At 48.3% G+C, this 72089-nt stretch overlaps 3 protein-coding genes across 3 annotated transcripts; all 3 read left to right on the forward strand.

Moving 5' to 3' along the window:
- Window positions 1-24074: 24074 nt before the first annotated feature.
- LOC109775802 (protein SEEDLING PLASTID DEVELOPMENT 1) lies at window positions 24075-30320 on the forward strand. The gene is made up of 10 exons (XM_020334504.3): window positions 24075-24554; window positions 24637-24851; window positions 25018-25168; window positions 25393-25584; window positions 25873-26035; window positions 26165-26403; window positions 29127-29303; window positions 29391-29513; window positions 29587-29917; window positions 30026-30320. Exons 1-9 carry the CDS (start codon window positions 24150-24152, stop codon window positions 29887-29889), a joined length of 1968 nt encoding a protein of 655 aa, XP_020190093.1. The 5' UTR covers window positions 24075-24149; the 3' UTR covers window positions 29890-29917; window positions 30026-30320.
- Window positions 30321-32355: 2035 nt separating this feature from the next.
- LOC109775795 (uncharacterized) lies at window positions 32356-32945 on the forward strand. Its single transcript, XM_020334492.3, has one exon. The coding sequence runs from the start codon at window positions 32439-32441 to the stop codon at window positions 32730-32732; it is 294 nt and encodes a 97-aa protein (XP_020190081.1). The 5' UTR covers window positions 32356-32438; the 3' UTR covers window positions 32733-32945.
- A 31224-nt stretch (window positions 32946-64169) lies between these two features.
- On the forward strand, window positions 64170-64631 carry LOC109755027 (uncharacterized). The gene has a single exon (XM_020313910.3). The coding sequence runs from the start codon at window positions 64190-64192 to the stop codon at window positions 64475-64477; it is 288 nt and encodes a 95-aa protein (XP_020169499.1). The 5' UTR covers window positions 64170-64189; the 3' UTR covers window positions 64478-64631.
- The last annotated feature ends 7458 nt before the right edge of the window (window positions 64632-72089 follow it).

The following is a 72089-nucleotide window of genomic DNA, read 5'->3' on the forward strand; positions in this document are numbered from 1 at the left end:
CTAGTGACACTCTGTTTGTCTATGTATTCACACATGTATCAAGTTTCCAGTTAATACAATTCTAGCATGAATAATAAACATTTATCATGATACAAGGAAATAAATAATAACTTTATTATTGCCTCTAGGGCATATTTCTTCAGTCTCCCACTTGCACTAGAGTCAATAATCTAGTTCACATCGCCATGTGATTTAACATCAATAGTTCACATCACCATGTGATTAACACCCATAGTTCAAATCGTCATGTGACCAACACCCAGAGGTTTTACTAGAGTCAGTAATCTAGTTCACATCGCTATGTGATTAACACCCAAAGAGTACTAAGGTGTGATCATGTTTTGCTTGTGAGATAATTTCAGTCAACGGGTCTGTCACATTCAGATCCGTAAGTATTTTGCAAATTTCTATGTCTACAATGCTCTGCACGGAGCTACTCTAGCTAATTGCTCCCACTTTCAATATGTATCTAGACCGATACTTAGAGTCATCTAGATTAGTGTCAAAACTTGCATCGACGTAACCCTTTACGACGAACCTTTTGTCACTTCCATAATCGAGAAACATATCCTTATTCCACTAAGGATAATTTTGACCGCTGTCCAGTGATCTACTCCTAGATCACTATTGTACTCCCTTTCCAAACTCAGTGGTAGGGTATACAATAGATCTGGTACACAGCATGGCATACTTTGTAGAACCTATGGCTGAGGCACAGGGAATGACTTTCATTCTCTTTCTATCTTCTGCCGTGGTCGGGTTTTGAGTCTTACTCAATTTCACACCTTGTAACACAGGCAAGAACTCTTTCTTTGACTGTTCCATTTTGAACTACTTCAAAAAATTGTCAAGGTATGTACTCATTGAAAAAACTTATCAAGCGTTTTGATCTATCTCTATAGATCTCGATGCTCAATATGTAAGCAGCTTTCACCGAGGTCTTTCTTTGAAAAAACTCCTTTCAAATACTCCTTTATGCTTTGCAGAATAATTCTACATTATTTCCGATCAACAATATGTCAATCACATATACTTATCAGAAATGTTGTAGTGCTCCCACTCACTTTCTTGTAAATACAGGCTTCACCGCAAGTCTGTATAAAACTATATCCTTTGATCAACTTATCAAAGCGTATATTCCAACTCCGAGATGCTTGCTCCAGTCCATAGATGGATCGCTGGAGCTTGCATATTTTGTTAGCACCATTAGGATTGACAAAACCTTCTGGTTGCATCATATACAACTCTTCTTTAATAAATCCATTAAGGAATGCAGTTTTGTTTATCCATTTGCCAGATTTCATAAAATGCGGCAATTGCTAACATGATTCGGACAGACTTAAGCATAGATACGAGTGAGAAACTCTCATCGTAGTCAACACCTTGAACTTGTCGAAAACCTTTTGCGACAATTCTAGCTTTGTAGACAGTAACATTACCGTCAGTGTCAGTCTTCTTCTTGAAGATCCATTTATTTTCAATGGCTTGCCGATCATCGGGCAAGTCAACCAAAGTCCATACTTTGTTCTCATACATGGATCCCATCTCGGATTTCATGGCCTCAAGCCATTTTGCGGAATCTGGGCTCACCATCGCTTCCTCATAGTTCGTAGGTTCGTCATGGTCAAGTAACATGACCTCCAGAACAGGATTACCATACCACTCTGGTGCGGATCTCACTCTGGTTGACCTACGAGGTTCGGTAGTAACTTGATCCGAAGCTTCATGATCATCATCATTAACTTCCTCACTAATTGGTGTAGGTGTCGCAGAAACTGATTTCTGTGATGATCTACTTTCCAATAAGGGAGCAGGTACAGTTACCTCATCAAGTTCTACTTTCCTCCCACTCACTTCTTTCGAGAGAAACTCCTTCTCTAGAAAGGATCCATTCTTAGCAACGAATATCTTGCCTTCGGATCTGTGATAGAAGGTGTACCCAATTGTCTCCTTTGGGTATCCCATGAAGACATATTTCTCCGATTTGGGTTTGAGCTTATCATGATGAAACTTTTTCTTATAAGCATCGCAACCCCAAACTTTAAGAAATGACAACTTTGGTTTCTTGCCAAACCACAGTTCATAAGATGTCGTCTCAACGGATTTAGATGGTACCCTATTTAACGTGAATGCAGCTGTCTCTAATGCATAACCCCAAAACTATAGTGGTAAATCGGTAAGAAACAACATAGATTGCACTATATCCAATAAAGTACGGTTACGACGTTCGGACACACCATTATACTGTGGTGTTCCAGGTGGCACGAATTTGTGAAACTATTCCACATTGTTTTAATTGAAGACCAAACTCGTAACTCAAATATTTGTCTCCGCGATCAGATCGTAGAAACCTTATTTTCTTGTCACGATGATTTTCCACTTCACTCTAAAATTCTTTGAACTTTTCAAATGCTTCAGACTTATGTTTCATCAAGTAGATATACCCATATCTGCTCAAATCATCTGTGAAGGTCAGAAAATAATGATACCTGCTACGAGCCTCAATATTCATTGGGCCACATACATCTGTATGTATGATTTCCAACAAATCTATTGCTCTCTCCATAGTTCTGGAGAACGGCGTTTTAGTCATCTTGCCCATGAGGCACGGTTCGCAAGCATCAAGTGATTCATAATCAAGTGATTCCAAAATCCCATCGGTATGGAGTTTCTTCATGCGCTTTACACCAATATGACCTAAACGGCAGTGCCACGAATAAGTTGCACTATCATTATTAACTTTGCATCTTTTGGCTTCATTATTATGAATATGTGTATCACTACGATCGAGATCCAACAAACTATTTTATTGGGTGTATGACCATAGAAGGTTTTATTCATGTAAATAGAACAACAATTATTCTCTAATTTAAATGAATAACCGTATTGCAACAAACATGATCAAATCATATTCATGCTCAACGCAAACACCAAATAACACTTATTTAGTTTCAACACTAATCCTGAAAGTATAGGGAGTGTGCGATGATGATCATATCAATCTTGGAACTACTTCCAACACACATCGTCACCTCGCCTTTTACTAGTCTCTGTTTATTCTGCAACACCCGTTTCGAGTTACTACTCTTAGCAACTGAACCAGTATCAAATACCGAGGGGTTGCTATAAACACTAGTAAAGTACACATCAATAACATGTATATCCAATATACCTTTGTTCACTTTGCCATCCTTCTTATCCACCAAATAGTTGGGGTAGTTCCGCTTCCAGTGATCAGTCCCTTTGCAGTAGAAGCACTTAGTCTCAGGCTTAGGACAGACTTAGGCTTCTTCACTTGAGCAGCAACTTGCTTGCCGTTCTTCTTGAAGTTCCCCTTCTTCCCTTTGCCCTTTTCTTGAAACTAGTGGTCTCGTCAACCATCAACACTTGATGTTTTTCTTGATTTCTACCTTCGTCGATTTCAGCATCACGAAGAGCTTGGGAATTACTTTCGTCATCCCTTGCATACTACAGTTCATCACGAAGTTCTACTAACTTGGTGATGGTGACTAGAGAATTCTGTCAATCACTATTTTATCTGGAAGATTAACTCCCACTTGATTCAAGCGATTGTAGTACCCAGACAATCTGAGCACATGCTCACTGCTTGAGCTATTCTCCTCCATCTTTTAGCTATAGAACTTGTTGGAGACTTCATATCTCTCAACTCGGGCATTTGCTTGAAATATTAACTTCAACTCCTGGAACATCTCATATGCTCCATGACGTTCAAAACGTCTTTGAAGTCCCGATTCTAAGCCGTTAAGCATGGTGCACTAAACTATCAAGTAGTCATCATACCAAGCTTTTGTCAAACGTTCATAACGTCTGCATCTGCTCCTGCAATAGGTCTGTCACCTAGCAGTGCATCAAGGACATAATTCTTCTGTGCAGCAATGAGGATAATCCTCAGATCACGGATCCAATCCGCATCATTGCTACTAACATCTTTCAACTTAGTTTTTCTCTAGGAACATATAAAAAATAAACACAGGGAAGCAACAACGCGAGCTATTGATCTACAACATAATTTGCATAATACTATCAGGACTAAGTTCATGATAAATTTAAGTTCAATTAATCATATTACTTAAGAACTCCCACTTAGATAGACATCCCTCTAATCCTCTAAGTGATTACGTGATCCAAATCAACTAAACCATGTCCGATCATCACGTGAGATGGAGTAGTTTCAATGGTGAACATCACTATGTTGATCATATCTACTATATGATTCACGCTCGACCTTTCGGTCTCCGTGTTCCGAGGCCATATCTGCATATGCTAGGCTCGTCAAGTTTAACCTGAGTATTCTGCGTGTGCAACTGTTTTGCACCCGTTGTATTTGAACGTAGAGCCTATCACACCCGATCATCACGTGGTGTCTCAGCACGAAGAACTTTCGCAACGGTGCATACTCAGGGAGAACACTTTTATCTTGAAATTTTAGTGAGAGATCATCTTATAATGCTACCGTCAATCAAAGCAAGATAAGATGCATAAAAGATTAACATCACATGCAATCAATATAAGTGATATGATATGGCCATCATCATCTTGTGCTTGTGATCTCCATCTCCGAAGCACCGTCATGATCACCATCGTCAGCGGCTCGGCACCTTGATCTCCATCGTAGCATCGTTGTCATCTCGCCAACTATTGCTTTTTACGACTATCGCTACCGCTTAGTGATAAAGTAAAACAATTACATGGCGATTGCATTTCATACAATAAAGCGACAACCATATGGCTCCTGCCAGTTGCCGATAACTCGGTTACAAAACATGATCATCTCATACAATAAAATATAGCATCATGTCTTGACCATATCACATCACAACATGCCCTGCAAAAACAAGTTAGACGTCCTCTACTTTGTTGTTGCAAGTTTTACGTGGCTACTACGGGCTTAGCAAGAACCGTTCTTACCTACGCATCAAAACCACAACGATAGTTTGTCAAGTTGGTGTTGTTTTAACCTTCGCAAGGACCGGGCGTAGCCACACTCGGTTCAACTAAAGTGAGAGAGACAGACACCCGCCAGTCACCTTTAAGCAACGAGTGCTCATAACGGTGAAACCAGTCTCGCGTAAGCGTACGCGTAATGTCGGTCCAGGCCGCTTCATCTCACAATACCGCTGAACCAAAGTATGACATGTTGGTAAGCAGTATGACTTATATCGCCCACAACTCACTTGTGTTCTACTCGTGCATAGCATCAACGCATAAAACCAGGCTCGGATGCCACTGTTGGGGAACATAGTAATTTCAAAAAAATTCCTACGCACACGCAAGATCATGGTGATGCATAGCAACGAGAGGGGAGAGTGTTGTCCACGTACCCTCGTAGACCGAAAGCGGAAGCGTTAACACAACGCGGTTGATGTAGTCGTACGTCTTCACGATCCGACCGATCAAGTACCGAACGCACGGCACCTCCGAGTTCAGCACACGTTCAGCTCGATGACGTCTCTCGAACTCCGATCCAGCCGAGTGTTGAGGGAGAGTTTCGTCAGCACGACGGCGTGGTGACGATGATGATGTTCTACCGACGCAGGGCTTAGCCTAAGCTCCGCAACGATATTATCGAGGTGTAATATGGTGGAGGGGGGCACCGCACACGACTAAAATATCGTATATCAATTGTGTGTCTTTGGGGTGCCCCCTTGCCCCCGTATATAAAGGATGGAGGAGGGGAGGCCGGCCAGCCCTTAGGGCGCGCCAGATGAGTGGAGTCCTACTAGGACTCCCTAGTCCAAGTAGGATTCCTTCCTCCCACATGGAATAGGAAAAAGGGAAGGGAAAAGGAGAAGGAAAGAAGGGGGCGCCCCCCTTCCCTAGTCCAATTCGGACCAGACCATGGGGAGGGGTGCGGCCACCTTTTGAGGCCTTTCTCTCCTTTCCAGTATGGCCCATTAAGGCCCAATACGAATTCCCGTAACTCTCCGGTACTCCGAAAAATACCCGAATCACTCGGGACCTTTCCGAAGTCTGAATATAGTCGTCCAATATATCGATCTTTACGTCTCGGCCATTTCGAGACTCCTCGTCATGTCCCCGATCTCATCCGGGACTCCGAACTCCTTCGGTACATCAAAACACATAAACTCATAATATAACCGTCATCGTAACGTTAAGCGTGCGGACCCTACGGGTTCGAGAACTATGTAGACATGACCGAGACACCCCTCCGGTCAATAACCAATAGCGGAACCTCGATGCTCATATTGGTTCCCACATATTCTACGAAGATCTTTATCGGTCAGACCGCATAACAACATACGTTGTTCCCTTTGGCATCGGTATGTTACTTGCCCGAGATTCGATCGTCGGTATCTCGATACCTAGTTCAATCTCGTTACCGGCAAGTCTCTTTACTCGTTCCGTAATACATCATCCCGCAACTAACTCATTAGTTACAATGCTTGCAAGGCTTATAGTGATGTGCATTACTGAGTGGGCCCAGAGATACCTCTCCGACAATCGGAGTGACAAATCCTAATCTCGAAATACGCCAACCCAACAAGTACCTTTGGAGACACCTGTAGAGCACCTTTATAATCACCCAGTTACGTTGTGACGTTTGGTAGCACACAAAGTGTTCCTCCGGTAAACGCGAGTTGCATGATCTCATAGTCATAGGAACATGTATAAGTCATGAAGAAAGGAATAGCAACATACTAAACGATCGAGTGCTAAGCTAACGGAATGGGTCAAGTTAATCACGTCATTCTCCTAATGAGGTGATCCCGTTAATCAAATGACAACTCATGTCTATGGCTAGGAAACATAACCATCTTTGATCAACGAGCTAGTCAAGTAGAGGCATACTAGTGACACTCTGTTTGTCTATGTATTCACACATGTATCAAGTTTCCGGTTAATACAATTCTAGCATGAATAATAAACATTTATCATGATATAAGGAAATAAATAATAACTTTATTATTGCCTCTAGGGCATATTTCCTTCAAGAAGTCGGCAAATGTGGCTTGGAGCGGAACTTCTGGCACCCTTTACACTTCTGTACCAAGTCTTTGGCATCTTCTAGAGCAGTCAGCTAGAAAAAACCATGGCGGAGATCTTTGGCAACGAGTGACCTTGACGCCGCGTGGTGACCACACTCGCCTTGGTGGATATCTTTGAGGATTGCTTGGCCTTGCTCCGGCTCCACGCAGCGCTGGTACACACCAGTGACACTGCGCCTCACAAGTTCTCTGTTGACAATGGTGTATGCTGTCGCCCTACGTTGCACTTGTCGGGCCGAGATCTCATCAGTCGGCAGCTCTTTATTCACCAGAAAGTTGAGGATGGGCTGCGCCCATGAAGGTGCTGCTATTTCTTCGACTGCCAAAACTGCAACTTGCACGAGGGCGGTTGGGCTAGGAGGCGGCGGGTTGGAGTTGACTGCCGCTTGCTGTGCCGATGAAGTCCCCGGGCCGACTGCTGCAGTCCCCGAGCCGGGCTCTGAAGTCCCCGGGCCAGGTGCGACTGCTGCAGTCCCCGAGCCGCCTGCTGGGATCCTCAAGTCGGATCCTACTGCTTTGGGAGGAGCCGGAACAAAGATGGAGTCTGATTCTGGTGACGGCTTGACAGACGGCTTAAGGAGGCGTTGCAGGGCGACGCCGGCGGGTATTGCTTGCCGGGTGGAGCCAATCCGTGCCAAGGCATCCGCTTGCTCGTTGTCATTTCTTGGCACATGGAGGAACTCACATCCCTCAAAGTATCCACTGAGTTGCTGGACGAGGAAGCAGTAGCTTGCCATATTTGCATCTTTGGCGTCCCAGTCACCTGATGACTGCTGGACCACCAAGTCGGAGTCTCCATAGCACAGGATCCGGCGAATGCCGAGTTCTTTGGCAAGCCGGAGCCCGTGTATGAGTGCTTCGTATTCGGCTACGTTGTTGGAGGCAGCAAAGTGAATTTGCAACACATATCTGAGCTTGTCGCCTTTGGGAGAGGTGAGGACGATGCCGGCTCCCAAACTGGTGCGCATCTTGGAACCATCAAAGTGCATCCGCCAATGGGTGGAGTCCGGCACTTGCGGCAGGTACTGGGTCTCGGCCCAGTCGACGAGGAAGTCGGCCAGTGCTTGTGACTTCATGGCGCTGCGAGGCTGGTAGTGGATGGTGTAGGGGGCCAAATCTATGGCCCATTTGGCCACTCGGCCTGAGGCATCTCGGCTCCCAATGATCTCGGCAAGTGGGAGCAGTGCAGACAACAGTGATTGGGTGCTCTTGAAAGTACGGCTTCAGCTTCTTGGCGGCAAAATGCATGCCGTAGCACATCTTCTGATAATGGGGGTAGTTCTGCTTGGAGGCGGACAACACTTCACTCAGGTAGTACACCGGCCTCTGGACTGGTAGTGCCTTGCTGTCTTCCTTGCGCTCCACAACTATGACTGTGCTGACCACCCAGCTGGTGGCGGTGATGTAAAGAAGCATGGGCTCTTTATCAGCCGGAGCCGCCAGGACAGGTGGAGTGGTCAACATCTTCTTGAGCTGGAGAAAAGCTTCATCCACCTTGTGTTCCACTCGAAAAAAGTGGTCTTCTTCATAAGCTGGTACAGGGGAAGAGCCTTCTCGCCTAGCCGACTGATGAAACGCCTAATGGATGCCAAGCAGCCGGTGAATTTTTGCACGTCCAGCAGTCGGGTGGGCACCTCCATCCTCTCGATGGCCTTGATCTTTACAGGGTTGCACTCTATGCTGCGCTCTGAGACCAGGAAGCCAAGAAGCTGGCCGACTGGTACTCCAAAGACACATTTCTCCGGGTTGAGCTTAATCTGAAAGCGGCACAAATTTTCAAAGGTTTCCTTGAGGTCTTCTAGCAGCGTGCCATGCTTCTCCGTCTTCACCACAACATCGTCCACATAGACGTGGGCGTTTCTGCCGAGTTGCTTGAGGAGACACTTCTGCATGCAACGCTGAAACGTGGCGCCGACATTCCTCAAGCCGAACGTCATGGTCAGGTAGCAGAAGGCTCCGAATGGCGTGATGAAGGCGGTATTCAGCCTATCGGCCGGGTTCAGCTTGATCTGATGATACCCTGAGTATGCATCCAAAAAACTCAACAGCTCGCATCCGGCTGTGGAGTCTATCACTTGGTCAATTCTTGGCAAGGCAAAGGGGTCCTTGGGGCAAGCTTTGTTGAGGCTGGTATAATCAATACACATGCACCACTGCTTATTCTTCTTCAACACAAGGACTGGGTTGGCTAACCATTCTGGGAAGAACACTTCCATAATGAAGCCGGCTGCCAGAAGCCGGGCTATCTCTTCTCCAACGAATCTTCTCTTTTCTTCTGACAGGCGGCGCAAGGGCTGCCTGACCGGCTTGGCATCAGGTCGGACATGTAGCATGTGCTCGGCGAAATCCGTCGGAACACCCGGCATGTCCTTAGGAGACCATGCAAAGATGTCCCGATTCTCACAAAGGAAGTTGACGAGCTCGCTTTCCTATTTGCTATCAAGGTTTGCGCCTATGGCAGCGTACCTCTCCGGATGCTCCGGGTCCAAGGGTATCTTCTTTGTTTCCTTTGCCAGTTTGAACGAGCCCTCAACTTCCGACTCCTTGGGGTTCGGCGACATTTCCGGCTGCTTGCCTGCCATTGCCACAACCCGGTCAAGGAGCCGCTTCTCTGCTGCAATCACGAGGGACTCGGCTAGCCAGCTGTTGTCTGCCGCACAAGCGGTCGATTTCTTGTATTCCCCGACTATGGTCAGGATTCCCTTGGTGCTTGGCATCTTCATCTTGAGGTAAGCGTAGTGGGGGACCGCCATGAACTTGGCTAGAGCAGGCCGACCAAGTAGCGCATGATAGGGGCTTTCAAGGTCCACCACCTCAAACCAGACTGGCTCTCAGCAGAAGTGATCTTTGTCTCCAAAGAGGACGTCAATCTGTGTCTTTCCGATTGGTGAGCAAGAAAGGCCAGGAACTATGCCATGGAATACAGTCCGACTAGGCTGAAGATGTCTCTGCTTGATTCCCAACTTCTCCATAGTATCTCAGTACAGGATGTTGATGCTGCTGCCGCCATCTATCAGAACTCGGGAGAAGCGAGCAGCCCGCCTCTCCGTGGCGAAGGTGGCATCCAAAACCAGAGCATAAGAACCGGGAGAAGGCATCACCTCCGGGTGGTCAGCTCTTCTCCAGTTGATGGCTTTTCAGACCAATGCATGAACTCGGGGGTCTCTGATGCTACTGCGTTTACTTCTTGTTGCCGCTGCCGTCTGCTGTGCTTATCGTTGGCCACGCTGGTGAACACGACATAAGCTCCATGCTCTTCAGGATAGTCATCTTGTATTGCGCCGACTGGCCGAACCGTGCTACCTCTTGAGCACTGCGTTGGTTTTCCCTTGAAGAGGAAAGGGTGATGCAGTAAAGTAGCGTAAGTATTTCCCTCAGTTTTTGAGAACCAAGGTATCAATCCAGTAGGAGACCACACTCGAGTCCCACGCACCTACACAAACAAATAAGAACCTCGCAACCAACGCGATAAAGGGGTTGTCAATCCCTTCATGGTCACTTACGAGAGTGAGATATGATAGATATGATAAGATAATATTTTTGGTATTTTTATGATAAAGAGAAATAAAGATGGAAAGTAAAATAAATGGCAATAGAAATAGCTAAGTGTTGGAAGATTAATATGATGGAAAATAGACCCGGGGGCCATAGGTTTCACTAGTGGCTTCTCTCAAGAGCATAAGTATTACGGTGGGTAAACGAATTACTGTCGAGCAATTGATAGAATTGAGCATAGTTATGAGAATATCTAGGTATGATCATGTATATAGGCATCACGTCCGTGAAAAGTAGACCGAAATGATTCTACATCTACTACTATTACTCCACACATCGACCGCTATCCAGCATGCATCTAGAGTATTAAGTTCATAAGAACAGAGTAATGCTTTAAGCAAGATGGCATGATGTAGAGGGATAAACTCATGCAATATGATACAAACCCCATCTTTTTATCCTCGATGGCAACAATACAATACGTGCCTTGCTGCCCCTGCTGTCACTGGGAAAGGACACCGCAAGATTGAACCCAAAGCTAAGCACTTCTCCCATTGCAAGAAAGATCAATCTAGTAGGCCAAACCAAACTGATAATTCGAAGAGACTTGCAAAGATAACCAATCATACATAAAAGAATTCAGTGGAGATTCAAATATTGTTCATAGATAATCTGGATCATAAACCCACAATTCATCGGATCTCAACAAACACACCGCAAAAGAAGAGTTACATCAAATAGATCTCCAAGAGAATCGAGGAGAACTTTGTATTGAGATCCAAAGAGAGAGAAGAAGCCATCTAGCTAATAACTATGGACCCGAAGGTCTGAGGTAAACTACTCACACATCATCGGAGAGGCTATGGTGTTGATGTAGAAGCCCTCCGTGATCAATGCCCCCTCCGGCGGAGCGCCGGAAAAGGCCCCAAGATGGGATCTCACGGTACAGAAGGTTGCGGCGGTGGTAATAGGGTTTTGGCTCCGTATATGATGTTTCCAGGGTATATGGGTATATATAGGAGGAAGAAGTACGTCGGTGGAGCAACGAGGGGCCCACGAGGGTGGAGGGCGCGCCTAGGGAGGTGGGCGTGCCCCCCTACCTCGTGGCTTCCTCGTCTGTTGCTTGACGTCCACTCCAAGTCCTCTGGATCACGTTTGTTCCAAAAGTCACGTTCCCGAAGGTTTCATTCCGTTTGGAATCCGTTTGATATTCTTTTTCTGCGAAACACTGAAATAGGCCAAAAAACAGCAATTTGGGCTGGGCCTCCGGTTAATAGGTTAGTCCCAAAAATAATATAAAAGTGTATAAATAAAGCCCATTAAACATCCAAAACAGAATATAATATAGCATGGAACAATAAAAAATTACAGATACGTTGGAGACGTATCAGACCGCCGGCTGCTGGGGAGGAGGAGGCGGCGGGCCAGCATGTGGAGGAGGCTGGAGTTCGTCGCCCTTGGCGATCCTGGTGAGCCAGTGGCATTTCCGAGTGGTGTGGTTGGACGGCTTCGCGCCGCTGTGGAACTTGCAGGGTGCATCTAGAGTCTGTTCGTACGAGAAGGCGGGCAACCAGTTGGGCTTTCCGCCCTTCTGGCGTTTGGGAGGAGGCTGCCCTCCCGGCTGCTGGTCTTCAACTGTCGCCACTTGCCGGCTTGTGGAAGCCGGCTGCGTGGCCTTGCGCTTATGGTCATTTTGTTGCTGACGCCGACTAGTGTCACCAACCGGGGTCCGAGGAGCTTGAGGAGCCACCTTGCCAGATGCGTCAACTTGGATCTCTGTCTTCATGGAGGAGTCGGCCGTGGCGTGTTTTTTCGCTATGATCAGTAGTTCGTCGAGGGTCGCCGACTCGTCGCAAAGAAGCCGGTGCTTGAGGAGGGTGCCTTCTCGGCACCCGGCGGTGAAATACTCGATGGCCTGCACCTCGTGCACGCCCTCGCAAGAGTTGCGCAGCTCGGCCCAACGCGTGAGGTAGTCGTGAGTTGATTCATTGGGGCCTTGGACGCACAAGGAGAGCTGGCGAGGCTTGGGCAGCCGCTTGTATGTGTTGGTGAAGTTGCGGATGAAGGCTTCGGTGAAATCAACCCAGTTGTTGATGCTGTGGGGCTTCAGGCTGTTCAGCCATGTCCGCGCTGTGCCCTGGAGCATGAGCGGAACGTACTTCACGGCAACTCGCTTGTTGCTGTTTGCTATGCTGACGGCCGTGGAGTAGTCGACCAGCCAGTCCTCCGGCTTCACGGAGCCGGTGTATTTGGGCGTGTCTCTGGGGAGCGTGAACCCTTTGGGGAAGGGCTCATCTCGGATGCGGGGACCAAAACAAGGCGGACCAATGCGCCTTCTTCTTCTAGCGCCAAGGATCGGTTGAGGCAATCGATCCGGTGGCGGGCGTAGTTCTCTCCAACTCCTTCTCGGCGGCCAAGGCGGTCGCGGAGTGTCGGGTGGTCAACAGGCGGCGGGGAAATGCGCCTCTCCCTGCGGGGAGGTGGAGGCGGGCAGTCATCCCGTCGTTCCACTGTTCTTGGGTGGCCGTCTTGGTCGCGCTCGATAGTGATGCGAGTACGACTGCGGCTGGCAGCCGACTCCTTGTCTCTTCTATCGCGGATGCCACCAGTCGGCGTCCGGGATGTCGCGTCTTGATCTCGGCGAGGAGGCGGATCGTCGTTTCGCCGGTTGGGCGTCTCAATGCGGCAGCCAGCTTCTTGCTGCTCGGCAGCCGCGTCAAGGAGCCGCTGGACGCGCTCCGTCATGTGGCGACGCTCGTCGCCCTCTAGCATGTCTAGCTCATCTGCAGCCGCCTGGGCTGCTCGTATGTTTTCTGCGGGCGTGGCGTAGACGGGGCGATCTGCCCCGAACATGCTGGCAATGGTCGCGCTGCGTTGCCGGATCATGCCAATGCGGCTAGGCCCACCAGGAGCCGGCGTACCACCGACAGCGCGGTCCATCTCATGCTGGTAGGCCTCCGAAAGGTGTCTCATGCTGGCCAGCCTGTTGGCGCTTTCGATAAGCTGGATGCGGCGCGCCTCCAGCGTCTCGGCGTCGGCGTCTTCGGGTATGGGGGCAGCCAAGTTTCGCAACGCCGCCTCGAGCGGATCTCAAGCGCCTCCGCCAGAGTGCTCGCCATGGCTGATGACAAGCACCTCCTTGACGGTGCTTCCGCCACTGTCCGCACGAGGAAGCGGCTCATCGTAGACCACCACGTTGGTGGGGAACGCGTCAAGCGACGCCGTGTCGGAGTCGACAAGCATCGGGTCGGTGGAGCCAACCGACTCCAAGTCCGCAGCAGGCTCGCCGGCGACGTGGAGCTGATCGAGGAGGCTGACGAGGCGGCTCTCTGGGCCTTCTGTGCCCGCATCAGATGCGGGCTCGTCGGAGAGGCAGATCTCGCCAACAAGATCGGTGAGGCAGCTCGCTGCACAGACGACCTCCGCGCCATGCAGAGCGTCGGCGCAGACGCCGTCCGGCGTGCCGGGCTGGCTGCGCTCGCTTGGAAGGAACAAGGTTCCCGTCCAGAGCAGGTCTCCGGACGACGGTGCACCTCGCCCCATGGTGGGCGCCAAATGTCGGGGGTTGGGTGCGACATATGCCAAAGTGTGGCTTATCATGGTGGGAGCGAGTAGAACGTCGCCGGTGCCCGGAAGCAGTATGAGGCGTAGACACGAACGCCGGCGTACTTTACCCAGGTTCGGGGCTCTCCTAGGAGATAACACCCCTAGTCCTGCTATGCAGGGTCTCCGCATGATCATTAAGGCACTAGTGGGTACAATGGTGCTCCTCGAGCTGTATGCTAGAGGTGGAAGAAGGCTGGCTTGCTCTCTCCCTCCTCTAGGTATGAGTCTAGGTCTAACAGGTTGGGAACCCTTTGCATGGGTGCCCTGGGGGGTTTATATAGGCCTACCTCCTAGGGGTACAATGGTAATTTGGTCGGGTGTAGGACCCGACTGTCAGTGTCTCTGGTCGCCGGCTTCTTCGCCGGCTGCTGGGGCCCGCCGCCTGGTGGGCCCTGCCGACTGGTCTGGTACGGAGCCGACAGGCCGCTCCTGCCGCTCGCGGGTCTTGCCGGCTGCTTATTACTATAGCCGTGATGCTAATGACGTGTACTTGGTCAGGGGAGCGTGGCTACAGTCCCGCCGCCTGGTGGGAGATCACTGTAGCCACACCGTGTCTCATCTAGTTAATGGCGCATGGACCCCGAGGGAGGAGGGGGCCGCCTGCTAGAGGCCAGCCTCCCTTGGGTCCGACTGGTCAGGCTTCTGCCGTCTTTCGGGCTCTCGCTGCCTGGTGGGGCTCGCCGCCTGCAGGCCGTACCGATAGGCCGTCGTGGGAACAGGGCTCCGCCTGTCAGGAGTGACGTCAAGGGTGGAGTGGCAACAGTGCCGCGTCGCGCGGAGATCTCCGCCTGTACGGGGCACTGTGGCCGCGCCATGCCCTGGATATGGGGGAGATGGGCCACACTGTAGCCACATCCTGTCTTGTCTTCTTAATTAGGGCGCAGACTCCAAGGGCGCCGTGGGCCGCCTGCTAGGAGCCGGCCTCTCTGGAGGCCGCCTGCTAGAAGTCGGCCTGTCTTGGTGCCGCCTTCTGGAGCCTGGCCGCCTTCTGGCAGCCGGCCACTTGAGCAAGCCAGCCACCAGAAGATGGCGCTTCATTCTGGATGTTTTTGGGGCGCAGCCGGCCCATTGTCTTCAAAGTCTTAGGGACTCGGGTTGGGCTACCCGTGGCCCATTACTCCGACACCCCGTGCACACGGCCTCCTGCAACTCGTGCGCACGAGCTAAACAGAGCCGCGACATCAACCCCAAGACTACGGCTTCTTCAACACCTTTGGCATCTTCGCCAAGTGACTTTAAGGCATCTTCGCCTTTGGATGTACGTCATCTTCGCCTACTCCACGAGCTCAAGTCCACTACTCCCTCGAGCTACCACGACTTCGACATCACCGAGGAGATTCCATTCTTTGGGACTAATGACCCCAATGAATACCTCGAGTGGGAGTGCAAGATGGACGACTACCTCAAGCTACATTAAGTACCCTCCAAAGTTCAAGTGAAGTGCACCACAAGTACCTTCCATGACTACGCGTTGATTTGGTGGCTTCACACACACCTTCAAGGAGCTTCGACATGACTTGTTCCAAGACGAAGAAAGCGATGCGACGAGAGTTCGTGCCTCCAACATACACGGAACATCTTCAACACCAATTGGAGAACACCATACAAGGATTCAAGTCCCTCGACGAGTACTTCAAGAGCATGAAGGAAGCCTTGCGACGAGCCGGTGTGGACGACCCCATTTGGATGAAGTTCTACTTCATGATGGGATTGAACAACGACATCTCCAAGACTATCTTCAAAAACAACTACGAGCCCCTCGGCGGCCTATACATTGGTGCTCTCAAGGTGGAGCAAGAACTCATGAAGGCCAAGTCTACTCAACACCGAGCTCACTTCCCAATGACCATGCTACAAGACGGCGAGAGTGATGTTGTGCCATCTTCGGCCTTCATCCACGGCGATGACTATGAGATGGTTGAGCATGGGATTTTCCTTTTGACCACGGCGACGTATGATGACTTGAGTGACTTTAGCCACCATATTGAGAGAGTGAGTGACTTCACCACTAGCCCCATATATGATGTGTTGCCCCAATTCCCATGTAAGGAAAGCCACCACCACTGCTTGAGTGATTTGAGTGACTCCACCATATGCGACATTGAGTGCACCTACCTTGAGGGAGTGAGTGAGCCACCGCCACATAGAGAGAGTGAGGTAGTTGATGAGGCATATGAGGCCATTTAGATTTCTAACAACTTAACCTCTACCTCTATTGTGTCTTCTCATTTGGTGCTAGGTCCCATATATGATGATGCGCCGATCCTCGACGACCCCGTCCTTCCTTTGGACAAGTCGATGGCCATAGTGGACTATGATGCACCCCCACATGGTTCCATCATGATGACGATGACCACACTTTGGTTCCTACCACCTCACCTACACCACATGAGTGGAATGACATAGGTAACATAGGTGAAGGTGATGCTCTTTTCCCACTAGTGGACATTCTAGACATTGATTGCTTGCATGATGTTGATCCACCTATTACCATGCTTCATGCTAGTATGATTTCCCCATGCGATGATTTACCCATTTATGATGAGTTTGATGATTTTCATGTGGAATCTATTAGTTGTGATGCCATGTTACATAGGATTTCTTGTGATAATTCTCTTGGTCACATCATGTTTGATAATCCGCTTGACTTATCATATGTTATGCATGAGATCAATCATATGTCTTATTTGCAATCTCATCGTAGTGACTATGCATATGCCATTAAAATAAACCCAATTTGCACATATGGCATAGATGACAAGCCCATGGTGATAGGCATTTGTTTTTCTTGTGATGATATTGATATGCTTCCTTTGCATCATTTATCTCATATGCCATGCCATGACCACCTAGCTTCGGAAATACATTGTTTGCCATGTTGTCAATATTCTCCATGTTATGCTTCCGCTATTGCTCATGAAGACCCCCATGGTTTCCTCATACCCATTAGGATATTTTGATCCATTCTACGATTTGCATGATTCCCATGATTGTGTGCACCATATGCTCCCCATGAATAAACATGCTATTGATGTGCCATATACTTGTTTGCTCAATTTGTGTCCCCATCATGTTATACACAATAACTATTCTTTCATGATCGATGACATGTTTCTCTACCACGCCTCAAATTTCTTTGAGCAATGCTTATCTTGTGCTAACGCTCACATGCACATACACATCATAATGGATGATGTGTACATTTACCACACACACTTTCTTTGGTTTGTGTCTCTTTTGTGTAGGTACACATGAACACTCGTCAACCTCACAATCCCATGAGTTGACAAAACGAGCTCTAGAGAGCAATGATGATTTGGGATTCCGTGGATTGTCCTACCGCCACTCCCTTCGAGCAAAGACTTCGCGCATCTCTTCTACATGGCCCTCACATGGTTATGGGTTATATACCACTTCTCACTTTATGCCCATATTTCCATGTTCACTATGCTTGATATGATCATTCATATGCCTTTGTCATGCATTTGTGACCCATGCTTTGCATTACACATGTGTCTTGATTCTCGTACTTGTATGTGTATTTACAAGTTTGGTGGAGATATCTCTTGTTATTGCCATGTTTAATTTGTGACCCATTCCTATGATGATACTTTGATCTCGCTTTGTGTTCGTGCTTGCCATATGTCATGTGCATTGCTTATGCCTATTACTTGCTCACATGACATGATTGCCATGATATCCTCTAGTGTGTTGCATCTTCGCTCCACTAGTTTGCACGACATGATTGATATGCTTGCTTATGTTGCATCATCGATGATTCATACTTGCTCGTTTCTTGCGGTTGATGGCACCCGTTTCCATGCTTTGCACATGATTGCTATTACATGTTCTCATATGTCTCCATATGTTGCCTCTCTCATGCTAGATGATTTTCCATGTATTGAGTGCAATAATGATTTTAGTCTTGCTAATGAGATTGCCCCCATAGCATTCTCACATATATTTGGAGATTTTGACATATTTCTTGTGAAGCATGCTTATCTTCCCTCTTTGCACCATATGCCTAGTGACATGAATATGCACATTGTCGCATCATATTATTCATGCACTTTTGCTACTAATGGTTATGTGCAAGAGAAGAGAATCATCATGATGGATGATGTGTTTATCTACCATGCACATGCGTTGTTTGCTTTCTTTTGTGCATGTGTAGGATACTTGGACTTCGTGTCGACTTCCACTTCACGTGAGTTGACCATTCGAGCTCTTGAGAGCGAGCCTCATACATTCGACCACGACTCGCTTCTACACCACATTTCCTACCACTTCGGCATTGTGAAGGACGCACAAGGACATGCTTTCGAGGTGATATCCTTCTCTTTCGAGAACACCCATACCATGAGCATGCACATTGTGGATCATACTTCATGTGTTGCTTGCACCATGAGACTTATTGGTCATCTTGGACTACTTGATTGCACACATGTTAGAGATAGTGCTTTCATTCATGATTTCCACATTGCTATGCCTCATGACATATATGCCTTGTGTGTTGCATCCAACTTGTTCATTATTTGCTCCTATCATATGCTTGGTTGCACCAATGTCATTTCTTCACATATGCCATGTCCCATTAATTGCTGCATGATTAACTTGATTGGCTCACACATGATTAACAATTGCTCTTTCTATTGTGTTGAGTGCCACTCGATTTTCACTACACCATATGCCCATTATGCTTGGATTGTCTTGCCCCATGTGTTTAGACACTTCATTTTATTCGGTGTTGTGAATGATTCCTATGCATACCATAGACCATTTGTTGAGCGTTTTATGCATTCTTGCTATGATCTTGAGGTAGATGCTTGTTCACTTGGCACACATATTTGCATCTCGACCTCCCATTTGCATGCTTGTTTCCATGATATCCTTGATTGTGCTCAACTTATATTCTTACATGCCATGTCACACTTCTTTGTCAAACCATATATTATGCTTGATGACAACACTTGTTGGGTGAATCACCTTTTGAATGCTTGCTTTTGCTTTAATGCCAACCACATTTGTTTTTCCAAGTGCTTGTTATCTTCGCTCCTTTTGAAGGAATTACAAGACGGTGAGACGTTGGAGCGTGCCCATTTGGAACTACAAGATGATGAATGCTTGGTGATCGTCCACTTCTACACGGCGACATCTGATAATCCCCAAGTGCAGGGAATCATCGTAGCAATTCCCAAAGGTGGAAGTGATATGTATGGAGTGTCGAACCCACAAGGAGCTAAAGGTAAGATCAATATTCTCTCAAGTCCTATCTGCCACTGATACGACTCTACGTATACCAAACTTTTGCTTCCAACTAGAAACGAGAAATAAAACTACATTGTGGGTATGAAGAGGATAACTTTGCATGATATTGGAGAGCTAAAATATAAAAGTAGGTGATGTTATCATAAAGTTAGAATATATTACTAAATATTATAAATAGAGAGTGTGGAATAATGATGGATCGGTGTGCGGAATTGTCCTAGGCAATTGTTAACAAGATCGGTAATCACTATTGCAATTTCATATGAGGGAGAGGCATAAGCTAACATACTTTCTCGTCTTGGATCATGTGCACTTATGATTGGAACTCTAGCAAGCATCCGCAACTACTAAAGATCATTAAGGTAAAACCCAACCATAGCATTAAAGCATCAAGTCCCCTATATCCCATACGCAACAATCCCCTTACTCGGGTTTATGCTTCTGTCACTCAAGCAACCCACTATAAGCGAATCATGAACGTATTGCAACACCCTACAGCGGGAATCCCTCACGCTTGCGCGACACGGAGGGCACCATAGGACAACACCAAAATAAAACATACAACTCATACCAATCTAGATCATCAATCAACGCAAAGACAAAGGATATCTACTCAAAACATCATAGGATGGCAACACATCATTGGATAATAATATGTGGCATAAAGCACCATGTTCAAGTAGGGATTACAGCGGGGTGCGGGAGAGTGGACCGCGTAGAAGATATGAGGATGGTGATGATGATGGTGATGTTCATGAAGACGATCACCGCGGTGATGATTCCCTCCCGATGGCACTCCGGCGTCACTGAGAGATAGGAGGAGAGGTTCTCCCCCTTGTGCTTCCTCCTCCATGGCCTCCCCCCTAGATGGGGAGAGGTTCTCCCTCTGGATCTTGGCCTTCATGGCGATGATGGCCCCTCCGGGATCCTCCTCCATGGCCTCCGGTGATGATGGCCCCCTCCGGCAAGGTGCCAGAGAGGGTCTAGATTGATTTCTCATGGCTATAGAGGCTTGCGGTGGCAGAACTTCCGATCTAGGTTAATTTTTGGAGGTTTGGGTATTTATAGGAGAGGTTGGCGTCGAGAACAAGTCAGTGGTCCCCACGGGTAGTCCACGAGGCACAGGGGCGCGCCCCCCACCCTCGTGGGGCCCACGAGACTCCCCTCTGGTAGATTTTTGTTCCAGTATTTTTTATATTTTCCAGAAAAATTCTCCGTTGATTTTCAGCGCATTCCGGGAACTTTTATTTCTGCACAAAAACAACACCACGGTAGTTCTGCTGAAAACAGCGTCAGTTGCGGTTAGTTCTAATCAAATCATACCAAGATCATATAAAACAATAGTAAACATGGCATGAATACTTCATAAATTATCGATACGTTGGAGACTTATCAACATCATCTCTTTCCCATGGTGATTTGGATTTCGATCCGAGGTCGGATCTTTCCCAAGGGGGAGGGGATGATGTGGAGCATCCTATGGACATCACCATGTCAAGAGTCCATTTGGCAAGTGACACGTGCGACATCTACTTCATACATACAAAGGTGAATCATCTCCTTTACACGTGTCCACTTGTACCTCTCGAGGATGGTATACTACTTGACCCCTCTCTCGTGTGCCTACATAGGTGTGAGCGGAGCTACAAATTTATCGAGGAGGAGTCCAAGAAGAAGAGAACATCTACGCCATCCAAGAAGGAAGCCTGGAATCGAAGAAGGAAGCGCCAAGAAGAAGGCAGCAGCTCCCAGGCGACCCCGTGCGCACGGGCGTGTACCGTGCCCACGGGACCCCCGTGTCCACGGGCCTCACGGACCCCGTGCGCATGGGCTCATGCGTCAGGTCTCTAGATACCCCGTGCGCACGGGCTCCACTTACCCCGTGCACATGGGGCCCCCTGAGTGTTGTTGCGGGCTTTGCCCATGTAATCCCCATTTCGCCCCTGCTTACCCCTTCATCCCTTGGACCTATATATACTCCTCTTCCTCCTCCAATTAGACTCAGCTAAGAATTGATCTAAACATTAGAGCTTAGCTCATGTATCTCTCCTTGTGGGATTCCTCTTGAGAGAGAGACACTCCATTGGAGTTCAAGACCTCCATTGGAGAAGATCCATAGTGGATAAAGCCCCCATCTAGGGAAGGATCTATCTAGATCATCAAGCCCTCATCTCCTTCATAGGATTTGGGATGAACTCTACCATGTATCTTGTTTCCCTTTGATTGTTCATGTACCTTGTGGATCTTGTGTGGATTTGAGTCTAGTGGATGTGTGATTGGATTTGTTCTTGAGTGTTCCTCTTGTGATTTCCCCCTTGTGTTCTTCTTGTTCTTGGGGATTTCCCCTCCAATTCGTGAAAGATCTCCACTTAGGGTTCCACCCTACAGCAGAGGGGTTTGGGGGGACATGCGGTGCAACCTTTCTTCGAATTCCCCGCCGGCTGTCGGCGGATGGTGTAGCGACGGGTGCTCCGGTGGCGGCGGCGGTTGTGTGGGGAACGACTCGGGTACGGGCTGTTACAATTGAGGCGAGAGAGAGAGAGAGAGAGAGAGGAGACGTCCACCTGCCTAGGGCCCACCTTTAGTGAGTTCCCTTCACCCCACCTATCAGGATATCAGGCGGTCCCATTAGTCAGGAGGAGACCCCAAAAGAACTAGTTGGGAGGTAACGGTCAAAGGCTTTGACCGGACGACAGTGCAATGTTCGGGCTTTTGTGAGCAGGTGGTGAAGGTGGGAGGGCAAAAGTGAGCAAAGTTAGTTGGCTTGGGCAAAACTGATGAGGACTAAGCAATGAGGGGTACAAAAATAGAAATCCCTAAAATAAATGGGCTAAAGCCTAATAATTTCAACGGACGGTTCAAAAAATTCGGAAGAGAACCACCTAGGAGATCCTTGTACTGTTTTGTCAAATGCCTCACATACTGAGAGATCAAGCCCAAAACTTGTTTCAAGGATATCCAAGTACACCTATTAAACACAATATAATCCCTAAAGTTCGAAAGACCCCATAGAACAACATAACTGATGATTACATTCAAGTGCAAGATTATTTTTGTTATGTGACCAAAATCAGCTACAAATTCAAAGGTATGCATAGAAATTCCAAACACTCAGATTTTAGAGATTAGGGGTTCAAGATTCGATTAACATTGTCTCCATGACTTTAAGGATTAAAAATCAAAAAATAAAACGCATGACCCTTTCATCCTCCAAAAGAAAACACTCCTAGGCGATTAGGTTCCCTCCTCCTCCTATTGAAGCCGTCACCGGCCTGCCCTGCCGCCTTTGATGGCCTTTGGGCCATGGAGGTGCGGAGGACCTCGACAACCCGTTGGCAGAAGGGACCCCGCTCTCGTTCTTGTTAGCTTCATCGTCTTTGTTGGGGCTATGCGGTGTCTGTGAGGCCCCCTCAGTAGGAATAATGTCTCCCACATTCGATCCCCGTCCAGATGGTGCTTCTATTATCGCTGGAGGGCATGCAGAGGTGTGCCTTCGTTGGATCTTCTGGGATTCGGTCGGTGCTGGCCTTCTATGGATCTGTTTGGCAGTCTTTGTCCGTCTGCATGCTTGTGTTTATAGGTTTGACCCTTGTGATCTATGACTCTCTTCATCGATGACGGTTGTTGCTTTGGTGCACTGGTCGTGTTGGGCCCTAGCAAGACGACTTCTTGAGTGTCTAATACAACAAAGTTTGCTCGACTCCGATTAGGGTGGCGTGATGATGGAGACAAGCCTTCGGCTCGCTCCAGTCCATGGACCCGGTTGTATATTTTTGTTACTTTTGATGTTCTTTGTACTGCCATAATTAATTATGAGTAGATTAGAAGTTTGTCCCACAAAAAAAAACGAAAATTGAAATGTGACATCGTGCTCATATGCTTCCCCATGAGCAATAAAATTTAAATAAATAGTAATAAAATATTTTAAGATAGTTTTTTCAAGGACATGTTCACGTGTTCTTAGTGTTTGCAAAATAGTAAAGAAAAGGCATGTGTGGTGATCTCAAAAAAAGCTCCCTTCGATACATATTACTTGTCGTTGGTTTAGTATAAAGCTGAGTTGTATTAAACCAACGATAAATAATATAGATTAGAGGGAGTAAAATTGGGCGATCAAAGGAAGGAGCCCTCTCTTTGTTTACCACACACATGTGTTTTTTTAACACAGTACATACGTAAGCACTCATATACATGCACATACACTCACCTATGAACGCACAGACGCACGCCCTATCCCTATGAGCACCTTTGAAAGACTGAGCCGGCATATTATCTTGAAATTTATGAAGTCACTGTAGGCACCTCGTCGTCGACGGGAACGGCTCCTCTCACTCAATGCGCATCACCGGAAATCCTAAAATAAATCCAGGAATAAATGCGAGCACCAGGACTTAAACTCTGATGGGCTGGGATGTCACCGTCTCTCTAACCATCCAACCACATGTTGCTTCGCCACACGTGTTTTCTTGAAGGTAGAAGAGCTGTTCATATTCATTGTCGAAAACAAGCTTTACGTTCCCCTCAAAAAAGAAAAGAGAAAACAAGCTTTACGATTTACCAGAAAATATATGCCAACGAATACTCACGTTTATGCCATGGGATCTTGACCGTCCAATCGCAAATCCAACCGCCCATGCCTCGGGTCGCCCAATGAATGAAGCGCGGCAGCTGGTCACACCGAGCCAGAGCCACCCCTGCGCCCACCCATCCGCAACTCTTTCCCTCCACCCGCTCGCGCTCACGGCCGCCGCGATGCCGCCACCGCCACCGCCGCCGGTCCACCTCCGCCTCCGGGTCTCCATCACCCCGCCCCACCCTCTCCCTCTCCCCTACTCCCGCCGCTTCTCCTCCGCCACTTCTGGCCCAGCCACCGCTCGCCACCTCTCCCTCCGCTGCGGCAGCCGGCGCCGCGTTCCCGTGTGCGCCGCGCGGAGCGAGGCCGCGGGGGCGGAGGGGTTCGACGAGGAGCTCGGGAGGCTCCTGGAGCTGCTCCCCGGGGAGCTGCGGCGGCGGGTGGAGGACCACCCGGAGCTCCCCGCGCTGGTGGAGGTGGTCATGGACCTCGGCCGCCCCCCGCTCGCGCGCTTCCCCTCCGGCGACTTCCTCCTCTCCCACCGCCCCATCTCCTTCGACGACCTCCGCCAGGCCACTGCCAAGGTCAGGCTCATTCTGAACACTACGATACGCTGCTACTCTGCATTATGAAACGAGTCCAATTTAGCTTATCTGCCTTTGGTAGGTTGGGGACTTTGGAGGGGACAATCGCGCCGGGATTAGCCGCACGCTGCACCGGATCAGCGCGATCAGGAACAGGCAGGGAGATATTGTAGGACTGACCTGCCGCGTCGGGAGGGCTGTGCCCGGAAGTGCTAATCTGCTTCAGGATTTGGTGAAGGATGGTGGGTCGTTGCTGCTCATTGGTCCACCAGGGGTGGGGAAGACAACTGTCATAAGGTATGCTTGGATGATTAAGAAACCTCCGGCAGTGATTTCACTACATTGTATAGTGTACTGGTGAATAGTGATAGATACTTACACCACACGTGTGGCAACTGTAACTAGAAGAGTTTCCATGCCAGTATGTACCAATTTTAGCATCAGATTATGCCTCGTCTTGCAGAGAAATTGCACGAATGCTAGCAGATGATTACGACAAGCGGGTGATGATTGTTGATACATCCAATGAGATAGGTGGAGATGGTGATATTCCTCACCCAGGAATAGGCAATGCCCGTAGGTTGCAAGTGCCCAACCAAGAAATGCAGCATAAGGTTTGTTCTCTTAAGTTTGTTGCCTTGTGGAGTTTGCACAATGTATATGCTTGCATCGTACTGCTCACAAGCCTATTGCTCGGCGTTGACATGCGTACTTAAAACAGATGTTACTACTTGTTTGTCAAGTTTGTCGGATGATTTTATACAGTATTGAACATTTATGTTCCTTTTAGCACACCGCTTACCTTGTATGTTAATTCTGTTCCTTTAATGCCGATCAGGTTTTGATAGAAGCTGTGGAAAATCACATGCCTCAGGCAATCGTCATTGATGAAATTGGAACTAAGCTAGAGGCTATGGCTGCTAGCACCATTGCACAGCGGGGGATACAACTTGTTGCCTCTGCTCATGGTTTAACAATAGAGAACCTGACCATGAATCCTTCACTAGATATGCTTGTAGGAGGAATACAGGTAATGACATGCTGCACTTGATTCTATTGACTGTTATGAAACGATCGTATTTTCACACTGCAGCAAAGATGAACTGTATCATTTCAGTTGAAGTTATGAACAGTGATGCAGGTCATCTAAATAACCTTAGTCGACTTTATTTTTTAGAGACAGTATGATTTTCTGTTCATGTAGCTTTAGAACATACTCCAAAATCAGTATCGCGAGATGGTGTTAGAGATCCAAATATTACTTGTTTTCTGTTTCACCATGGTTTCTAATTGATCTCTGCTCCATTGTTTCTCTAAGAGCGTCACCCTTGGCGATGAAGAAGCAAGCAGGAGAAGGGTCCAAAAAACGGTCCTAGAGCGCAAGGGCCCATCAACATTCGCATATGCTGTAGAGATCGTGTCGAAAACAGAGTTACGTGTCCATCGTAGTCTGGAAGCTACAGTAGATGCTCTGCTTGCAGGTTCTCTCTGATTGTGCCAATAATCAACTACATTATCACGTTACATTTGATGCTATGATTTTCCCATGGAGTCATAGTATACATGAATCTGTGATGCCATTATCATTAGATTTTGTTTTGGTGGTGCAGGTAGAATGCCTAATGTTGAAATTCGTAAGTTGGGTTCAACCGGCTCGGTGCAGCAGGAAGTTTCTGTGCAGAAGGATCAATTTCGTCGTGGTCCTTATGAAATTGCGTCTCAATTTGAAGTTGCTTCCTTAAGTAATGCAAGAACAAGCCTGGACTCTGCATTTAATATTGATTCTGCCAACGGACATATAGAGAACTCTAATGTGTCTGAGGCAGGCTTCAATCTCTATGCATATGGGGTACGATTTCTTCACTAGACCATTTCCTTGATGTTCATTTTTTTTACAGTGATCTTCAGTAGTTCGTTTACATGTTTAAGGTTTTACTTGAGGGTGTTGTTGTTAACACGATGCTTGTTTGGTATGTACGTTGATTCCATTTTGCTGTATAATATCAAACTTTTGGGGCTCTTTATGGAAGTATGCTGATCCTTACAGAAACAACAACAACAGTCAACAAAGCCTTTAGTCTCAAACAAGTTGGGGATAGGTAGAGCTGAAACCCATAAGATCTCGAAACCAATTCATGGTTCTGCCACGTGGATAGCTAACTTCCATGCCCCTGTCCATGGCTAGTTCTTTGGTGATATTCTAGTCCTTCAGATCTCTCCTTACGGACTCCTCCCATGTCAGATCTCTCCTTCAGATCTCTTAACATTATCAACACACTTTAACCATCCTCTATGCACTGGAGCTTCTGAAGGGCTACGTTGTATATGCCCAAACCATCTTAGACGGTGTTTAACAAGCTTCTCTTCAATCGGTGCTACCCCAACTCTATCATGTGTATCACCATTCCGGACCCGATCCTTTCTTGTGTGGCCACACATCCATCTCAACATGGGCATCTTCGCTAGACCTAAATGTTGAACATGTTGCCTTTTAGTCCGCCAACACTCAGCGCCATGCAACATTGTGGGTCGAATCAGTGGCGGAGCCAAAAACCCAATATAGAGTGGGCCAAACATGTTATATAATGTTAGAGGGGGCCAAATCATCTAAATCTTGCTAATTATGTTTGAAAAATGGAGGATTAAGAGCACATATAGCTGTATTTGTGAGAGCATAGGGGGGGGGGGGGGGGGGCAAGGCCCCTGCCAGCACCCCCCTGCCTCCTCCACTGGGTCGAATCGCTGTCCTATAGAACCTGCCTTTTAGCTTTTGTGGCACTCTCTTGTCACAGAGAATGCCAGAAGCTTGGTGCCACTTCATTCATCCGGCTTTGATTCGATGCCTCACATCATCATCAATATCAACATCCTTCTGCAGCATAGACCCCAAATATCGAAATGTGTCATTGTGAGGTACCACCTTCCCATCAAGGCCAACCTCCTCCTCGTGCCTACTAGTACTGAAACCGCACCTCATGTACTCAGTTTTACTTCTACTAAGCCTGAAATCTTTTGATTCCAAAGTTTGTCTCCATAGTTCTAACTTTCTATTAATCATCGACTAGCACCACATCATCCCCAAAGAGCATACACCATGGGATATCTCCTTGTATATCCCTTGTGAGTTCATCCGTCACCAAAGCAAAAAGGTAAGGGCTCAAAGTTCACCCTTGGTGCAGTCCTATTTTAATCGAAAAGTCATCAGTGTAGCCATCACTTTTTCGGACACTTGTCACAACATTATCGTACATGTCCTTGATGAGGGTAATGTACTTTGCTTGGATTTTCCGTTTCTCCAAGGCTCATCGCATGGCATTCCGTGGTATCTTATCATAGGCCTTGTCCAAGTCAATGAAGACCATACGCAGGTCCTTCTTTTGCTCCTTGTATCACTCCATAAAGTTGTCGTACCAAGAAAATGGCTTCCATGATCGACCTCCTAGGCATGAAACCAGACTGTTTTTTGCTCACGCTTATCGTTCTTCTTAAGCGGTGCTCAATGACTCTCCCATAGCTTCATCATATGGCTCATCAACTTAATTCCACGGTAACTAGTACAACTTTGAACATCCCCCTTATTCTTGAAGATTGGTACTAATATACTCTGCCTCCATTCTTCTGGCATCTTGTTAGCCCGAAAAATGAGGTTGAAAAGCTTAGTTAGCCATACTATCGCTGTCTCGGAGGCCTCTCCACACCTCAATGGTGATACAATCAGGGTCCATCACCTTGCCTGCTTTCATCGTTCTTAAAGCCTCCCTGACCTCAGACTCTTGGATTCAGCGAACAAACGCCTGCTGGTATCATCAAAGGAGTCGTCCATCTCAATGGTAGAGCTCTCATTCTCTCCATCGAATAACTTCTCGAAGTACTCCCGCCATCTATGCTGGTCGTTCACTAGGAGCTGATCTGCTCTGTCCTTGATGCATTTGACTTGGCTGACATCCCTTGTCTTCCTCTCTATGATCTTGGCCATCTTATAGATGCCCCTTTTGCCTTCCTTTGTGTCTAAGTGCTGGTAGAGGTCCTCATACGCCTGACCCCTTGCTTCACTCATAGCTTGCTTTGCGGCCTTCTTTGTCACCTTGTACTTCTCCATGTTGTCTGCACTCCTATCCAGGTGTAGGCGTCTAAAACAAGACAGTGGTGAATTTGCGGCCTTCTTTCCGACCTTGATAGTCCGACTGTGGTTTGTTGGGAAATGGTCTTGCATGCTGCTAGTGTGTGTCCTTAATAGGAAAAAAACATTGATACCCTACTTTCGTTTGTTGGAAAGTGCTCCTGCATGCTGCTAGTGTGTGAGGAGGGGGGGGGGGGGGGGGGGTGAGAGGCTAATGTTGCCCTTTTTTGATTGTTCCTGTGACTGCAACAAGACAATAGTTAATTTGGGGTAAATGGTCCTAGTTTGGAATGTTGTTTACAACTTATGTAACTTGCCTTCCTTTGACTGCAACAAGAGTACAAGACTGGTAAATAATTGATAATTTTTGTTAGCTGTCAATTACCTGTTTATACATTATTTTGTAGAATTTTCAGTACTTAGTTTGAAACTTATTGGATAGGGTGTTCTAGATATCCGAGGAAATTGCCTTGCAAGCGATTAAACAACTGGAGCTGGAGGACATGATTACTTTGACTTATAATATCAGTGAAGCTGATGCAGTGATTGCTTTGCAATCGAAGCTCAAGAAGAATTCTCAGATTCAGGCTGTGTTGAAATCTGAAGATATACCGGTTTTCTTCGCTAAGGTACGCACTTGCGCACTTCATTTTCAATGCAGTGTTGTTTTTTTGAAGTGGCAGAATGATTCTATGGTGACTCACTTTCCTTCATAGACAAACTCCCTGGTGCAAATTACCCGGGCACTTCGCGTCCTTGTCGATGATCACGTGGATGGGTTGATCGATGTTGAAGACAATGAGGAAGTAAGATCATCAGTGGAAACCGATGCTTTGGAGGTACCATCATCACAGTTAACTTGTCCTGGATACATCATTCTTGAACATAATAAAACTGTTTCTTTGATTACAGGAAGCAAGATTGGCAGTCGAGCAAGTAGTGATCCCGAAAGGGGAGAGCGTGCAGCTCCTGCCCAGACCGTCAACCATCATCTCCTCCCAAGTGAACCTCGTCGAAACTTTCAACCTCAAGTGGGAAGTCACAGGCAAGGAGCCGAACGCTTGCCTGAGAATCCTCCCGCAATTTGCGGACAGGGAAGAAGGTACCACCTCGGAGCAAGGTGCGTCACCCGGGCTCAAAGATTCAGATAGCAGCTCCGATGGCATGGACTATACGCAGAGTGGTGTCACCAGGCTACCTTTCCTCCCGGAGTAGCATCTTGTTGAACTCCTTGGCTGTCTCTGTACGTGGTTGTATATTCCATTCCTTCCTTTTTGCAGCCATTCGTCGTTGTTGATACCCCGGTAATTCTCTCTCTCTCTCAACTGAAAGTAACTCTTTTTGATTACAGTGGCTGTTAGGCAGATAGATAGTGCTGCTTTCCAACTCACACCGAACATAACGGGATCGGATCCAACTAAGAACTGCACGACAACGTCCGGATCTTCTCGCATCTTTGCTAGTCGGTGACGTCGTCGTTGGCATGAATCTCGCCAGCTATCAGTGCCGACACGACGAGCAAACTCTGTATTTTATCTGGCTGAGTTGCAACTACGCCATGGGGGATCGTCCATCGTTGTACCCGTCGAATGTTGCGACCATCAGTCAATGTCATCCATGGCATCCTGCATGCCCACGTTTCCACACGGCACCATGCATGCATATCGAGAAGACTTGGAATGCCTGCCGCCTCACTATACTCTGCTGCCACTGCTGCCATTCTCCGGTGCGTCAGTTTACTCACGAAAAGAGGAAAATATCCTCAGCCTCTGCATTGAGGATGCCAATTAAAAAAATAGCGTGCTATGATAGAATCGTGTGGCCCTTAAAATATGATAATAGCGGGCTATATCGTGCTATATTAACGAGACATTGTACGACCGATTTATTTAACAAAACATTGCTTAGAACGAACGCTGTAGCACGCTATTGTTTCCACTGATTGGTGCATATATTATTAATTATTCATAATGCTGGACAAATCGGTCTACCATGAGAAAAGATAGAATCAAAATCAAAGCCATCCACATAGGACAGCATTGCCAAATCGTACCAACCAACCTACGACATCATGCATATTAGCATGCGAAGGACGCAACGTCTTCAAGAAGAAACCGATGCTCGTGCATGGGTGTTGGTTGGTCCATGCGTTTTCCCAAAGTAGATCTTCAAACCAACACCTTAACAAGATAACGACGTAGGGCGTCGACTCTGCCTAACCATGTCAGAAGGAAAGATCATGAGTTTTCACAAGTCTGTCTGATGCCATAGTCATTCTCTGTTGTGTCGTGATATGTATCTGCATCCTGCAGTTCTGGCAGTTCTGCACATCTTCCTTTGTGCCCCCACACCATTCCCATTTTCTTCTCCGGCGGAGAAGATCAATAATGCCGCGGCCGGTGGCCTGGCGCTGTACCGACCTGTACCTTCCATGCGTTGTTAATCAGAAGAGCGTGCCCATATATGGCTCCCCACTGGTTGCCGCATCCGGCCTCTCTGCCTCCCCGAGAGTCGCATGGCCTGTGGGCGGAAAGCTTCCAATGGCCGGCCACCTTCGTGCATGCACGCACGCACGCCCATGGCCGCCAGAGTGCATTCCGTGGAGGGGGTCTCTTGACCGTAGTTTATAACCTGCATGGCCGCCATTAGAGCCGTACCTAGAAGCCTACACCACCCTCCCTCGCGCCCATTGCTCCGTCCAGCTTATATATATATACAGTTAGCCGGCCGGTGGAAAGTGACACGGAGCGCCCTATAGGCGATGGAATCATGCATGGCCGGGTCGAGCTTGCCGAGGGCATATATTTGCATGCACTGTGCTGCACTCATGCACGGGTGGCCAACGAGCTGCCGGTACGCATAGTATAGACGTACTAGGGTGGTTACTCTCCTTTAGGACTAGCCCCTAGACGTACTTCCTTTAGCAATGTGGAACTCTTAAAGAGACGGTGCTCCTCCTGCCTAGCTCGATGACTCGACCGATCTCGGCTCCAATTTGGTAAGGCCGGTGGAGTTATAAATGGGTGCATACGCGGACACAACCTCCATGCCTAGACAAGTACGTTAATGGTGCGTGCGTGGTGTGGAGTAGGGACAAAGTTCATGTGGTGACAAACGAGGAAATGCTACTCCACTTAAGAAGCGGTGAGAGATATGTATCCCGATCGATGAAAGATCACGGCGGCTGTTGATTCGCGCGGGGTGATCCGGATCAAAGATACCATGTCCCACAGACTTAGCTGTCATGTCAACATGTCATACAACGGTTTTCAACTCATCATGCAAACAACGAATGGACCGATAACGATGGTTTGGTCCAACGAACAGATCAGTCATTTCAGCACCGATCTGGAGGGGCCAGCAGAGAAAGGTCTTTTTCTACGTCCAAACATGGCAATTTGTATTTGCAACATGGCATGGGTTTGGACCACCACCAGCACCGGCCGGCGCCGCACAGAGGCCGGCCATGAGCGGAAAGTTGGCCCGTTTTATTCGGTTATGTGGATATGAGGTCACCGCCCTCGTCGTTCGTTCGTTCGTCGCAGTCAGGGCGAGTGCGACACAGGCGACTTCCACCATCGCAATGCTTGGTTCGTTGTAACGGCAAACCGCTCGCTCGGGCGCGCGCCCCTATAAATCACCTCGGCGTCGCGCAGGTACGTACCCAACTCACCACCACCGCCAGTCTAGAGCGCACGAGGTAGCAACAGACTACAGAGCCTAGCATTCCACAGCGTACGAATCTACCTAGCTATACCGATCTCATGGCGTCCAGCTCGAGCGCGCCGAGGATGCCCGCCGCGGTGTGCGCCGTGCTCATCCTGCTGCTGCTGTCCGTCGCCGTCCCGTGCTGCGAGGCCGACCTCCTGCAGGTAATAGTGTCTGGCGGCCGGAGAATGCTGGCCGGTGGGAGCAATGCCGCCGCCTTGTCGCGGCAGGTGGAGACGACTGCCGCCAGTAGCACGTGGCGGGCAGCAGCTGGGAGGGCGACGGCGGCCATGCCGTACTCCGAGTCGAAGAGGTCCAGCCCCGGCGGCCCGGACCCTCAGCACCACTAATAATTAAGTAAACTCGCCTTGTAAAGTTGTCGGTTAAGGATGACGTACGCCGTAAGTTGGAATCTACAAGTCCCTCGACTTCTAGGGAATGTTAAGTTACTCAAAAATGAGTTTTGTAGTTCGTGCGTTTGCGGCATGCAAAAACAAATAAAGCGTAATATCATGCCATATATATATGGGTGACATCATACTGTTGACACCAGATTTTGGCATGGTCAAACACACAATTAAGATGGCCTCAAATGAAAAAGTCCTCAAAGCGAGAAAGTTCTGTATCGTCAAAAGAAGAAACTTTGATATTTGGCTATAGCCATCCGATCTCATCTCTAAGGCCGAAGTTGTGTTTGAAGTACTGAGATTTTGTATTCAGAACACTATTCCGCTGATTACGCCCCCAAGACGGCTTCGTATGGAACAATGATCTACACAAATTGTCTTCGTCTGGTCGAACGATCGATTTTGATATAAAAATCATCCCAATCCGAGTTCGTATGCGAGAATTAGAGCTATCGGAATGCAGCCCTGTCAGGAGGCGAAATATAGCACGCTCCACCAGACGCCATGTCTGATGGGTAGCGCGAGTGATTCGGCCCGGAAGATGACCTCGAATAGAAAAACGTTCAACACGGAAGTTGTTCGTCTCGTCGAAACGGTCAAATTAGCTTTTGGGCTCATCTTCATTCGAGGTCTTGTGGCCTATGGGACCTAAAAACCGAACTGATGTTCTAGACTTACCTAAATCCGAGTTCGGTTAATTTTGGAAAGATTTGGACGAGATTTGGAGTCCTTTTCTTGTACGGGAAGTCCATCCGCCTCTTATATACCTAATGGGTGACGGCCGATTGAACAACACACAATCGAACAAATCAATCTACTTTTTACCCTAGTTTTACATCTCTTCTTTGTTCTTTCTCGTTCTTCGTTCGTTCTTCGTTGAAGGGCAGCGATTCTCGAGGCTCTAGGGGCGGGCGAACCGACCTAGGGCAGCCCATAGCCGCCGCACGTGCAGACGGGGTCCCTCCCGGGCGCGTGGGGTTTCGGGTGCTAAAAAGCGCCCGTCGGATTGCTTGCGTACCGCGCTTCCAGATGGGTCTCCTTCAACGTGAGCTGCGGTGCATCACCCTCGGCATTGGAGGTACACGATGACGTGTTCGTGTGCGAACACATTTTTTGGCGACTCGTTGGGGATGAAAGATCAAGAATCATCATCAACCATGTCTAATCTCCCCAAGCCCTCAGAAGTTGACGCCGATAACATCATTAAGCCCCGTCTTGATGAACTATCCGAGGAACATCGACAAGCCTATGAAACGCGCAAGAAGCAACGTGAAGAGGCTTTTGAAGCGCTAAAGAAGAAGCACGAGGTGGAGGATTTGGAGGCGTTTCTTGCAAGTTTCAAGAAGGACCGTCAAGGCAACATCACTCCGATTGGGAACGTCAATTTTCCTCCCCGCATCGACGAACAAGATGTAATCACTGTGAGTAAAGTTTTTTCTCCAGAGCAAGTGGATGTGATTGAAAGTCTTGTTAGAAAGGGTAATGTGATGACGTACAATTCTTTTGTGGCAAATACTAATGCTAAGCAAAATATACCTCCATCATCTAGTGGTACTGTTGGTGTATCTGAAAACACTAGTCCAACTTTACCTACTTCATCAGCACCTACTATACAACAACAATATAGTATGCCGTTGAATTTTTAACCTAGTCAAACCAACTAGCTTATGGCTGCACCTGCATATCCTAATCCTATTATGAGTGTGCCCAATTCGGCGTCAACGCCGAATCACTTTGTCACACCACCCATAGGCGCAAGCATGTTTGGTCTTCCGCTGAATTATTGTTCGGCGCCCAGCCCACAAGTTGCACCAATAGCTAGTACTCAGGTTGCTCCCATGTCATTGAAGGAAATATGCCCTAGAGGCAATAATAAAGTTGTTATTTATATTTCCTTATATCATGATAAATGTTTATTATTCATGCTAGAATTGTATTAACCGGAAACTTAGTACATGTGTGAATACATAGACAAACAAAGTGTCACTAGTATGCCTCTACTTGACTAGCTCGTTGAATCAAAGATGGTTAAGTTTCCTAGCCATAGACATGAGTTGTCATTTGATAACGGAATCACATCATTAGAGAATGATGTGATTGACTTGACCCATTCCGTTAGCTTAGCACTTGATCGTTTAGTATGTTGCTATTGCTTTCTTCATGACTTATACATGTTCCTATGACTATGAGATTATGCAACTCCCGAATACCGGAGAAACACTTTGTGTGCTACCAAACGTCACAACGTAACTGAGTGATTATAAAGGTGCTCTACAGGTGTCTCCGATGGTACTTGTTGAGTTGGCATAGATCGAGATTAGGATTTGTCACTCCGATTGTTAGAGAGGTATCTCTGGGCCCTCTCGGTAATGCACATCACTATAAGCCTTGCAAGCAATGCAACTAATGAGTTAGTTGTGGGATGATGCATTAAGGAACGAGTAAAGAGACTTTCCGGTAACGAGATTAAGCTAGGTATTGAGATACCGATGATCGAATCTCGGGCAAGTAACATACCGATGACAAAGGGAACAACGTATGTTGTTATGCGGTTTGACCGATAAAGATCTTCGTAGAATATATAGGAACCAATATGAGCATCCAGATTCCGCTATTGGTTATTGACCGGAGACATGTCTCGGTCATGTCTACATAGTTCTCGAACCCGTAGGGTCCGCACGCTTAACGTTCGGTGACGATCGGTATTATGAGTTTATGTGTTTTGATGTACCGAAGGTAGTTCGGAGTCCCGGATGAGATCGGGGACATGACGAGGAGTCTCGAAATGGTCGAGACGTAAAGATCGATATGTTGGACGACTATATTCGGACATCGGAAAGGTTCCGAGTGGTTCGGGTATTTATCGGAGTACCGGAGAGTTACGGGAATTCGCCCGGGAGTATATGGGCCTTATTGGGCTTTAGGGGAAAGAGAGAAGGGAGGCTGTGCCCCCCCCCCCCAAGGCCTAGTCCTAATTGGACTAGGGGAAGGGGCGGCGCCCCCTCCTTCCTTCTCTTCTCTTTTCCCTTTCCTTCTCTCCTACTCCTACTACATGGAAGGGGGGGAATCCTACTCCCGGTGGGAGTAGGACTCCTCCAGGGCGCGCCATAGCTAGGCCGGCCCTCCCCCCTCCTCCACTCCTTTATATACGTGGCCAGGGGGCACCCATAGACACAACAATTGATCATTGATCTCTTAGTCGTGTGCGGTGCCCCCCTCCACCATAATCCACCTCGGTCATATCGTAGCGGTGCTTAGGCGAAGCCCTGCGTCGGTAACTTCATCAACATCGTCATCACGCCGTCGTGCTGACGAAACTCTCCCTTGAGCTCTACTGGATCGTGAGTTCGCGGGACGTCACCGAGCTGAACGTGTGCTGAACACGGAGGTGCCGTACGTTCGGTACTAAGGATCGGTCGATCGTGAAGACGTATGACTACAGCAACCGCGTTGTCATAACGCTTCCGCTTTCGGTCTACGAGGGTACGTGGACACACTCTCCCCTCTCGTTGCTATGCATCACCATGATCTTGCGTGTGCGTAGGATTTTTTTTTTGAAATTACTACGTTCCCCAACAGTGGCATCTGAGCCAGGTTTATGCGTAGATGTTATATGCACGAGTAGAACACAAGTGAGTTGTGGGCGATACAAGTCATACTGCTTACCAGCATGTCATACTTTGGTTCGGCGGTATTATTGGATGAAGCGGCCCAGACCGACATTACGCGTACGCTTACGCGAGACTGGTTCTACCGACGTGCTTTGCACACAGGTGGCTGACGGGTGTCAGTGTCTCCAACTTTAGTTGAACCGAGTGTGACTACGCCCGGTCCTTGTTGAAGGTTAAAACAACACTAACTTGACGAAATATCGTTTTGGTTTTGATGCGTAAGTAAGAACGGTTCTTGCTCAGCCCGTAGCAGCCACGTAAAACTTGCAACAACAAAGTATAGGACGTCTAACTTGTTTTTGCAGGGCATGTTGTGATGTGATATGGTCAAGGCATGATGCTATGTTTTATTGTATGAGATGATCATGTTTTGTAACGGAGTTATCGGCAACTGGCAGGAGCCATATGGTTGTCGCTTTATTGTATGCAATGCAATCGCCCTGTAATTGCTTTACTTTATCACTAAGCGGTAGCGATAGTCGTAGAAGCAATAGTTGGTGAGACGAGAACGATGCTACGATAGAGATCAAGGTATCGCGCCGGTGACGATGGTGATCATGACGGTGCTTTGGAGATGGAGATCAAAGGCACAAGATGATGATGGCCACATCATATCACTTATATTGATTGCATGTGATGTTTATCCTTTATGCATCTTATTCTGCTTTGATTGACGGTAGCATTATAAGATGATCTCTCACTAAATTTCAAGGTACAAGTGTTCTCCCTGGTCAGTATGCACCGTTGCCAAATTCGTCGTGCCGAGACACCACGTGATGATCGGGTGTGATAAGCTCAACGTTCATCTACAACGGGTGCAAGCCAGTTTTTGCACACGCAGAATACTCGGGTTAAACTTGACGAGCCTAGCATATGCAGATATGGCCTCGGAACACTGAGACCGAGCATGAATCATATAGTAGATATGATCAACATAGTGATGTTCACCATTAAAAACTACTCCATCTCACGTGATGATCGGACATGGTTTAGTTGATTTGGATCACGTGATCATTTAGATGACTAGAGGGATGTCTATCTAAGTGGGAGTTCTTAAGTAATATGATTAATTGAACTTTAATTTATCATGAACTTAGTCCTGGTAGTATTAGCATATCTATGTTGTAGATCAATAGCTCGCGTTTAGCTCCCATATTTTATTTTTGATATGTTCCTAGAGAAAACTAAGTTGAAAGATGTTAGTAGCAATGATGCGGATTGGATCCGTGATCTGAGGATTATCCTCATTGCTGCACAGAAGAATTATGTCCATGATGCATCGCTAGGTGACAAACCGATTGCAGGAGCAAATGCAGACGTTATGAACGTTTGGCAAGCTCGATATGATGACTACTTGATAGTTTAGTGCACTATGCTTTACGGCTTAGAATCGGGGCTTCAAAGATGTTTTTGAAGCGCCACGGAGCATATGAGATGTTCCAAGATTTGAAATCAGAATTTCAGACTCATGCCCATGTCGAAAGGTATGAGACCTTTGACAAGTACTTTGCCTACAAGATGGAGGAGAATAGCTCAGCTAGTGAGCATGTGCTTAGAATGTCTGAGTACTACAATCACTTGAATCAAGTGGGAGTTAATCTTTCAGATAAGATAGTGATTGACAGAGTTCTCTAGTCACTATCACCAAGTTACTAAAAACTTCGTGATGAACTATAATATGCAAGGGATAACGGAAACGATTCCCAAGCTCTTCATGATGCTGAAATCGACGAAGGTAGAAATCAAGAAAAGCATCAAGTGTTGATGGTTGACAAGACCACTAGTTTCAAGAAAAGGGCAAAGGAAAGAAGGGGAACTTCAAAAAGAATGGCAAGCAAGTTGATGCTCCCGTGAAGAAGCCCAAAGCTAGACCCAAGCCTAAAACTGAGTGCTTCTACTGCAAAGGAAATGGTCACTGGAAGTGAAACTGCCCTAGATACTTGGCGGATAAGAAGGATGACAAAGTGAACAAAGGTATATTAGATATACGTGTTATTGATGTGTACTTTACTAGTGTTTATAGCAACCCCTCGGCATTTGATACTGGTTCAGTTGCTAAGAGTAGTAACTCGAAACGGAAGTTGCAAAATAAATAGAGACTAGTTAAGGGCGAGGTGATGATGTGTGTTGGAAATGATTCCAAGGTTGATAAGATCACCATCGCACACTCCCTTTAACTTCGGGATTAGTTTTGAACCTAAATGAATGTTATTTGGTGTTTGCGTTGAGCATGAATATGATTTGATCGTGTTTATTGCAATACGGTTATTCATTTAAGTCAGAGAATAATTGTTGTTATGTTTACATGAATAATACCTTGTATGGTCATACACCCGATGAAAATGGTTTGATTGGATCTCGATCGTAGTGATACACATATTCATAATATTGAAGCCAAAAGATGCAAAGTTAATAATGATAGTGCAACTTGTTTGTGGCACTGCCATTTAGGTCATATTGGTGTAAAACGCATGAAGAAACTTCATGCTGATAGGCTTTTGGAATCATTTGATTATGAATCACTTGATGCTTGCGAACCATGCCTCATGGGCAAGATGACTAGAACGCCGTTCTTTGGAACAATGGAGCAAGCTACTAACTTATTAGAAATAATACATACTGATGTATGCAGTCCAATGAGTGTTAAGGCTCGCGGCAAGTATTGTTAGTTTCTGACCTTCACAGATGATTTGAGCAGATATGGGTATATCTACTTGATGAAACACAAGTCTGAAACATTTGAAAAGTTCAAAGAATTTCAGAGTGAAGTGGAGAATCATCGTAACAAGAAAATAAAAGTTTCTACGATATGATCGCAGAGGTAAAACATTCGAGTTAAGAGTTTGGCCTTCAGTTAAACAATGTGAAATAGTTTCACTACTCACGCCACCTGGAACACCACAGCGTAATGGTGTGTCCGAACGTCGTAACCGTACTTTATTAGATATGGTGCGATCTATGATGTCTCTTACCGATCTACCACTATCTTTTGGGGTTATGCATTAGAGACAGCTACATTCACGTTAAATAGGGCACCATCTAAATCCATGAAGATGACACCGTATGAACTGTGGTTTGGCAAGAAACCTAAGCTGTCGTTTCTTAAATTTTGGGACTGCGATGCTTATGTGAAAAAGTTTCAACATGATAAGCTCGAACCCAAATCGGAGAAGTAAATCTTCATAGGATACCCAAAAATAAACTATTGGGTACACCTTCTATCACGGATCCGAAGGCAAGATCTTTGTTGATAAGAATGGATCCTTTCTAGAGGAGTTTTCTCTCAAAAGAAGTGAGTAGGAGGAAAGTAGAACTTGATGAGGTAACCGTACCTGCTCCCTTATTGGAAAGTAGTTCATCACAGAAATTTGTTCCTGTGACTCCTACACCAATTAGTGAGGAAGCTAATGATGATGATCATATAACTTTAGATCAAGTTACTACCGAACCTCGTAGGTCAACCAGAGTGAGATCCGCACCAGAGTGGTACGGTAATCCTGTTTTGGAGGTCATGTTACTTGACCATGACGAACCTACGAACTATGAGGAAGCGATGATGAGCCCAGATTCCGCGAAATGGCTTGAGGCCATGAAATCTGAGATGGGATCCATGTATGAGAACAAAGTTTGGACTTTGGTTGACTTGCCCGATGATCGGCAAGCCATAGAAAATAAATGGATCTTCACGAAGAAGACGGACGCTGATAGTAGTGTTACTATCTACAAAGCTAGACTTGTCAAAAAAGGTTTTGACTACGATGAGATTTTCTCACTCGTAGCAATGCTTAAGTCTGTCCGAATCATGTTAGCAAATTGCCACATTTTATGAAATCTGGCAAATGGATGTCAAAACTACATTCCTTAATGGATTTCTTAAAGAAAAGTTGTATATGATGCAACCAGAAGGTTTTGTCAATCCTAAAGGTGCTAACAAAAATGTGCAAGCTCCAGCGATCCATCTATGGACTGGTGCAAGCATCTCGGAGTTGGAATATAAGCTTTGATGAGTTGATCAAAGCATATAATTTTATACAGACTTGCGGTGAAGCCTGTATTTACAAGAAAGTGAGTGGGAGCACTACAACATTTCTGATAAATATATGTGAATGACATATTGTTGATCGGAAATAATGTAGAATTTTCTGGAAAGCATAAAGGAGTATTTGAAAGGAGTTTTTCAAAGAAAGACCTCGGTGAAGCTGCTTACATATTGGGCATCAAGATCTATAGAGATAGATCAAGACGCTTGATAAGTTTTTTTCAATGAGTAGATACCTTGAAAAGATTTTAAAGTAGTTCAATATGGAACCGTCAATGAAAGAGGTCTTGCCTGTGTTACAAGGTGTGAAATTGAGTAAGACTCAAAGCCCGACCACGGCAGAAGATAGAAAGAGAATGAAAGTCATTCCCTATGCCTCAGCCATAGGTTATATAAAGTATGCCATGCTGTGTACCAGATCTATTGTATACCCTACACTGAGTTTGGCAAGGGAGTACAATAGTGATCTAGGAGTAGATCACTGAACAGCGGTCAAAATTATCCTTAGTAGAATAAGTATATGTTTCTCGATTATGGAGGTGACAAAAGGTTCGTCGTAAAGGGTTACGTCGATGCAAGTTTTGACACTGATCCAGATAACTCGAAGTCTCAATCTGGATACATATTGAAAGTGGGAGCAATTAGCTAGAGTAGCTCCATGCAGAGCATTGTTGACATAGAAATTTGCAAAATACATACGGATCTGAATATGGCACACCCGTTGACTAAACTTCTCTCACAAGCAAAACATGATCACACCTTAGTACTCTTTGGGTGTTAATCATATGGTGATGTGAACTAAGATTACTGACTCTAGTAAACCCTTTGAGTATTGGTCACATGTCGATGTGAACTATGCGTCTTAATCACACGATGATGTGAACTGTTAGTGTTAAATCACATGGCGATGTGAACTAGATTATTGACTCTAGTGCAAGTGGGAGACTGAAGGAAATATGCCCTAGAGGCAATAATAAAGTTGTTATTTATATTTCCTTATATCATGATAAATGTTTATTATCCATGCTAGAATTGTATTAACCAAAAACTTAGTACATGTGTGAATACATAGACAAACAAAGTGTCACTAGTACGCCTCTAATTGACTAGCTCGTTGAATCAAAGATGGTTAAGTTTCCTAGCCATAGACATGACTTGTCATTTGATTAACGGGATCACATCATTAATTAGAGAATGATGTAATTGACTTGACCCATTCCGTTAGCTTAGCACTTGATCGTTTAGTATGTTGCTATTGCTTTCTTCATGACTTATACATGTTCCTATGACTATGAGATTATGAAACTCCCGAATACCGGAGGAACACTTTGTGTGGTACCAAACGTCACAACATAACTGGGTGATTATAAAGGTGCTCTACAGGTGTCTCCGATGGTACTTGTTGAGTTGGCATAGATCGAGATTAGGATTTGTCACTCCGATTGTCGGAAAGGTATCTCTGGGCCCTCTCGGTAATGCACATCACTATAAGCCTTGCAAGCAATGCAACTAATGAGTTAGTTGCGGGATGATGCATTACAGGACGAGTAAAGAGACTTGCCGGTAACGAGATTAAGCTAGGTATTGAGATACCGACGATCGAATCTCGGGCAAGTAACATACCGATGACAAAGGGAACAACGTATGTTGTTATGCGGTTTGACCGCTAAAGATCTTCGTAGAATATGTAGGAACCAATATGAGCATCCAGGTTCCGCTATTGGTTATTGACCGGATACGTGTCTCGGTCATGTCTACATAGTTCTCGAACCCGTAGGGTCCGCACGCTTAACGTTCGGTGACGATTGATATTATGAGTTTATGTGTTTTGATGTACCGAAGGTAGTTCGGAGTCCCGGATGAGATCGTGGACATGACGAGGAGTCTCAAAATGGTCAAGACGTAAAGATCGATATATTGGACGACTATATTCGGAAATCAGAAAGGTTCTGAGTGGTTCGGGTATTTATCGGAGTACCAGAGAGTTACGGGAATTCGCTGGGGAGTATATGAGCCTTATTGGGCTTTAGGGGAAAGAGAGAAGGGAGGCTGCGCGCCCCCCAAGGCCTAGTCCGAATTGGACTAGGGGGAGGGGCGGCGCCCCCTCCTTCCTTCTCTTCTCTTTTCCCTTTCCTTCTCTCCTACTCCTACTACATGGAGGGGGGGGGGGGGGGGGGGGGGCGGGGGGTCCTACTCCCGGTGGGAGTAGGACTCCTCCAGGGCGTTCCATAGCTAGGCCAACCCTCCCCCCTCCTCCACTCTTTTATATACGTGGCCAGGGGGCACCCCATAGACACAACGATTGATCATTGATCTCTTAGCCGTGTGCGGTGCCCCCCTCCACCATAATCCACCTCGGTCATATCGTAGCGGTGCTTAGGCGAAGCCCTGCGTCGGTAACTTCATCAACATCGTCATCATGCCGTCGTGCTGACGAAACTCTCCCTTGAACTCCACTGGATCGTGAGTGTCCGCTGAATATGGTCTCTGATTTACTGCACAATAATGGGGTGTGGAGATACAATTTGTTGCAACAACACTTTGAGGCTGTAGAAGTTGAGTTCGTACGGAGAATTCACACAACACCGCCCTAGCAACATGATTTCCTCGCTTGGCAAGCTAACCCAAAGGGTCGTTTCACTGTCTGTAGTGCTTATAAGCTGGCAGTGGAAACATGAAGAGAAATTCACGTCGGGTGCCTCAAGCTTGAGGCCGGATGGTGAAAGGAAGATTTGGAACCTAGTTTGGCAAGCTGATCTACCACACAAGATGCATATGACTGCATGGAAGGTGGCTTCAGGTGCACTGGCCACTATGAAATACAAGCTAGATCACCATCTCGGGCACTAGCGACCTGTCCCTTGTGCGGTACTACTGATGAAGATACCTATCGTTCCATGGTTGCATGTGATAATGCCTCAAAATTGTGGAATGTTGTGGGGGAAACCTAGCCTATCCGCCCGATTGAGAAGGTCGTGTACACTGGGGATGAGTGGCTACAACATTTACTCTCTTTGCACTCCAACAAGTTACTGTAGCTCCATCCAGAATGGACAACAACTGACAACTAAACAAATTATCTAAGGTAAAGCCCCTGCTGATGGTCCATGCGTTCGGACGGAACAACTTGAGCACCCACCGGATCTGCCTTGGTCGCCGCCACCGGTGGACTGGCTAGCGCTCTTTGTTGATGCCTCCTATGCTCCCGAGGATGGCTCGACAGGCGCATGGATGGTGTTAAGGAATCGTGCAGGAGAGGTAATCATTGCCTTCTACTAAGTGTTATTCTACTACAATCCTGGGAGGGATGTCTCCCTTCTCTCCAATGGTCGACCCTCCCAGACATTGTGCAATCCGATTCTTTGGAGGCTTTATCTACTCTTTGGGATGGTCACCTGGCAATCGACGCTCATTAATGGTTGAGCAGGAGTTTGTTCCGGCCAAGAATGCTTGATCCCCTAATACGGTTTCACATTGTCTAGCCAATTATGCTGGCATGGCTCGTAGCACCACTTGTTGGTTACAACAAGACCTTCCTCTCATTTATGATCTTGCATTAGCACACTACTCTTCATTTATGGAATAAACTCCTTGAGACCTTGACCCTGCAAAAAATAACGAAAATCCAATTCTTACGTACGGCTTCTACTCGATCATTACATACCATGTTGATTCAGCTTGTAATAACTACCCCTTGATTTTTTTTTCTAACCGTCCCATAAATGAACTACTAGCACGTAATCTTTTTTTTTTGTAAAACTACTACGTGAGAATAGCATTGGTACCCTCAAAAAAAGAAAAGAAAGAATAGCATTGCTAAAAGAAAAAGAGTAAGCCAGAGATCGCTTTCCCCTGGTTGCCGCGCATCTGGCTCCTCTGGCTGCCCGAGAGTCGCGCGGCCTATGTATGGGGGAAATTAAGCTTCCAATAGCCGGGGACCTTGGTGCATGCATGGTACTGCCATAGACCCATAGTGCATGTCGTGGGGGTCTCCTTACGGTAGTTTAACTAGGCCGCCATACCTGAACTTCCGTCCTACGTATATACTACTAGTAGTAGTTTCAAAAAGAAAACGTATGTACTAGTACTATACAATTAGCGGGCCGGTGGAAAGTGACACGGAGCGCCATAGGAGTTCGCTGCCGGGAGGGGGTGTTTGCATGCTGCAATGTCTCTCATGCACGGATGGCCAACGAGCAACTGGTGTGCGTCGTACTAGTAGAAGACTAGCTAGGGTGGTTACTCGCCTTTAGCTTTAGGAGTAGCCCGTAGATGTATTTCTTTTCGCAAACAGGAAACTCTCAAACAAACGGTACTCCGCCTGCCAAGCTCGATGACTCGACCGATCCATCTCACGCTCCAATTTGGTAAGGTCGATCGACGGTTATAAATGGACGCACAAGGTGATGGTGGAGATGGACTCGCAGACTGCTCTAGGAAAGATCACCAGTCAACAACGGGACTTATCGACGAACGGACAAGTTGTCCGAGAGATTAAGGAACTACTAGCCCAGTTTCAAGATTCTATGGTGGTCTGGGTGCGTCGTTCCGCGAATAAAATTGCGCATATCCTAGCCAGGGAAGGTTGTTGTAAGTCGTATGTAAAACTTGGTTTCATATGGATTCGGAATGTGTTAGTGTTAGAGTAGTCATTATGGTATACGACTTCTAGCCCAAGTCAGTTTTGTATCCTACCCCAAATCGGTTTATACCCTCTTATATACTCTTGTATGCCGCACCAAATCATATATAAGCAACAGTTTTATTCAGCTTTCATGGTATCAGATACCGGTCCCAGGGTTTAGGGTATGGCTCCGCCAACACCACCGCCGTCGCCGCCGCCCGGCTACTTCGAGCGCCGGGCCGCACTCATCGCCAAGGCTGCCAACGCCGCGGCCGCTTCTCTCTCGGCCCTCACCATAGCTCCACAAAACTACCCTGCACCCATCCTCGCCGCACCAATATCTCTTGCTGACACAATCTCCGACGTCAGCCCCTACATCCCCATAGTTCTTGATCTCGCCGCCCACAACTACTACCATTGGAGACATCTCTTCGATCTCCACCTCGGCCGCTGCAACCTGCGCTCGCATGTCGCCGCCAACTGTCTTCCCCGCCCCGACGATCCGCAATGGTTGAAAGACGATCTCGCGATCGTCCAGTGGTTCTACACCCGCATCACCACCGAGATCTTCAACATGCTCGATCACGACGGCGCCACCACTGCCAACATCTGGCACTCCCTCCGTCAGCTCTTCCAAAGCAACACCGATGCTCGAAAAAACGCTCTCCACACCGAGCTTCGCAATATGGTGCAAGGAGACGCCCCGGTGAACCTGTTCTGCCAGCGCGTTAAGACCATTGGTGATGAGCTCTGCGAACTCGGCGATACAGTTAGCGACTCACAGCTAATCGATATCGTCTTCGTCGGCCTCAGCGAAGACTTTGACAAGCAAGCCTCGTTCATACCGATGATACGGCCCCCTCCTACCTTCGCTGAAGTTCGTTCCTTACTACAACTCGCGGCGGAAACACAAGCTCGCAAAGACTCTCGCCCCAAGGTCTTTCATGCTGCGGCTCGTCCTCCTCTGTCGTCTACACCAGCGCCGCCTTCCATGCCGGCTCCTGCCGCCGGGCCGTCCGCATCGTCATCTATTCAACCGCCCCCAGGCTGGCGTCCTAGTCCGAACTACCGTGGCAAAAACCCTATCTACAGGCCGCCGTCGACTCGTTCGGTTCCGCCTACGACATCACCGGCACCGAGTCCTGCACCACCCACCAGTGCTCCATCTGCGGTTGCATGGCGGTGTAACACCCTGAGAATCATGCTACAGTAACTCCCTGTGATTAAGCTAATCATGTTGCTAAACAGGGCTTGATCACATTTGAATCACCTTTCTTTTCAAACTCCTAGTTCAAACTTCAAATATAATTAAAGTGAAAAATAAAAGTTTTCAAAAACTCAAACAAAAATGTTCAGTGGGTGCCAAATATTACACTGGTAATTATGGTGGAGAAAACACATTTTTATAAAATGCCTAAATGCTTTAAATGAAATAAAACAGAAAAGGGAATAAGCAAATAAAAAGAAAACAGAAAACAGAAACAGTCAGAGAAAAAAAAAGGAGCAGGCCTCCCCCCACTGGACCCGTGGCCCATCTGCACCGAAACCCCCGGCCCAAACTGGGCCGCACCCCCGCACCCCCGACCCCGGCCCAGCCCACCTCTCCTCCCTCGCCCCTTCCCTGTTCCCCCGACCGGGTCGGAACAGGGGCGCGCTGCCACCCGACCACCTCGCCGGCACCGACGCCGGAGGGGATAAGGTCGCCAGCCCCGCGCCTCCTCGGGCCTCTCTCCCACTCACCCCCGCTCTCCCTCTCGGCCCCCGCGCCTCCCTCTTCCCTCCCCCGGATCCGCGCCGCTCTCCTCTTCCCCACGCCCGACGCGCTCGCCGCCGTTCCCGTCGTTCACGCGGCCACCGTGCCCCACTCGCCACCTCGCCGTGTCATACGACGTCGCCGCCCTCGACTACACCCCCTCCGCCTCTCCGTCGAAGCTCGGAGCCACTGCAACGGCCTCCCCGAGCTCGCCTTCAACCTCGGACGCCGGCGACCCCCTTCTTCCCCGGCGACGACCTGCTGCTACTAAGCCACCCACGGGCCTTTCTTGCGCCGCGCGGTGAGCTCCTCTACCTCCTCCCCCTCTCCGTTAGCTCGCCGCGCTCCCTAGCTTCTTCCCCACGCGCGCCCGAACGCCGCGCCGCGGAGCTCGCCGCCGGCGTGTCTCCGGTGACCAAATGGTCACGGGCGTAGGCCCGCTAGCCCGACCACACCGTGCCGCACCCGCCTAGGTAGTTAGTTCGGCCGTTCGCGCGCTCTAACGCAGCTTCCGTCGGGCACCCGTAGCTCCTCGCCGCCGGCGAGCTCGTAGCGGTCGACCCCGGCCGTTCCAGCCCCTCCGACCACCGCCGTTGGACGCGCGACGCCGAGTCGCGTCGACCGCGCCCAGCCACGCCCCCGGAGGCCCCCTATACGCGAAACCCGTACCCCTCCCGAGCCGCGCCGCCGTGCGTTTGGTCGCCGGCGATACTCCGGCGCCGGCCGCCGACGTGGCAGGCCTGGGGCCACCCCCAGTGCCTCTGCCAGTGGCCCCCACGGGCCCCAGTTGACTGGGTTGACCCAGTCAACTGCTGACTGGGCAGGCCCAGTCACTGACATGCGGGCCCCGCCGCAAAAATTAAAAAAAAAGAAAGAAAAAGAAAATGTTTTATAAATAAAAATAATTAGTTTAAATAATCTCTCACTGACAGGTGGGCCCAGTAGTTAATTAACTAAAAGTTAATTAGTTTAATCCTCTGTTAACCCACTGTCTATGACAGGTGGGTCCCCCGTGTCAGTTTGACCAGTCAACCCGGACTGTTGACCGCTGACGTCACTCATACGTCATGCTGACGTCATATCTCTTTTTCTGTTAATTAAATAATTCCAGAAATTCAAATAAACTTTGAAAATTCATATCTTTTAAACCGTAACTCGGATGAAAATGTTTTCTATATGAAAGTTGCTCAGAACGACGAGACGAATCCGGATACGCAGTCCGTTCGTCCACCACACCTCCCTAACCTATCGAACTAGCAACTTTCCCCCTCTGGTCCGACTGTCCGAAAACGCGAAACATCAGGAATACCTCCCGGATGTCCCCCCCTTCACCGGTACCACCTACTGTCGCGTTAGGACACCCCTAGCACCGCTCACTGTCTTGTCACGCATCGTCATGCTTATGTTTGCATTGTATTTACTGTTTCCCCCCCCTCTTCTCTCCGGTAGGCTACGAGACCGACACTGCTGCTGCCCAGTTCGACTACGGAGTCGACGACCCCTCCTACTTGCCAGAGCAACCAGGCAAGCCCCCCCCCTTGATCACCAGATATCGCCTACTCTACTCTCTACTGCTTGCATTAGAGTAGTGTAGCATGTTACTGCTTTCGGTTAATCCTATTCTGTTGCATAGCCTGTCATTGTTGCTACAGTTGTTTCCCTTACCTCCTACTGTTTAGTATAGGATGCTAGTTTTCCATCAGTGGCCCTACATTCTTGTCCGTCTGCTGTGCTATACTATCGGGCCATGATCACCTGGGCGGTGATCACGGGCATATACTTATATACTATATACATGACACATGTGATGACTAAAGTCGGGTCGGCTCGTAGGAGTACCCGCAAGTGGATCTTTGTGGCGGAGCGACAGGGCAGGTTGAGACCGCCTAGGTGAGAGGTGGGCCTGGCCCTGGTCGGCGTTCGCGAATACTTAACACGCTTAACGAGATCTTGGTATTTGATCTGAGTCTGGCCATTTGGTCTATACGCACTAACCATCTACGTGGGAGTAGTTATGGGTATCCCGACGTCGTGGTATCAGCCGAAGCTCTTTTGACGTCAGCGACTGAGTGGCGCGCGCCGTGTTGGACCGCTTTGACGTAACCGCCGTGATCGTGTGGGTTGCTAGGTCTGCTCGCGGCCGCGTTCGCAACGTGTAGGTGTGCATAGGGCGATGGGCCCAGACCCCTGCGCGCATAGGTTTAGACCGGCGTGCTGACCTCTCTGTTGAGCCTAGGTGGGGCTGCGACGTGTTGATCTTACGAGGCCGGGCATGACCCAGAAAAGTGTGTCCGGCCAAATGGGATCGAGCGTGTTGGGTTATGTGGTGCACCCCTGCAGGGAAGTTTATCTATTCGAATAACCGTGTCCCTCGGTAAAAGGACGACCCGGAGTTGTACCTTGAGCTTATGACAACTAGAACTGGATACTGAATAAAATACACCCTTCCAAGTGCCAGACACAACCCGGTGATCGCTCTCTAACAGGGCGACGAGGAGGGGATCGCCGGGTAGGATTATGCTATGCGATGCTACTTGGAGAACTTCAATCTACTCTCTTCTACATGCTGCAAGATGGAGATGTCCAGAAGCGTAGTCTTCGACAGGACTAGCTATCCCCCTCTTATTCCGGCATTCTGCAGTTCAGTCCACTGATATGCCTCTTTACACATATACCCGTGCATATGTAGTGTAGCTCCTTGCTTGCGAGTACTTTGGATGAGTACTCACGGTTGCTTTTCTCCCTCTTTTCCCCTTTCTATACCGGATTGTCGCAACCAGATGCTGGAGTTCAGGAGCCAGACGCCACCGTCGACGACGACACCTACGACACTGGAGGTGCCTACTACTACGTGCAGGCCGCTGACGACGACCAGGAGTAGTTAGGAGGTCCCAGGCAGGAGGCCTTGCCTTTTCGATCGTTGCTACGTTTGTGCTAGCCTTCTTAAGGCAAACTTGTTTAACTTATGTCTGTACTCAGATATTGTTGTTTCCGCTGACTCGTCTATGATCGAGCACTTGTATTCGAGCCCTCGAGGCCCCTGGCTTGTATTATGATGCTTGTATGACTTACTTATGTTGTAGAGTTGTGTTGTGATATCTTCCCGTGAGTCCCTGATCGTGATCGTACGCATTTGCGTGCATGATTAGTGTACGGTCAAATCGGGGGCGTTACAAGTTGGTATCATAGCCGACTGCCTGTAGGAACCCCCCTTCCACACTCCTTGGCCGAAGTCGAGTCTAGACATTGCAAACTTTTACTAACATGGCTGTGCAGCTTACGGGCCCACGTCGCCATTGGGTGGTACTAGGATCTTTTACTCCTCGACCTTTACTCTGGGACTCTGAACTCTCTTCTATTCGGGTTAAACGAATTTACTAACTCTAACACTAGGATCCCGTGACCGCGTTCACCCCAAAGATGGATAAGCCATAGTTGTTTCTTAGAATAGTATTTTGAACAATTCACACACTGTCATTTGACTCCTTTGAAACGTCTTTGCTTTCAGATGGAACCCACGAGGCAGGTCGTTCGCCACACGATGGCCATTGGTGCCTCGGGATCACCTGCGGTGCTAGCTGAGATGATGACCTATCTGGGTTATCGCTGGCACCCTGAGTTCACCGTCTACGAGGAGTACCAGGACTTTAACCAGGAGCAGTACCGTGCCATCGTCCACCTCTACTCTCGGGAGTACGACTCCACTACTGTGCTGCACACCGCACATGGTGTTGGTGTGACCATCGATATGGCTGTCCACGATGCAGCCTATGCTGCTCTGACACGTCTTCGTGGAGAGTATCGGGAGTTGGACACCTCCCCTTTCAGGCACATTGCTATCGCCTCTGATGTTGGTGCGGAGGGATACTATACTGCTGCCTACTCCACTGTCACCCGGGAGCCCTTCTACCATCAGCACCTGGTTCTGCATGCTGATGGGCTGGATCGAGTTAACCGAGCTCTTCGCCACGAGATGTACACCACCCGTCAGCACCTTTACCGTGCTCTGACGCTGCTGCACCCCTTTGTCCGATCTGGACAGGTACCGCGTGCTGCGATCTACCCAGCCAGGACCGTGATGCCCCACGGTGTTGGTTGGCCAGAGGTGGGAGGCTACTCTCCCGCACTTGGTTCTCTTCTGCCACCTGAGCGTCGGACTCTACACCTGAGTATCCGCGGGCCCCAGTCTGCTGACGTGGAGGGCTATCCGTTGCCTCACTACCAGCTGTCGGGCTACGATTACCTCCACAGTACCTCTTGGGACTGATGTAGACTTGCTTGTAGTATTAGTTTCAGTCGCCGCGAGCCTGTGTGCCGCCTATGATGCTTTAGTCTATGTACTGAACTCTGTGTACTGAACTCTATGCATGACCCCTTTTGTAAGTTATGCCGACTACTATGTAGTAGCTATCGTGCTCCTTTCAATTATGCATGTTTCATCATGAATGATTCTTGTCATTGCAAATTTTCTCAATGCTGAACTACCCCTGTTATATATTAGCAGGATGGTTAGACCAGGTGGTCGTGGTCGTGGTGGCGATGCCCCACCACCACCTGAGTACATGGCTGGTATGATCCAACAGTTTGAACTGAACCGCCAATTCATGGAAAATATGATGGCTCAGTTTCCTCGCCCCAATATGAACCAACAGCCAGCTCAAGTGACTCTTCAAGATTTCATACGCCTCAACCCAACCATCTACCGCAGCTCAACTCAGCCTCTGGATGCTGATGACTGGCTCCGTGACATCACCTATGAGATGGAGTCTGCTGATGTAGCCCCTGCCAGCTATGTCAATTTTGCTTCCTTCTTCTTGAAGGGACCCGCAGCTCAATGGTGGGACAGCCACAGGCGTACTCTGCCAGCTGGAACAATCATCACCTGGCCAGACTTCCAAGCTGCTTTCCGTGCCCGCTTCATTCCTCAGGGAGTCATGGACCGGAAGAAGCGTGAGTTCCGCAACCTCACCCAAGGCAACAAAACTGTCGAAGCTTATCAGCGGGAGTTTCTGGACTTGTCCCGCTATGCTGAAGAAGACATTGCAACTGATGCACGCAGACAGGAGAAGTTCCGTGATGGACTACAAGCTGACATCAAGCTCGTACTTCTAGTGCATGACTTCGCCGATTTCGCCACCTTGGTGAATAAGGCCATCAATGTCGAGACTGGTCTGCAGGAATACCAGAGCTCTCAGAGGCGCAACCGTGACACGGGCTCATCTTCGGGCTCGCCCTCACAGAAGCGTAAGATATGGATCCCGAACAGCATGTATCGTCCAAATGCACCTGCTCCCAGGAAATCTTATGCTGCACCGCGTCTGCCTCCTCCACCATCTAGGCAGTCAAAGCTACCAGCTCCCCCACCTGGGGCTCCTGTTCCCACTCCCGATAATGGTCTGTGCTTCAAGTGTGGTCAACCGGGTCACTTTGCCAGGAACTGCTATCAGAATCAGAATCAACTGGCCCTTCCAGCAGCTGGCCGTGGTAACAACCAGCCCCGCAACAACAATGCTAAGTCTCATGGTCGTGCTCATGCCAACCACGTTGATCTCAGCGAAGCTCAAGACCAGCCTGCTACTGTGATGGGTACACTCCTCGTAAATTCAGTACCATCATCCGTTTTATTTGATACAGGAGCATCCCACTCATTCATTTCAGCAGAATTTGCATTCCTGCATGGCATTAATCACGAAGAGATAAACACTCCGCTAGTGGTACACACCCCTGCGGGCCAATGTCAAACCTCTATGGTTAGTCGCGATGTTACTGTTGAAATTGAAGGACTGGAATTTCTTGTCTCTCCCATCGTACTGAAGTCCTGTAGCATTGATCTCATTCTGGGAATGAATTGGTTAAAAGCGCATACTGCTTCAATCGTTTGCACCACTAAGACCGTCCATCTGCTACACCCTTCAGATGAGATAGTTACTTACCAAGCCCATCTGGTGCAAAATGTCGAGGCAAGGCTCTATGCATTGAATGCATTGAACGCTGCACCACTCGAGGGCATTGAAAACATTCCCGTCGTGCGTGAATTCCTCGACGTCTTTCCTGAAGAACTTCCGGGGATTCCCCCTGCTAGAGCTGTCGAATTCATCATCGACTTGAAACCAGGCACCACTCCTATAGCCAAGCGACCCTACAAAATGCCGCCGCATGAACTCCTTGAGCTTAAGGAGGAAATCGACAAGTCTCTTCGCAAAGGATTCATTCGCCCAAGTTGCTCTCCTTGGGGAGCACCTTCTCTCTTTGTCAAGAAGAAGGATGGGACAAACCGGTTAGTTCAAGACTACCGTCCTATAAACCAAGCTACCATTCAGAATAAATACCCTCTTCCTCGGATCAATGATCTGTATGATCAACTGGCGGGTTCGTCAGTGTTCTCTAAGCTCGACTTGAGGTTGGGCTACCACCAGATCCGTGTTCGCGAAGAGGATATCCCAAAGACTGCCTTCGTGACTCGCTATGGTTCATACGAGTACACCGTCATGTCTTTCGGTTTAACCAATGCTCCAGCCACCTTCTCTCGTCTGATGAACTACATATTCATGGATTACCTCGACAAGTTCGTCGTGGTTTATCTGGATGATATCCTGATATTTTCCAAGAACGAAGAAGAACATGCTGAGCATCTTCGACTTGTGCTGGAAAAGCTACGAGAACATCAACTATATGCCAAGTTCTCTAAATGTGAATTCTGGCTACCCGAAGTAACCTATCTTGGGCATGTCATCTCTAAGGATGGTATTGCCGTCAACCCCGAGCGAGTTCAGGCTATTCTTGATTGGACTCCTCCCAAGAACGTTAAGCAAGTCAGAAGTTTTCTCGGTCTCGCCAGCTATTGCCGTCGATTTGTCGAGAACTTCTCCAAGATCGCCAGGCCTCTGACTAACCTGTTACATAAGGGCGTCAAGTTCCAATGGACAGACAAATGTCAGGAAAGTTTCCAGGCACTCAAGGACAAGTTGACTTCTGCCCCAGTTCTAGCTCCACCTGATACTAAGAAAGACTTCGTCATCTATTGCGACGCTTCCCATCAAGGATTAGGCTGTGTCCTAATGCAAGACCGCAAAGTGATTACTTATGCCTCTCGACAATTGCGCCCTCACGAAGAGAACTACCTAGTTCACGACCTCGAACTTGCTGCTGTCATTCATGCGCTAAAGCAGTGGCGACATTACCTCCTCGGTAATCGTTGCGAGATCTTCACTGACCACCAAAGTCTGAAGTATCTGTTTACTCAACCAGATCTGAACCTCCGTCAGCAGAGATGGATGGAGCTCGTTGCAGACTTTGACTTGGGTATTTCCTATACTCCAGGCAAGGCTAATGTAATGGCTGATGCCTTGAGCCGCAAGTCTTACTGCAACCACCTCCAGGTTCATAAAGTTCAGCCCTTGCTTGTTGAAGAATTCAGGAAGTTGAACCTCCATATTGTTCCTCCGGGTGCACTCGCTCCCCCTCCTAAGGAATTTGGCAAGGTGAACCTCCACGTTGTTACCCAGGGTTCTCTCAATACCCTAGTTGCTAAACCAGATCTCGAGGACAGCATCAAAAGGCTACAGAAGTATGACTCTGAAGCCCACAAGATTAAGCGCTACCTCGCAGAAGGAAGGCCCTCATTCTTCACCATTGCCGAAGATGGCACCCTATACTTCAAGGGCCGCCTAGTGGTGCCATGTGCAGAGAAAAACCTGGATATGACACAGGAAGTTATGAAAGAAGCTCATGATACGCCTCTGTGTATCCATCCTGGTAGTACAAAGATGTATCAAGACATCCGACAGCGATTCTGGTGGTCTAATATGAAGCAAGACATTGCTCGTTATGTTGCTGAGTGTGACGTTTGCCGTCGTATCAAAGCCGAACATCAAAGGCCTGCTGGAACTCTGCAACCTATCTCTATTCCTGAATGGAAATGGGACCATGTTGAGATGGACTTCGTCACTGGATTTCCCAAATCACAGAAAGATAATGATGCTATTCTTGTTGTCATTGACCGGCTTTCCAAAGTTGCACATTTCCTGGCAGTCAAAGAAACGATCACTGCTAGCCAGTTGGCAACGCTCTATATGTCCAGAATTGTTTCACTCCACGGTATTCCATTGGTTATCAGCTCAGACCGTGGCAGCTTATTCACTTCAAGATTCTGGGCAAGTTTCCAAGAAGCAATGGGAACTCATCTGTCATTCAGTACTGCGTTTCATCCTCAATCGCAAGGACAAGTTGAACGCGTCAATCAAGTTCTCGAAGACATGCTTCGAGCTTGCGTTATTTCCTTCGGCAAGAAATGGGAGGAATCTCTCCCGTATGCTGAGTTCTCTTATAATAATAGCTATCAAGCTAGTCTGAAGATGGCCCCCTTCGAAGTGTTATATGGACGAAAGTGCCGAACCCCTCTGAACTGGTCAGAAACTGGGGAACGTCCACTCTTCGGTCCGGATATTATCCAAGATGCCGAAGAACAAGTCCGCATTATTCGCGAGAATCTCAAGACTGCTCAGTCACGTCAGAAGAGTCAGTATGACCGTCATCATAAAGACATGGTCTATCAACCTGGCGAAAAGGCTTATCTTCGAGTCACACCTATGAAGGGTGCTCACCGCTTCGGGATCAAGGGCAAACTAGCTCCTCGCTATATTGGCCCATTCACTATTCTCGAAAGGCGTGGAAAAGTGGCATACCAACTGGAACTACCGCCGAACCTTTCTCAGGTTCACGATGTGTTCCATGTGTCACAGCTCCGCCATTGCTTCAAGGATCCAATCCGAGCTGTGGATCACGAAGTGCTCGAATTGCAGCAAGACCTCTCCTATAAGGAGCAACCGGTCCGCATTCTCGACCAAGCTGAACGCCGCACACGTCAGAAGGCGATCAAGTTTCTCAAAGTCCAGTGGTCGCACCATTCTGAAGATGAGGCCACTTGGGAACGAGAGGATCGTCTGCGCGAAGAATACCCCGCACTGTTTCCTTCTACCCCCTAAATCTCGGGACGAGATTTCTTGTAGTGGAGGAGATTTGTAACACCCTGAGAATCATGCTACAGTAACTCCCTGTGATTAAGCTAATCATGTTGCTAAACAGGGCTTGATCACATTTGAATCACCTTTCTTTTCAAACTCCTAGTTCAAACTTCAAATATAATTAAAGTGAAAAATAAAAGTTTTCAAAAACTCAAACAAAAATGTTCAGTGGGTGCCAAATATTACACTGGTAATTATGGTGGAGAAAACACATTTTTATAAAATGCCTAAATGCTTTAAATGAAATAAAACAGAAAAGGGAATAAGCAAATAAAAGGAAAACAGAAAACAGAAACAGTCAGAGAAAAAGAAAAAAAAGGAGCAGGCCTCCCCCCCACTGGACCCGTGGCCCATCTGCACCGAAACCCCCGGCCCAAACTGGGCCGCACCCCCGCACCCCCGACCCCGGCCCAGCCCACCTCTCCTCCCTCGCCCCTTCCCTGTTCCCCCGACCGGGTCGGAACAGGGGCGCGCTGCCACCCGACCACCTCGCCGGCACCGACGCCGGAGGGGATAAGGTCGCCAGCCCCGCGCCTCCTCGGGCCTCTCTCCCACTCACCCCCGCTCTCCCTCTCGGCCCCCGCGCCTCCCTCTTCCCTCCCCGGATCCGCGCCGCTCTCCTCTTCCCCACGCCCGACGCGCTCGCCGCCGTTCCCGTCGTTCACGCGGCCACCGTGCCCCACTCGCCACCTCGCCGTGTCGTACGACGTCGCCGCCCTCGACTACACCCCCTCCGCCTCTCCGTCGAAGCTCGGAGCCACTGCAACGGCCTCCCCGAGCTCGCCTTCAACCTCGGACGCCGGCGACCCCCTTCTTCCCCGGCGACGACCTGCTGCTACTAAGCCACCCACGGGCCTTTCTTGCGCCGCGCGGTGAGCTCCTCTACCTCCTCCCCCTCTCCGTTAGCTCGCCGCGCTCCCTAGCTTCTTCCCCACGCGCGCCCGAACGCCGCGCCGCGGAGCTCGCCGCCGGCGTGTCTCCGGTGACCAAATGGTCACGGGCGTAGGCCCGCTAGCCCGACCACACCGTGCCGCACCCGCCTAGGTAGTTAGTTCGGCCGTTCGCGCGCTCTAACGCAGCTTCCGTCGGGCACCCGTAGCTCCTCGCCGCCGGCGAGCTCGTAGCGGTCGACCCCGGCCGTTCCAGCCCCTCCGACCACCGCCGTTGGACGCACGACGCCGAGCCGCGTCGACCGCGCCCAGCCACGCCCCCGGAGGCCCCCTATACGCGAAACCCGTACCCCTCCCGAGCCGCGCCGCCGTGCGTTTGGTCGCCGGCGATACTCCGGCGCCGGCCGCCGACGTGGCAGGCCTGGGGCCACCCCCAGTGCCTCTGCCAGTGGCCCCCACGGGCCCCAGTTGACTGGGTTGACCCAGTCAACTGCTGACTGGGCAGGCCCAGTCACTGACATGCGGGCCCCGCCGCAAAAATTAAAAAAAAGAAAGAAAAAGAAAATGTTTTATAAATAAAAATAATTAGTTTAAATAATCTCTCACTGACAGGTGGGCCCAGTAGTTAATTAACTAAAAGTTAATTAGTTTAATCCTCTGTTAACCCACTGTCTATGACAGGTGGGTCCCCCGTGTCAGTTTGACCAGTCAACCCGGACTGTTGACCGCTGACGTCACTCATACATCATGCTGACGTCATATCCCTTTTTCTGTTAATTAAATAATTCCAGAAATTCAAATAAACTTTGAAAATTCATATCTTTTAAACCGTAACTCGGATGAAAATGTTTTCTATATGAAAGTTGCTCAGAACGACGAGACGAATCCGGATACGCAGTCCGTTCGTCCACCACACCTCCCTAACCTATCGAACTAGCAACTTTCCCCCTCCGGTCCGACTGTCCGAAAACGCAAAACATCGGGAATACCTCCCGGATGTCCCCCCCCTTCACCGGTACCACCTACTGTCGCGTTAGGACACCCCTAGCACCGCTCACTGTCTTGTCACGCATCGTCATGCTTATGTTTGCATTGTATTTACTGTTTCTTCCCCCCCTCTTCTCTCCGGTAGGCTACGAGACCGACACTGCTGCTGCCCAGTTCGACTACGGAGTCGACGACCCCTCCTACTTGCCAGAGCAACCAGGCAAGCCCCCCCTTGATCACCAGATATCGCCTACTCTACTCTCTACTGCTTGCATTAGAGTAGTGTAGCATGTTACTGCTTTCGGTTAATCCTATTCTGTTGCATAGCCTGTCATTGTTGCTACAGTTGTTTCCCTTACCTGCTATCCTACTGTTTAGTATAGGATGCTAGTTTTCCATCAGTGGCCCTACATTCTTGTCCGTCTGCTGTGCTATACTATCGGGCCATGATCACCTGGGCGGTGATCACGGGCATATACTTATATACTATATACATGACACATGTGATGACTAAAGTCGGGTCGGCTCGTAGGAGTACCCGCAAGTGGATCTTTGTGGCGGAGCGACAGGGCAGGTTGAGACCGCCTAGGTGAGAGGTGGGCCTGGCCCTGGTCGGCGTTCGCGAATACTTAACACGCTTAACGAGATCTTGGTATTTGATCTGAGTCTGGCCATTTGGTCTATACGCACTAACCATCTACGTGGGAGTAGTTATGGGTATCCCGACGTCGTGGTATCAGCCGAAGCTCTTTTGACGTCAGCGACTGAGTGGCGCGCGCCGTGTTGGACCGCTTTGACGTAACCGCCGTGATCGTGTGGGTTGCTAGGTCTGCTCGCGGCCGCGTTCGCAACGTGTAGGTGTGCATAGGGCGATGGGCCCAGACCCCTGCGCGCATAGGTTTAGACCGGCGTGCTGACCTCTCTGTTGAGCCTAGGTGGGGCTGCGACGTGTTGATCTTACGAGGCCGGGCATGACCCAGAAAAGTGTGTCCGGCCAAATGGGATCGAGCGTGTTGGGTTATGTGGTGCACCCCTGCAGGGAAGTTTATCTATTCGAATAGCCGTGTCCCTCGGTAAAAGGACGACCCGGAGTTGTACCTTGAGCTTATGACAACTAGAACTGGATACTGAATAAAATACACCCTTCCAAGTGCCAGACACAACCCGGTGATCGCTCTCTAACAGGGCGACGAGGAGGGGATCGCCGGGTAGGATTATGCTATGCGATGCTACTTGGAGAACTTCAATCTACTCTCTTCTACATGCTGCAAGATGGAGATGTCCAGAAGCGTAGTCTTCGACAGGACTAGCTATCCCCCTCTTATTCCGGCATTCTGCAGTTCAGTCCACTGATATGCCTCTTTACACATATACCCGTGCATATGTAGTGTAGCTCCTTGCTTGCGAGTACTTTGGATGAGTACTCACGGTTGCTTTTCTCCCTCTTTTTCCCTTTCTATACCGGATTGTCGCAACCAGATGCTGGAGTTCAGGAGCCAGACGCCACCGTCAACGACGACACCTACGACACTGGAGGTTCCTACTACTACGTGCAGGCCGCTGACGACGACCAGGAGTAGTTAGGAGGTCCCAGGCAGGAGGCCTTGCCTTTTCGATCGTTGCTACGTTTGTGCTAGCCTTCTTAAGGCAAACTTGTTTAACTTATGTCTGTACTCAGATATTGTTGTTTCCGCTGACTCGTCTATGATCGAGCACTTGTATTCGAGCCCTCGAGGCCCCTGGCTTGTATTATGATGCTTGTATGACTTACTTATGTTGTAGAGTTGTGTTGTGATATCTTCCCGTGAGTCCCTGATCGTGATCGTACGCATTTGCGTGCATGATTAGTGTACGGTCAAATCGGGGGCGTTACAGGCGGCCTCCTCAAGATCCTTGGACGGGGCTTGTTCAAGCATGGCCCATGCCCTTGTCCGCTCCGTCCACCCTCGGTGCTCCGCCGGCATACTCAGGTGCCTGGCAACCCGGCCTTCGGCCGCCTACTGGTGCTCCCGGGGTTCTCAACCCCCGATAGCCGGCTAATGCCTATCACGCCGCCCCGACGTATGCTCCTTATGGTCATTACACCACCGACGGCGGCGCCTACTACACACCTCAGCCGGCCCTGCTCCCGACGCCACCCCCACCACAACCGGCCAATGCCTACTACACTCCCCAGCCGGCCCTACTGCCTTCACCATCGTATCCGCCGGCACTGCTTCCGACGCCACCCTCACCTGCGACGCCGAGCTGGGATCAAGCTGCCTTTCTCCAGGCCATGAATAACTTTGCTGCACAAGGAAAGTCAGGTACGGATTGGATCTTTGATTCAGGGGCCTCTAGTGATATGTCTGCATCTAGTAATTGGTTATCTTCTTGCACTAAATCTCCTTTCCCTTCCATTATCCTTGGAGATGGATCATCTATTCCTATATATTGTGTTGGTCAGGCTCAACTTCCCTCTTCCACCAAACCTCTTTTACTTCGCGATGTTCTAGTTGCACCCGCCCTCATTAAAAATCTTATCTCTGTTCGCCAATTTACTTGCGACAATCTAGTTTCGGCTGAATTTGACCCTTTTGGTTTATCTGTGAAGGATTACCTGACCAAGGCCGAGATCGCTCGCTTCAATAGCTCCGGTGATCTTTATTCTCTTAATGGAGTTCCTGCCGCCACCCCTCCAACATCCATGCTGGCCTCCGTCGATCTCTGGCATCGTCGCCTTGGCCATCCCAACCCCGCCGTCTTAGTTTCTATGCTTAGTGAATTTACCATACCATGTAATAGGGACTCTCATAATTCTGTGTTTTGTGAGTCTTGTCAATTAGGCAAACTTGTGCGTCTTCCCTTTAGTTCCTCTAGTTCTTGTAGCACTTATCCCTTTGAATTAATACATTGTGATTTATGGACCTCTCCCATTGCAAGCGTTTCGGGTTTTAAATACTACCTTGTTATCCTAGATGATTTCACCCACTTTGTCTGGACTTTTCCTCTACGCAACAAATCCGAGGTCCATTCTCTTTTCCTTAATTTTCAACGCTATGTGTCTGTTCACTTCTTCCTCCCAATTCGCTTTATCCAATGTGACAATGGTCGCGAGTTTGATAACATTAAAAATCGCACTTTCTTCCTACAACATGGCATCCTGCTTAGGTTCTCATGTCCCTACACCTTCCCTCAAAATGGTAAAGCAGAACGCTCTCTTCGCACCCTCAATGATATAGTTCGCACTCTCCTCATTCAATCATCTATGCCTCCCAAGTTTTGGGCTGAAGCCCTACACATGGCCACCTTCCTTCTAAATATTCGACCTTCTAAAACTAAACCCAACACTACTCCATATTATTCCCTCTTTCTTTCCCACCCCGACTACTCCGCGGTTCGTGTTTTCGGCTATCTCTGTTTTCCTAATGCCTACGCCACTTCTGCAAATAAATTGTCACCACGCTCTATCCCATGTGCTTTTCTCGGCTTCTCTGACGAGCACAAAGGCTATCGTTGTCTCGACCTTCACATCGGACACGTTCATGTCTCTCGTCATGTCACGTTTGCTGAGCACATTTTTCCTTTCTCACAACGCACTACTACACCATCCAACACCCCTAGCTCCGCAAACACCCCCTCTCCCCGTCCTTTCCAACTATATACTCCCCTACCTGCCGAACACAACTTATCACCACCACCATTAACACCCACCATAGCCAATCCCAACCATACACTCACCCCACCCGAGACGTCCCCAACACCCCTGACTCCTGCTCCCTCCCCAACACCCCCGGCCCCTACTCCCACTCCACCACCCAGCCCTGCTCCCACTCCACCACCCAGCCCTACTCCTTCATCCGACTCTTCCGCTGCGCCGGACTCACCAGTACCCACCTTACCCCCTCGTGCTATTCCTACAGCAGCCCCGATTAATGATCATCGCATGCGTACTAGGGTCAAATCAGGATTTCATCAACCCCAAGACCGCCTAAACCTTCATACCTCCGTATCTCTCACTTCTCTTCCAAAGAATTACAAAACTGCTCTACTTGATCCCAATTGGGCCGCTGCCATGCAAGAAGAATATAATGCTTTACTTCAAAACAACACCTGGCAACTTGTTCCTCGTCCTCCCAATACAAATATTGTTTCTGGCAAATGGATTTTTCGCCAAAAGTTGCACTCCGATGGGAGCCTCTCACGATATAAAGCCAGGTGGGTTTGTCGTGGCTTTTCTCAGCAACAAGGAATTGATTACGAAGAAACCTTCTCTCCTGTTGTTAAACCTAGCACCATTCGCACCGTTCTTAGTGTTGCTGTCTCCTCTTCATGGCCCATTCACCAACTTGATGTTAAAAATGCTTTCCTCCATGGTTCCCTTCAAGAAACTGTCTACTGCCAGCAACCTCTGGGTTTTGAAAATCCATCCTTTCCAACTCATGTATGTGTTCTTCAGAAATCTCTCTACGGTCTTAAACAGGCCCCACGAGCTTGGTTTCAACGCTTCTCCTCCTTCATTCAAACAATAGGCTTCACTCCATCTCTCTCCGACACCTCTCTTTTTGTGTATCATCAAACTTCTGACACTGCCTATTTACTTCTCTATGTAGATGATATCATTCTTACCGCCTCCTCTCAAAAGTTCTTAGATCATATTGTCTCTCTTCTTAGATCTGAATTTTCTATGACTGACCTAGGACTCCTTCATCATTTCTTAGGCATTGCTGTTGTTCGAGATTCCTCCAGCCTTTTTCTTTCCCAACGCCAGTATATTCTTGATCTTCTTAATCGTGCTGGTATGCTTGACTGTCAATCATCTCGCACTCCTGTCGATACTAGTTTTAAACTTTCGGCTAAGTGTGAACCCTTTTCCGATCCTACTCTCTATCGTAGCCTAACAGGTGCTCTCCAATATCTCACCATTACTCGTCCTGAAATCTCTTTTGCTGTTCAACAAGCATGTCTCTATATGCATGATCCCCGGGTTCCTCACTATAATCATGTTAAACGCATTCTTCGGTATTTAAAAGGAACTCTCAATCATGGTCTCCACCTCAATAATTTTTCTCCAAACTCGCTTACCGCATACTCTGATGCAGACTGGGCTGGTTGTCCTGACACTCGAAGGTCCACTTCCGGTTTTTGTGTTTTTCTTGGTAACAATTTGATTTCTTGGTCTTCAAAAAGACAGGTTACAGTCTCACGTTCGTCGGCCGAGGCTGAGTATCGCGCTGTGGCACATGCCGTTGCAGATACAATCTGGATTCGGCAGTTACTCTCCGAGCTACACAGGCCTATTGAGCAGGCCACTATTGTCTACTGTGACAACATATCAGCAGTCTACATGACCAGCAATCCAGTTCAACACCGACGCACAAAGCATATTGAGATTGATATTCATTTTGTTCGTGAAAATGTTGCTCTTGGTCAAGTTCGGGTGCTTCATGTTCCCTTTACGGCTCAGTTTGCTGACATTTTCACCAAGGCACTGCCTACTAAGCCGTTTCAAGATATCTGTTTCAGTCTCAATGTCGTCGAGCCTGCCGTTGATACTGCGGGGGGATGTTAGAGTAGTCATTATGGTATACGACTTCTAGTCCAAGTCAGTTTTGTACCCCTACCCCAAGTCGGTTTATACCCTCTTATATACTCTTGTATGCCGCACCAAATCATATATAAGCAACAGTTTTATTCAGCTTTCAGTTAGTTCGGAGATCTCCGCAGAGGAGGCTATGAACAACGAATAAAGTAGCAACGTTTCCCTGGAAAAAAAATGGAAGGAACCTCTTTGACATATCAATGGGATGCCGGCCTGCGTAGTGTGGACAAAATTCATGTGGCGGTGGGAGATATGTATATATCCGGGTCGACGAATATTGCGGCGATTGGTGATTCGCCCGTGGTGATCTGGCCAAAGATATCATTCCCACGGATTTAGTTGCTCATGTCATACGACGGTGCAATGAGACAGTTGATGATGGTTGGTCCAACAAACAATGTCAAACATGCATGGATATATTTCTCTTTTCGAGATTTGCGTGGATATCTGACTATAATGCGCGATTTCTCTCCGTCCTGAAAATCTGATCGGAAGGGGGGGGTCATAGAAAAGAAAGGCCTCTTTTTACGTCCAACTTGCCTATTTGTATTTGCAACATGGCGTATATATATGTGATGGATCACACGGGGCCATGAGCAGAAAGTTGCCCCTTTTTCGATCGACGAATGAGGGTAATGAGGCCACTGCTCTCGTCGCTCGTTGGTCGCTGTCAGTGCGAGTGCGACACAGGCGAGTCTCCACCCATGGCGCCAAACGGCAAACCGCTTGCTCGAGCTCCTATAAATGAGCACAGCGTCCTGCAGCTACGTACCGAACTCGCCACCGTCGCCACATTCTACTCTAGTGCGAGCTGTGAGGTAGCATTCCATTCATGGCGTCCAGCTCGAGCGCGTTGAGGATGCCGGCACTGTGCGCCGTGCTCATCCTGCTGCTGCTGACCGCCGTCTCGCGCTGCGAGGCCAACCTCCTGCAGGTGACGGTGGGAGGGCGGAGAATGCTGGCCGGTGGGAGCAATGCGGCCGCCGTCTTCTCGCGGCCGGCGGAGACGACTGCCGCAAGTACCATGCGGTGGGCAGCAGCAGGGAGGGCGACTGCGGCGATGCCGTACTCTGAGTCGAAGAGGTCCAGCCCCGGCGGCCCGGACCCTCAGCACCACTAACGAAGTATTCTCGCCCCCGACGTACGTGCAACCTATCCTGAAGTAGCTTATACTGATTAAGATTAAGAGGACGGACGTACGTACGGAGTACTTGGTAAGCTGGAATAGTGAAGTCCCTCGACTTCTAAAGAGTAGTATATAGTATACTACTTACTCAAACTTGAGTTTTGTAATTCGTGTCTCTGAAGCAAGCAAGAAACATAAATGGCACATTTGATCTTTCACCTTTTCCGACTCATATATCGATCCAACCACTACTGGAATTTTCATGTACGCCGGGTGTCACTAGTGCAGAATCGGGCTTTAGCGCCGGTTCGTAAGGGCCTTTAGTGCCGGTTCTGCAACCGGCACTAAAGAGTGAAGACTAAAGCCCCCCCCCCCCCCTACCGGTTCGGCACGAACCGGCGCTAAAGTGGCACGAGCCAGGCCCGGGTGCTGGTAGACCATTAGTACCGGTGGGTAGCATCAACCGGTACTAAATGTTTTTTTGGGGGGTTGGTTTTAATTTTTATTTTTCCATTAATTTTGTGTTTTCCATTTAATTTTTTTTTTGTTTGCTGGTATTTTACGATACTACATATTGTACACGTTATGCATATATATAAATAGATTTTCTCGTAGAACCGATCATATATATATATATAATCGAATGTCTCACAACCACCATTAACTATTCACACATACACATGTATATATATATATATAATTTCTCCTACATGTTGCCTTGGTGCCTTCGGAGCACGATGACAAGTGGTTCATGAGGGTGGTCGCGGGTAATAGTATTCTTCTTTGGGATCTATGACCTGGCCGAGCAAAAATCCCGTTATTTCCTCTTGAAGTGCTCGTATGCGCTTTGTTGGTAGGAGCTGGTCCCGCACGTCTTTGAACTGTTAAGGAGATCAATATGCATGTGTATTAGTTGTGTGACTAGATATCGACAATCATGTAAGATTTATGAATAGTGTTCTGGCAAACGTACTCATTGTTGTCTATCAGATCTGCTCCATTCGGACGCCATCATGCGAATGTTCTCGCAAACATAGTATGCACACACTTCAGTCCCCGGCGCCTGCTTCAGGGCCTTTACGAGAATAGAATTTAATCAGATAATAATTAATCAAACATGATAATTAATTAATGGTATTGAAACAAGAATTAAAGAGATGGTAGCTAGCTAGCTAGTACTACTTAATTACATACCTTGGGTCGATACCAAAATAGCTTTTGTCGCCATTTTCCTGGAGTCACCTTGATGTACTTTGCCAAGCCCTGCCCGCCGGCAAAGAAAATTAATAAAGGGGTTATTAAAAATAGTTCATATCAGGAAATGACGAACTAAATAGGCCGAGATATAGGTAATAATGATTGAAATTACCTGTTGACTATCCCCTTCACGATGCTGTAGTCACTTTCTTTTTTAAGTAGTGAGTCCAGTACTTCAACTTTTCTTCGTCAACTTTAATGTCTAACAAGATCCAGTGAAACCTGCATGCGCACACGTTTGCATGTATAAATTAAGTGGGCATGTGCATAACACTAATCAACTATAACCCTAAACCCTATACACTTATTAACATCTAGCTAGTAAGCAAAAACAGAATTTGTAGTACAAGACAGTGTGACTCACTCGAAGTTGTAAGGAAGTAGTATATCTTCATTGCTATTGAGGCGCTTCAAGAACTCTAGCATGTTTTTCTCTACATCTTGTGTACACCATTCCAATTTCCATGTGTATTCATTAACGGTATTTGGGTCAATGAACCCAATGCCATAGCGTCCAGCTTTTTTCATTTCATACATCTTCATCCTGCATAATACCACAGAAAAGAATATATAGTGAGGATATATAATTACAGATAATTAATGATCAATCAATGAGCACTAGAGCTAGCTTGAGACTTCAATTGCAGAAAGAAATCACTTACAGACAATAGCAACTGACGATAGATTTGTCGAGTGCATCTTGATTGAATAACTGAAATAATTCCGAATACTCAATGGACAGAGCTTTCTTATTGAAGTAATGATCTTCCTCGACTTGCACCATGAGGGACTCTCGATTGGAACTCTTGGTAATTTTCATGTACCAATCATGCAATTCATATATTCTCGTGGGGAGTTCTTGACCTCCTCGGGCTCGACCAAAGGTTGGCCCCGGACATATTTCCATTTTATTTCCTCCTCTCTAAGCGGAGACATGGGCTCGATATCGAGAAGTTGTTCAATAGTGATCTTGAGCATTTCAGCCTGCATTATATGCTCCTCGGTTATTACCACATCGCCCAGCTCGGGAACGTAAACGGTTTGCCCACGATAATATTGGGCGCGCGTACTCTCATGTGTTGTTGGCCCAACAAGCGGGGGGATCGATTGCGCCGCCTGTTCTCGCACGGTGTTAGGCGGGACGGGGGCCCTGGGGGGTAGCAATGCCACTGGAGCATCGCACGGGGCCCTCATACATGCCGTACAGTGTGGTGGCATGTCCGAAGAGGCGGCACGCGTCTCCGGGGTGTGGCCCCCCTCACGGACAGCGATGACACAGTAGTAGACGTTCTGCGGTAACGATGCGGCGTGAATATTATCAAATACTCGGGGCACGATAAAATCATGAGTTTTTTACATGACGTGGGCACATGTGCTATAGGACTGATGGTAATTTTTCATAATTTTTGGTGATGGAGAACTATCTGAACACTTCCCTCTCCGCGGATTGCTCTTCGCGTGTTTAAGACTGTGGCCGACGGCCTCCGAGGGCTAGCACATGCCGCCAAATCTTGCGTAGGCGGCCTCTCACAAGTCTGGAAGTGTTGTGGTGGTTGCAAACGGCCGGCACGCGTCTCCGGGGTGTGCCCCCCTCACCGATGGCGCCGCCGCCGACACCTGAAGGGGGGAAAACGGACGCGTTGGGTTGACATGGATGGGGCTTGCTGCGGCTTTGGCCCGGATGTTGGTCCAAAGTGTTCCTATGGGCTAACCTAACACAACCGGGTGGAGAGTTCTACTGGTCAAAGCCCGTCCGTGCAACGTCAAAGGCCTAGATCTCGTGGTCAAACGCTACATGGTTAGGCGGGACGGGGGGCCTGGGGGGGGGGGGGGTAGCAATGCCATTGGAGCATCGCACCGGGCCCTCATACATGCCGTACGGTGTGGTGGCATGTCCGAAGAGGCGGCACGCGTCTCTGGGGTGTGGCCCCCCTCACGGACGGCGATGACACAGTAGTAGACATTCTGCGGTAACGATGCGGCGTGAATATTATTAAATACTCGGAGCGCGATAAAATCATGAGTTTTTTACACGACGTGGGCACATGTGCTATAGGACTGATGGTAATCTTTCATAATTTTTGGTGACGGAGAAGTATCTGAACACTTCCCTCTCCGCGGATTGCTCTTCGTGTGTCTACGACTGTGGCCGGCGGCCTCCGGGGGCTAGCACATGCCGCCAAATCTTGCGTAGGCGGCCTCTCACAAGTCTGGAAGTGTTGTGGCAGTTGAAAACTCCCGGCCCGCGTCTCCGGGGTGTGTCCCCCTCATGGACGGCGCCGCCGCCGGCACCTGGAGGGGGGAAACAGACGCGTCGGTTCTACACGGATGGGGTCTTGCTGTGGCTTTGGCCCGGATGTTGGTCCAAAGTGTTCCTATGGGCTAACCTAACACAACCGGGTGGAGAGTTCCACTGGTCAAAGCCCATCCGTGCAAACTCAAAGGGCTAGATCCCGTGGTCAAACGCTACACGGTTAGGCGGGACGGGGGCCCTAGGGGGGGGGGGTAGCAATGCCAGTGGAGCATCGCACCGGGCCCTCATACATGCCGTACGGTGTGGTGGCATGTCCGAAGAGGCAGCACGCGTCTCCGGGGTGTGGCCCCCCTCACGGACGGCGATGACAAAGTAGTAGACGTTCTGCGGTAACGATGCGGCTGAATATTATTAAATACTCGGAGCGCGATAAAATCATGAGTTTTTTACACGACATGGGAACATGTGCTATACGACTGATGGTAATTTTTCATAATTTTTGGTGATGGAGAAGTATCTGAACACTTCCCTCCCAGCGGATTACTCTTCGCGTGTCTACGACTGTGGCCGGCGGCCTCCGAGGGCTAGCACATGCCGCCAAATGTTGCGTAGGCGGCCTCTCACAAGTCTGGAAGTGTTGTGGTGGTTGCAAACGCCCGACACGCGTCTCCGGGGTGTGCCCCCCTCACGGACGGCGCCGCCGCCGGCACCTGGAGGGGGGAAACGGACGCGTCGGGTCTACACGAATGGGGTCTTGCTGTGGCTTTGGCCCGGATGTTGCTCCAAAGTGTTCCTATGGGCTGACCTAGCACAACCGGGTGGAGAGTTCCACTGGTCAAAGCCCGTCCGTGCAAAGTCAAAGGGATAGATCCCTTGGTCAAACGCTACAGGGTTAGGCGGGACGGGGCCCTGGGAGGGGGGTAGCAATGCCACTGGAGCATCGCACCGGGCCCTCATACATGCCGTACGGTGTGGTGGCTTGTCCGAAGAGGCGGCACGCGTCTCCGGGGTGTGGCCCCCCTCACGGACGGCGATGACATAGTAGTAAACGTTCTGCGGTAACGATGCGGCGTGAATATTATTAAATACCCGGAGCGCGATAAAATCATGAGTTTTTTACACGACGTGGGCACATGTGCTATAGGACTGATGGTAATTTTTCATAATTTTTGGTGATGGAGAAGTATCTAAACACTTCCCTCTCCGCGGATTGCTCTTCGCGTGTCTACGACTGTGGCCGGCGGCCTCCGGGGGCTAGCACATGCCGCCAAATATTGCGTAGGCGGCCTATCACAAGTCTGGAAGTGTTGTGGTGGTTGCAAACGCCCGGCATGCGTCTCCGGGGTGTGCCCCCCCTCACGGACGGCGCCACCGCCGACACTTGGAGGGGGGAAACGGACGCGTCAGGTCTACACGGATGGGATCTTGCTGTGGATTTGGCCTAGACTTGGTCTGTCATCTCGCGATGACATGCACTATCACGGAGAAGCAGTTATTCACCGTGGACTACACCCTCTCGGCGCCGATCAACGCCCTAGACTGTCGGGGCCGCTGGAGGGGTGCCGGTCTCTAGAACCGGGCGAGGCCCATCATTTGAAAAAGAAAACACAAGACGGTAATTATGATGTGCTAAGGTTGTTTGCCAAGCATGGAAGAAAACAAAAAAATATAATACAAAAAAGAAGGATGCTTTACCGAGAGTTCTGATGTCTACTACGCAACCTTCTTCTTGTAGACGTTGTTGGGCCTTCAAGTGCAGAGGTTTGTAGGACAGTAGCAAATTTCCCTCAAGTGGATGACCTAAGGTTTATCAATCCGTGGGAGGCGTAGGATGAAGATGGTCTCTCTCAAACAACCCTGCAACCAAATAACAAAGAGTCTCTTGTGTCCCCAACACACCCAATACAATGGTAAATTATATAGGTGCACTAGTTCAGCGAAGAGATGGTGATACAAGTGCAATATGGATGGTCGGTAAAGGTTTTTGTAATCTGAAAATATAAAAACAGAAAGGTAACAAGTGGTAAAAGTGAGCGTAAACGGTATTGCAATGCTAGGAAACAAGGCCTAGGGTTCATACTTTCAGTAGTGCAAGTTCTCTCAACAATAATAACATAATCAGATCATATAACTATCCCTCAACATGCAACAAAGAGTCACTCCAAAGTCATTAATAGCGGAGAACAAACGAAGAGATTATGGTAGGGTACGAAACCACCTCAAAGTTATTCTTTCCGATCAATCCATTGGGCTATTCCTATAAGTGTCACAAACAGCCCCAGAGTTTGTAGTAAAATAACACCTTAAGACACACATCAACCAACACCCTAATGTCACCTAGATACTCCAATGTCACCTCAAGTATCCGTGGGTATGATTATACGATATGCATCACACAATCTCAGATTCATCTATTCAAGCAACACATAGAACCTCAATGAGTGCCCCAAAGTTTCTACCAGAGAGTCTAGACGAAAACGTGTGCCAACCCCTATGCATAGGTTCATGGGCGGAACCCGCAACTTGATCACCAAAACATACATCAAGTGAATCAATAGAATAACCCATTGTCACCACGGTTATCCCATGCAAGACATACATCAAGCGTTCTCAAATCATTAAAGACTCAATCCAATAAGATAAGTTCAAAGGGAAAACTCAATCCATTACAAGATAGTAGAGGGGGATAAACATCATAAGATCCAACTATAATAGCAAAGCTCGCGATACATCAAGATCGTGCCAAATCAAGAACATGAGAGAGAGATCAAACACATAGCTACTCGTACATACCCTCAGCCCCGAGGGTGAACTACTCCCTCCTCGTCATGGAGAGTGCCGGGATGATGAAGATGGCCACCGGTGAGGGTTCCTCCCCTCCGGCAGGGCGCCGGAACAGGGCCCCGACTGGTTTTTGGTGGCTATAGAGGCTTGCGGCGACGGAACTCCCGATCTATTATGTTCCTCGATGGTTTTAGGGTATATTGGTATATATAGGAGGAACAAATATGTCAGGGGAGCCACGAGGGGCCCACGAGGGTGGAGGGTGCGCCTAGGGGGGTGGGTGCACCCCCCTGCCTCGTGCCCTCCTCGTTGATTCCCTGACGTGCACTCTAAGTCCACTGGATTGCTTTCGTTCCAAAAATAACTTTTCCGAAGGTTTTATTCCATTTGGACTCCGTTTGATATTCCTTTTCTGCGAAACACTGAAACAAGGGAAAAAACAGAAACTGGCACTGGGCTCTGGGTTAATAGGTCAGTCCCAAAAATAATATAAAAGTGCATAGTAAAGCCCATTAAACATCCAAGATGGATAATATAATAGCATGAATACTTCATAAATTATAGATACGTTGGAGACGTATCAGCGTCCCCAAGCTTAATTCCTGCTCGTCCTCGAGTAGGTAAATGATAAAAGAAATAATTTATGAAGTGTGAATGCTAGCAGGTGCACAAGTTTGATCAATGATAATTTCAATCACCTTTTCTAGCATCATTATATAACAGTAGCTCAACTCATAGAACTTTGCATGATCAATTAACAAACTATTCACATGTTAAAGTATAGATCATAAACTTTCTCGAAAACTAACAAACCGTGTTATTAGTCATCAAACAATTACAATTCATCTTATTGTCAGGAAGAGTCTATGTCAGAGCTTTGATTCAGCAAACTTCAAATACTCAACTATCATTTAGTCTTCCATGATTGCTACCACTCAAAGCATATTTTCAGAACAAATAGTATTCATCGAACACAGAGAAAGATAGGGGCTTAATGTTTCGCCTCCCAACCTTTTACCTCAAGGGTAATGTCAACAATAATAATGCATGCTCAAATATATTTGAATGGCCATATATGCTTAGATCTTTCCATCACATGATGCTTGCCAACTAAAGAGTAGGTTGGAATAAGAAGGAATACTACTGACTCTTGCATAAAAGTAAAAGATAGGCCCTTCGCAGAGGGAAGCAGGGATTTGCAGAGGTGCCAGAGCTCGAAGCAAAAACATAGATGAAAATAATTTTGAGAGGTATGCTTTCATTGTCAACATAACGACCAAGAGTTCCCAATATCTTCCATACTAGATACAT

The sequence above is a fragment of the Aegilops tauschii genome, chromosome 7, assembly GCF_002575655.3.
Source record: "Aegilops tauschii subsp. strangulata cultivar AL8/78 chromosome 7, Aet v6.0, whole genome shotgun sequence".
In the NCBI taxonomy this organism is placed as follows: domain Eukaryota; kingdom Viridiplantae; phylum Streptophyta; class Magnoliopsida; order Poales; family Poaceae; genus Aegilops; species Aegilops tauschii.

Bases quoted from the DNA above. Each gene is read 5' to 3' on its own strand.
- LOC109775802 (XM_020334504.3), top strand. From the start codon at position 24,150: ATGCCGCCACCGCCACCGCCGCCGGTCCACCTCCGCCTCCGGGTCTCC. The intron at 26,036-26,164 runs GTTCTCTCTGAT...TTGGTGGTGCAG, and splicing joins AGTAGATGCTCTGCTTGCAG to GTAGAATGCCTAATGTTGAA. The intron at 26,404-29,126 runs GTACGATTTCTT...AGGGTGTTCTAG, and splicing joins TCAATCTCTATGCATATGGG to ATATCCGAGGAAATTGCCTT.
- LOC109755027 (XM_020313910.3), top strand. From the start codon at position 64,190: ATGGCGTCCAGCTCGAGCGCGTTGAGGATGCCGGCACTGTGCGCCGTG.
- LOC109775795 (XM_020334492.3), top strand. From the start codon at position 32,439: ATGGCGTCCAGCTCGAGCGCGCCGAGGATGCCCGCCGCGGTGTGCGCC.